The sequence below is a fragment of the Staurois parvus genome, unplaced genomic scaffold (genome assembly GCF_062004578.1).
Source record: "Staurois parvus isolate SC_StPar_1 unplaced genomic scaffold, SC_StPar_1.0 ptg001068l, whole genome shotgun sequence".
NCBI classification, from domain to species: Eukaryota; Metazoa; Chordata; class Amphibia; order Anura; family Ranidae; genus Staurois; species Staurois parvus.
This window is the reverse complement of record NW_028318864.1, coordinates 215,176-276,736: the sequence shown is the minus strand read 5'-3', so window position 1 is coordinate 276,736 and position 61,561 is coordinate 215,176. Positions and strand designations below refer to the sequence as shown.

At 46.8% G+C, this 61,561-nt stretch overlaps 2 protein-coding genes across 2 annotated transcripts; one reads left to right on the top strand and one right to left on the bottom strand.

Moving 5' to 3' along the window:
- Positions 1-9,467: 9,467 nt before the first annotated feature.
- LOC149440574 (E3 ubiquitin/ISG15 ligase TRIM25-like) lies at positions 9,468-11,361 on the top strand. The gene is made up of 2 exons (XM_089658434.1): positions 9,468-10,361; positions 10,512-11,361. The coding sequence occupies exons 1-2, from the start codon at positions 9,468-9,470 to the stop codon at positions 11,199-11,201; spliced, it is 1,584 nt and encodes a 527-aa protein (XP_089514560.1). The 3' UTR covers positions 11,202-11,361.
- Positions 11,362-18,546: 7,185 nt separating this feature from the next.
- LOC149440573 (E3 ubiquitin-protein ligase TRIM21-like) lies at positions 18,547-51,711 on the bottom strand. Its single transcript, XM_089658433.1, has 3 exons — positions 51,669-51,711; positions 50,035-50,747; positions 18,547-18,780 (listed from the first exon to the last, which is right to left on the bottom strand). The coding sequence occupies exons 1-3, from the start codon at positions 51,709-51,711 to the stop codon at positions 18,547-18,549; spliced, it is 990 nt and encodes a 329-aa protein (XP_089514559.1).
- Between the last annotated feature and the right edge of the window lie 9,850 nt (positions 51,712-61,561).

The following is a 61,561-nucleotide window of genomic DNA, read 5'->3' as shown; positions in this document are numbered from 1 at the left end:
CAACTGTTGAGGAAAGTACAACCCTGTTTTGGGAGGTCCCCCAAACAACACCTCGTAGGGTGACAGCCCATGTGGTTGCCGAGGGGCATTCCGGATGGAATAGGGGGCAATGGGGAGACACTCAGGCCAAGGTTTTTGGGTATCGGAAGACGTTCAACCTTACCGCTACTCTCGGGGTGATATGGGGTGTGTCGCCGCTGACTCCAGTTCCACCAAAGAGATGCAGTCGTGTCCTTTGGAAGAGAGATTAGTAGTGGACAAAGAAGACATGTTAGCAGAAGAGGTGTTAGTATTGTTAGTCGTGTTGCAAAATTCAGCACTGTCATTGTTGTCCTCCCCCCCCTTCTCATCTTCCGACACAGGAAGAAGAGAAGCTGGGTTAAGAATAGTGCATCGTTTGATAGTGAGGTTAGTAGGGGTTAGGAGGGTTTTCCCCTGAGAGGGGTACCTTGCCTTGGATGTCCTGTTTTCGCAGGACCGTTCTTGCTGCACCGGTGTCAGTGAGGCAAGGGAGGGGATATTTTAATTCCTCTAGAAAAAGATGGATCTGGGCCGACACCGATTTGTCAACTTCCTATGAGAATTCATAGGAGTTACTTACCATGGTGGTCATAGGGGCGGAGGGCTCATCAGGAATGAACTGCCACCGACCTTTAGGTAATTGGGGACAGCTCCTCCTCATGTGCCCCGTTTGGTGGCACTGGAAGCACCTGGGTGGGGGCCTATCCTTCCTGTGACCCAGATCCCTTGGTTTTTCGTGTGGGGTCTGGGACATAAGAACTTTGGCCTTGTCTTGTTTTCTTCTATCCATTTCCCTCTCTATTGCCGCAAGAGTGGAAAGGATAGCAGGGATAGACATCTCATTATATTCGGGTCGGGCCAGAACCAGCCTTTCCCGAATTTTAGTATCGATGCCTTCCAAAAATTTGGCCCGCAACAGAATGTGCGTCGCGGTCACCTTTACCCCTTCAGTTGGAGCATCAGGTCCAACTTCCAGATCCGCATCCAGTGCCGTCTGCTTGAGACGGCGCCAGAAGCAGGCGCTTTCCTCATTAGGACCCTGGGTGAGCTTCATCATGTCCGTAGTAGAGGTAGCACCATACATTTCTGGAAGCTTTGCCTTTAGCTGTGTACAGAACTCTTTGCCCCCTGAAGTCATCTCCTCATGCGTGGTTATAGAGCACCCTGCAATCACTGTACTGGCCACTTCCATGCCCACCTTTGCCCGTAGGATCTGTGCACAATCTGACCCGCTCATACCATAGCTGAACTGGTTTTGTCCAAACATTCGAGCAAATCCTCTCGGATTGACTCGATAGTCCGGGAGCTCAGCCAGAATAGTGCGGATCTCTGCCGGGGTGAAGGGGACATGCCAAACTACCCGTTCCCCTAAAGTCCGTTCCCCCTGTGCATTGGGAGGACCTTCAAATTGCTGCACCCTGACTGGATAGGCCTCGGTCCGGGAAGAGTGCAAAGGCTGACCCAGCTTCATCGGTGGGCTTAGATTAACCACCTCGCTTACTGCACCTTCAGGTTTGAGGTCCCTCAGATCAGGGTATAGCTGGGGGGCAGGGGTCTGATCAGTGGTTCGTAGCGCTTTGATGCAATCTGCCCTGTTTCTTAACCGGGTGTCTATTCCCCTTGATTCACAGATAGTCTGCAAATCGGTTGTTGAGAAGGCTTCATAGTTGGAAACAGAAGGAGCTGGGGTGAAGCAGGAAGAAGGGAGAGGTAGAGGCAGAGGCTGAGGCATAGAGACAGAAGACACAGAAGGTATGTCAAGAGTGACGTCACTAACAGAAGAGACAGGTGCAGTTATACTTATCTCAGCCACTGTTGGTTGTTGGGGAACCCCAGCAGACCCTGATCCTGCCTGCCTTAGTAGAGTCAGCCCTGAAAGAGCTTCCTCCACCTCTGACACTGGATCCTCCTGTTTTATTCCCTCTGGAGGCCAGGTATACATCACCTGGTTCTTCCGGACAGACACCAGTTTATGTATGCCCTGCTTCCCTAATCGGATTGACCTGTGAAGCCATAGCTGTGCGATCTCTAGTTCTGACGCCTGCATCCGTGGTTCAAATTCAGAGATGAATTTTTCCCACCTCCATGCGTCAAATGTACCTTCCCGGGGAATTTCCCATCTGGTACCCTTCGACCATTTATTCCACCTTTTGAGGGGTTCTGTAGACTTCCTCCCCAAACTCACCTTCATCAGTTGTGCAGCTGTCCTTACCCTGAAGAGGGCTGCTTCCCCCTCTCTCTTCATGGACTGACTACTGCCCATCGTGACTAGTCACTGGTATATATCCCGCGTCCGGGTACCTGTTTACCCCCTGGAGCACTCGGTGGGATCCTACCGAGAGGCCTGATTCCACCACTTTCCCAGCACAGCGTAATTTATGTGATACTTATCGATCACCCGAAGCGCATCAAGTGGCGGTCAGACTGAGAGCACACCTCCCACTCCCACAGCGCAATTTATGCGATCCTGACCACCCGAAGTGTTTGTGGTAACCAGGCTAAGTGTTACTTCCCTGGACCGCCCACTCCCACAGCGTAATTTATGTGGTTCTCATCACCCACTGTGTTTGGCAGGCCACACCGCACAATGATGAAAGTGGCTTTTCTCTCCCTGCACACAGTAGCTAACACAAGTCAAAACAAAAAGAGGGGTTCTTGGATGTTACTTAGGGGTCACTGGTTGGGCAGAAACCTGCTAACTGACCTTTAGGAAATTTGTGTAAAGAAAAAAACTTTCCTAATACACACAGAAAAACCCTTTTTCAACCTGAAAAACTGTTAAAAAGGACAAAGTGGATCCTTATGAAAAACACGGGACGTTTCACAGTAAAACAATTACACAGGTGAACCGAAAAACTGCGCCAAAAGTAACCTTGTTGCTGACGCAAAAATCACTCCTATCAGCACCGCTAAACGATCCACGTTATACACGCAATCTTCACTGCAACCACCTAGAACCGTTTACACAAAAAGTCTGCTGGACGTGAAACAAGCGACACAGCAGCTTAAAACAAACCCGCTTTACAATAAGGAACTACTTTTAACAGGAAAAACACAAGAAAAACATAATCACTATACAAGAAATCTATGTGCAAAAACCCAGACTTCACTGCGCTCACTAAATGTGGAACACGTGAAGGGAAAACTCGCTTAACACACTTTAAATTGGCTGGCAATACGTAAATTTAAAGCTAAAAGCAAACAAATGAAACTGTAAAAAAATTTGGATTAAAAACACAAAATGGGTCAAATGCATATAGGAAGCTGCATACACATTGCATAGAGATTACTGCACATATGGTAGCCAACAAAATGGCCACCAAACAAAAGGAGTCCATGTGGTTAGTCAAGAAGATGACCCCCCACAGAGGAGCACATGGCAGATACTAGAATTACCCCCCACAGGGAAGCACATGGTAACACTAGAATGGCCCCCCCACAGGGAAGCACATGGTAACACTAGAATGGCCCCCCCACAGGGAAGCACACGGCAGACTCTAGCCTCAAAATTGCCTCTAACCTGTTATATAAAACAGACTTTTAGACAGAACATACACTGGACAATTACACAACAATATGAAGTACACATACAACACAATTTGGGCACAATCACAGAACAGACATAAAACACCAACATATCACACTAACATGCACATGTAACAGAAAGAACCCACTGCTGCATGCTTGCTGGGAGCAGTAGTACCACAAAACATTGTACAGACTACATACAGAGATCTTACAGCAGTTAACAATTAACCTAAGCCTTTCAGCACTGTAATAATTACCTCACGTGGAGGGGGGTAAAGCAATCACCACAGTACCTACAACCCGCAAATACTTACCTAACACTATGCAACAACTTTTACCCGCTAAAACATATACCCGTTTAATTTTTGGTTGGAAGATTTTTAAACTTGACCAAATCCAGCCAACCAAACCCACCCCTCTGCTGCTCTCCGCAGAGACAAACCCTTGTCTTTCACCCACAAATCAAGAGTTTAGGACAAAAACCGAGGTCCTTGTTAAGCGGTATTTCTTGTTAGCTAACAGAGAGCGAAATCAGCCACACGAACACGCAAAAAGCGATCCTCTTAATGGCAGAGAGACCTGAAATGTGCCGGCATACTTTTTGCTAGTTCATGATAGCTCATTCCCCCCTCGTTCTTGGTTAGCTACGCAAGAATACGCGTTAGTATCCACCAGGCTCGCCAAACTGTCTTGGAAATTCGCTTTAACGAATTTCTCCTTACCGTGAGTACTCGCAGTTGGATGTGCAGAAATCCCCCATAAAGCTGTGCGAATCCCGCTTACCACGACTGCAGCTAAACTACACGATTCCTGCCCATCCAAATACTTTGGTTCTGTTGAATTGTGGGAGAATTGGAGCTCCGTTACCCTAGAATGATCACACGACACTCTAAGGCTGGTTGCAATCCACATAAGGGCTGATTTCAGGCTCAGCTCTCTGTTTTATTAAAAATACACACATGCCCCCCACATGAATAAAGTCAATCCCCTCCCACCGAACAATGCAATGGGGATTGCCTATACAGAGGATGTACATTCCAATTGGAGCATAGCCTTTGCTATTATCTATCACTGGTCCTCCCCCATGAGTCTTCTGAGGTCAGCAGACTTCCTCCCCTTCCCCCCTATGAGCCATCTGAGGTCATATTTCCTGTCCTACTAGCTTCTATTGGTATGTAAAATTCTCTGCACAAGCATCTCCTAAAAATACCAGTCTGTACCTGGATGGGCCCGATACGATCTTTATTAAAACACATCCATCCAAGATACAGTTCAGATTGGTAATGGGTTGTAAGATATGCATAAGCCTACACGTGGAGTTCACACCGCTTGCGCATTGCGTTATGAAGCCCACGTGGTACCATGCTGCTGATATGTGGATACAGGCCCACGGTCTACTGACAGCAGCATTCGCATGGAATGCTGTGGTGGTATACACGCCGGTCTATAAGCGCAGATCTGCCATCTCATCCATTACCAAGCTGAGTACTGTAATACATACATTGTACATGCGCATGGCCCAATTGCAGCCTTCAGAGCTTTAATTAAGCCACACGAGAGACATATGAATAACACGAATATATGACACATTTAAAGTTCGACCAATAATACAAAATTTCCATGACAACCCCCACCAGGCCAGGGTTGTGGGGAAGAGGCCCTTGTCCCCATGCTGAGAGCACATGGCCTGGTAAGGCCCAGAGAGGGGAGGGCCGCTCGTTCATCTCCCCCCTTTCTGGCCTGCCAGGCCTGCGCTCAGATAAAGGGTCTGTTAGGAGGGACCCCGCACTTTTTCCACCTATTTTTTGGGGGGTGGGGTTCCCCTTAAGGCCTAAAGTGCTTGGTATGGCTTTTAGGGGGAACCTCATGCACATGAAAAAATAAATTTCACTTTGGGGTCCTTCCTAACCTTCCCACCAGACTCAAAGGGTCTGGTAAGGATTAGGGGGACCCCACACATTTTTTTTTTTTTTTTTAATATAAATGTCAGTCGTGCTGCGGCAGGCTCTATACATTGTACAGATGTGCAACTTTGCAGGGAGTTTATGGGGACCCCCCAGGAATGATAACTAAGTTTTTAATTTGTTTTGTTTTTTTACTTTAAGCAATGAAAAAATGACTGCCCCTTTTAAAACGGTACTTTTTGAATTTTTTTTCACTGATTCCTGTCCCTGAGGGCCGTCCCCGAGTCCCCATACCACTTCTGGGGCCAATAACTGGCATAAAAGCCTTCAGAATGGTCACTTTTCAATGTACAACTTCCAGTCCCATAGACTTGCATTGAGTTCAAAGTTTGCAGTTGAATTTTCCTCAAGTTCGAATGTTTGACCGCGAACCGAACAGGGGGGTGTTGGACCCGTCACTACTTATTACACGTCTGTGTCCTTCTGTACAAGAATTCTAAGTCCTCATGCACACGGGACGTTGTTACAGCGGCTGTTTTTGGCTTTTGATGATTTTTTCTCCATCCAGTAAACCCCCCAGCATGTTCTCCTCGGTGTCCATACACACAGAGACTGGAATCAGCGTTTTCTGGCTGGAAATAAAATCAGAACTAGCGGGCTTCTAGATACATTTTTTAGCTGTAAACACTCTCTAATGCTGAAAAATGCAGCAAAATGCAGCAAATCGCGGCAAACCAGTGTTTTTTGAACTTTTTTTTTTTACCAAAAAAACCTTGGAAAACAGCAAAACGTTGCTAAATGCTAATGCAAAAACGATAAAAAAACTCCGTATTTAACGTGACTTTACACAGCTAATGTTACCAGCGTTATCACCCCACCCCCCCCCCCCCGTGTGCATGGAGCCTACTAGCTATGTGTCTCAGTCCCAGCCTCCCCCTGTGTAGGAATGTACACCTCGCCCCGTGTAGGAGGGTACAGAACGGGTCACACTGGTTATTATTATTATTATTACATGGAGTTTATATAGCGCCAAAGGGTTTGCTTAGCGCTGTACAATAGAGGGGGGGACAATACATGGCACAGTACAACAATAACAAACAACGTACGAGGGGTAAGAGGGCCCTACTCTTTCGAGCTTACAATCTAGGAGGGAGGGGGTAGTGGTACAGTAGGGAGTGGCTGAGAGGAATGGAGTGGTGGGAGGAATGAGGGAGAATGGCCATTAGGTGAGGGTGGGGTAGGCTTCCCTGAAGAGGTGGGTTTTCAGGGAGCGCCTGAATGTGGGGGGGGAAGGCGACAGTCTGATGGATTGGGGCAGTGAGTTCCAGAGGATGGGGGAGGACCTGGAGAAGTCCTGCAGTCGTGCATGGGAGGAGGAGACCAGGGAGCAGGATAGGAGGTGGTCCAGTGAGGAGCGAAGGGTACGGGTAGGGCAGTACTTGGGAATCAGGTTGGTGAGGTAGTCAGGGGCAGTGTTGTGAACGGCTTTGTAGGTCAGGGTTAGAAGTTTAAATTTGATGCGTTGGGCATACAGGAGCCACTGGAGGGAGAGGCAGAGGGGGGTGGCAGAGGTGGAGCGGTTGGTGAGGTGGATGAGTCTAGCCGCTGAGTTCAGGATGGTCTGAAGCGGGGAGAGCTTGCACTGGGGTAGGCCGGTGAGGAGGGAGTTGCAGTAGTCCAGGCGTGAGATAATCAGGGAGTGTACAAGTAGTTTAGTGGTGTCTGGGGTAAGGAAGGAGCGTATCTTGGCGATGTTGCGGAGGTGGAGCCTGCATGTGTTTGTAAGTGATTTGACATGAGGTTGGAAGGAGAGATTCGAGTCAAGAATGACGCCAAGGACTTTGGCTTGCGGGGCGGGAATGATAGTGGAGTTGTTGGTGATGATGGATAGGATGGGGGGGCTGCAAGGTGGGGGAAAAACAAGGAGCTCGGTTTTGGAGAGGTTAAGCTTGAGGAAATGTAGCGACATCCAGTCTGAGATGTCTTTTAGGAGGTGAGTGATGTGGGCGGAGATGGTGGGGGTGAGGAGAGGGGTGGAGAGGTAAATTTGAGTGTCGTCAGCGTAGAGGTGATAGTTGAAACCGTGGGAGTGTATGAGTTTGCCCAGGGAGGAGGTGTAGATGGAGAAGAGAAGGGGTCCAAGGACAGAGCCTTGGGGGACCCCAACAGAGAGGGGGGGGGAGGTGGCACCGTTGTAGGTGACGCTGAAGGAGCGTCTGGATAGGTAAGATGAGAACCAGGAGAGAGAGCGGTATCTCTGAAGCCAAGGGAGAGTAGTTTGAGGAGGGGGTGGTCAACTGTGTTGAAGGCCGCGGAGAAGTCCAGGAGAAGGAAGACAGAGTAGTCGCCCTTGGCTTTGGCGTTTAGAAGGTTGTTAGTGATTTTGAGGAGGGTGGTTTCGGTGGAGTGTAGGGGACGGAAGCCGGACTGTAGTGGGTCAAGGAGGTTATTTTCAGTAAGGTGGGCACTTAGGCGATCGTAGACTATGCGCTCAAGGAGCTTGGAGGTGAGTGGCAGCAGGAAGATGGGTCTGAGGTTGTTGGAGTCCGCGGGATCCAGGGAGGGCTTTTTGAGGATGGGGGTAATATGCACGTGCTTTAGGGGGGAGGGGAATGCGCCAGTAGAGAGGGAGAGATTGAAGATGTGGGTGAGGGAGTGGATGAGGGAAGAGGGGGGTGACCGGAGGAGTTGAGAGGGGATAGGGTCCAGGGGGCAGGTAGTGAGTTAGGCTTCTGAGAGGACCTTGGCGACTTCCTCAGTGGTGACAGGGCTGAGGGAGTGCAGTGCATGGGGGGTTACGGTGGGCGGGGCCTTGGGAGAGGTGGGAGGCAGTGTGGTTGTGAGGGCAGAGGAGGGGGGAAATGAGGGGGTGACGGGGTTGGGGAGATAGATTGCGAGTTGACAATGTCCTTACGGATAGCGTCAATCTTGTTGTGGAAATGGGTGGCAATCTCGTGGGCGGGGAGTGAGGTACTGAGTGGAGGAGGGGGGGGAGAGAGCAGGGAGTTGAAGGTGGAGAAGAGTCGGCGAGGGCAGGAGGAGAGGGTGTTGATTAGGTTAACAAAATAGGCCTGCTTGGCGGCGTGGAGGGAGGAGGTGTAGGTAAGGAAGGCAGATTTGTAGAGGGAGAATGCATGAGGGGACCTGGTTTTGTGCCATAGTCTCTCTAGTGTGTGACTGCGACGTTTGAGGCATTTAGTGCTGTCATTCTGCCATGGTTGAAGTGGCCTAGGTTTGATGATGCGTGTGGTTAGGGGTGCCAGAGAGTCTAGGGCAGCTGACAGTGAGTCGTTGTACAAGGTGGTGGCTATGTCAGGACATGACAGTGAGAGGATGCTGTCGGGTAGGCGGTCGGCGGCCGGGTTCAGGTTGCGGCTGGTGATGGTTTGGCGTTTTTGGGGGGGGGGGGGTTGGGGGAAGGGGAGATGGAGAAAGTGATGAGGTGGTGGTCGGAGAGAGGGAAGTGGGTGTTAGAGAACTGGTTGAGGGTACAGAGGTGGGAGAAGACGAGGTCCAGGGTGTTCCCTTCGATGTGGGTGGAAAATTGCATGTGCTGTGTGAGCGCGAAGGAGGAGGTTAGGTGGAGGAATTGGGAAGTAGCCGGGTTGTTGTCGTTGATGGGGATATTGAAGTCCCCGAGGATGATGGTTGGTAGCTCAGAGGAGAGGAAGAAGGGAAGCCAGGTGGTGAAGTTGTCCAGGAAGAGGGGTATGCACCCAGGAGGTCTGTAGATCACTGAGATCCTTAGGGGGGTGGGTGAGAAGAGTCGGATGCAGTGCGCCTCAAAGGAGGTAAAGGAAAGAGAGGGTGGGTTAGGGAGGACCAGGAAGGTGCTCAGCGGAGATAGGAGCAAGCCGACACCACCACCTCTGCGACCGCTCAGTCTTGGCGAATGGGTCCAGATGAGACCTCCATGGGTGAGTGCCGCAGGGGAAGTGGAGTCAGTGGCCTGTACACAGGTTTCGGTACGGAGTGTCAGACTTTCACTTTCGTTTCTCTCTTCCGCTCTCAGCGATGTCGTCTTCTGATCTGAGGAAGGAGCTGGAATGTTCCGTCTGTCTGGAATTTTATACAGATCCTGTAACCCTGAGATGTGGACACAACTTCTGCCGGGACTGTATTGGCCGTGTGTTGGATACACAGGAGGAGTCTGGAAGTTATTTCTGTCCTGAATGTAATCAAAGCTTCAGGAAACGTCCTGTCCTTCAGAAGCATCTGAAGCTACGTAACATAGTGGAGAACTTCAAGTCTACCCATCCAGAGCAGCAGGAGTCCGGGGTCTTCTGTACTTACTGTATTCACACTCCTGTACCGGCTGTGAAATCCTGTCTGATGTGTGAAGCTTCTCTGTGTGACAACCACCTGAGAGTCCACAGCAAGTCACCAGAACACGTCCTATGTGATCCCACCACTTCCCTGAAGGACAGGAAATGCTCCATCCATAAGAAGTTCTTGGAGTATTACTGCACTGAGGACTCCACCTGTATCTGTGTGTCCTGCAGCCTGGATGGAGAACATCGGGGACACCAGGTGGAGACTCTGGAGGAGGCCTCTGAGATGAAGAAAAAGAAACTGAGGAATGTTCTGCAGAAACTGATGACAGAGAGAAAGGAGATGGAGAAAAGAGTCCAGAGTCTGCAGGAACGCAGGAGGAAAGTACAAGGAAAAGCAGATGATGAAACCAAGAGAGTCACTGCCCTGTTCAGAGACCTCAGGAGACGTCTGGAAGACCTGGAGAAGAGAGTCCTGAGGGACATCTCCGGGTGGGCAGAGCGGGTCTCCCGTCCCATGTTGGATTATATTCGGGATCTGGAAATAAAGAAGGAGGAGCTGTCCAGGAAGATGAGGGACATTGAGGAGCTGTGTAACAAGACGGATCCACTGACTGTCCTACAGGAATCAGACACAGGTGACTTGTGCGATACTGAGGATGGAGATAACGTGGACAGAGAGAGACATGAGAACCTCCTCCATGATGGAGAGGATGGGGATGTGGGGGGGATCTCACACACATTACACACGGGTTTATCTGATATCATGTCTGGGGTCAATGTACAGAAATGTACAGGCACACATGTTGCTCCACATTCTACTACAAAGGGCAAAGGTCCCATCAATGCTCCACCATCCAGGCCAGACCCCCAACCCTCCCCCACTGGAGGACCAAATATTGGGGCTGTACAGCAAACATGGGGGGTGTTGAGGGTTACAGACATATTACTGGATGTGAGGACAGCTGGTAATCATCTACATATATCAGATGACGGGAAAACTGCATCCTGGTCATCATCACATCAGAATCGGCCAGAAAGACCAGAGAGGTTCCGGGATTGTCCTCAGGTGATGAGCAGTCAGAGCTTCTCCTCCAGGAGACATTACTGGGAAGTGGATGTCGGGGGGTCAGAGTACTGGAGAGTCGGGATGCGTTACCCCAATATAGACAGGAGAGGAGATCAGTCAGTGATTGGATGTAATAAGAAGTCCTGGGGGTTGGAGAGGGTGGGGTGGTTTGGGGGTAATCAGTACTCAGTGATACATGACAGTAATTGGACCCCATTCCCCGGCGGTGTCTCCAGTACCAGAGTCAGGATAGATCTGGATTATGAGGCCGGGCGGATCTCCTTCTATGATCTCTGTGACCCGATCCGACACCTCCACACCTTCACCACCACCTTCACTCGGCCCCTCCATGCCGTGGTATGGGTATGGGAAGGTTGTATAAAGATATGTGGGAGGAGCCAGAAGTGAGAGATCTGCCCAGAGACATCACAAGGGGGATGATCTGATTGGTGATTGGTGCAATACTCAGCCAATAGGAGGAAGGGCAGGAAACAGGAGTGATTTGTGGAGAAAGCTGCAGGTTCCGGGGCCGTCATCTTCATCCTAAACCTCACTTCACTTCCTAGTGTGTCACTGACCAGGAACAAGCATGCAGGAGGTCCGAGTGTTCTGCCTTCACTGGCTGCATGCTTGTTGTGGATCAGTGACACCCTAAGTAGTGTAGCCTGGATGGAGATGATAGCCCTGGAGCCGACACCTTACCAGTGTATCTGTAGCCACAATGTGTGTTTTCAGTTTTGGATGGAGTGTGGAAGGATTAGAGCCCCTGTCAGTTTTTCCTGCTATCCAGGACTTTGTCAGAATGGTTTCCTTTCACTTCCTGTCCTGCTGACAACAATTTCCCCGACAGGAAGTGAGGGGAAGTCTCTCTGTATTGGAGCCCTGCATAGCAGGACCGTCCTGGCTAGACATGTGCACCACCAACACATTTCTTTTCCTGCACTTCCTTATGGAGATCATTTCATTTCCCTCCATTTTCCGGTTTTGGAATTTGTTTTGTTTTGTTTCAAATTCAGAAAATTCAAATCTAATTCAAAAAGTATTGAACCAGCATTCAGATGTATTCTATTCTATTCAACTAAATTCAGAAATATAAAGTAATAAATTGATGATCAAATTTATTCTAAACGAAATTTGAATTTCAGTGCACAGTTATATTCTATTATTATTCTATTCTATTTATTCTATTCTTTTATTTCCTATTCTTTTCTAAATTTGGATTTTGGAAGATGGCTATATTCTATTTTGTTTTCTATTCTATTCTATTATCTATTCTATTCTTTTTATTTTATTCAACTCCATTCTATTCTTTTCAAAATCTGAATTTCCGAAGATATCCATATTCTATGCTATTTTATTGTATTCTAATATTTAATTTACAGTTCTATGCTTTTCTATTCTATATTCTTTTTTTATCCCTTTATTTCATATTCTATTCTGTTTTACTCTATTTTTTTCTATTCTGAATTTTGATTTGGAATGCAAGGAACTGCACCTGCTTAGTCCTTGGAGACAATGTATGTCACAGGATTGGTTTCCTCTCGGTGTCTCACCTGAGGCCACGCCCATCACTGGGTGTATGGAGGGCGTACAGCCACTGGAATGCTCCACACAGAACCCCGCCCCTCCTCTTTATTCCAAGCTAAGACTCCGCCTCCCTCCATTCTGAGATGGATCTTTGTAATGATCGATGTGCACCCAGCATGCTGATCCTTCCTCTATATTCCAATGGCGGCTCATTCTTCTCATCTCTATTCATTGTCACAAATATTTCCTATAACCAGGAAGTGATGCAGCGCTACTCTGATAATGAGATTGATACGGATACTATATAAATATATACATAGAAATGACACCATGTATAAAGGTGACACCATGTGCAACAAACACACAAACCGTGACCTCCGGGGATCTAGAATCGGTGACCCGACCCTCCGGGGATCTATAATCGGTGACCTGATCCTCCAGGGATTTATAACACTGTTCAACAGGTAAAAAGTTTTGGGCATAAAATTAGCTAATCTTACATAATTTTGGGGTGCTGAAAACGAAAATGACCCTAAAAAATGTTGATTGGCTCTAGTTTTCATGATATATTCACCTATCTAATGACGTAAGCCATTCAAAATTATGATGCAACTTCAGCTGCATATTGCGCAATTGATACTGGTGACCAATAGAAAATGTCATGTATACTGAGATGATGCAATATTAGCCTTTAATTGCATCACTTCACTGCATAAAAGCTGCAGTATCTGTAGCTGATTGTAGTTCGTCTTTACATTTCGTTTTCTGCTTATATAGGCTACTCAGTAATGCCTCGAACTTGTGTGAATAAAGCAGATAATTTCTGCTATATCTGCGGTGAAATAACTTTTATCTCACAAAAAAGGAGGATAACAGGAATGATTAAGAAAGCCTACAACTTGTATTTTGGCTGCAAGATAGGAGACCAGGACAAGAGCTGGGCACCACATATATGCTGCAATTCTTGTGGGACGGCACTGGAGCAATGGTTGAATGGAAAAAAGGCATCTATGCCTTTCGCTGTGCCAATGATTTGGAGAGAGCCAACAGATCCTGTTAGTAATTGTTACTTTTGTATGGTGCCTCCAAAAAAAGGGCTAAATAAGAAGAAAAAGTTATCTGTGCACTATCCAAATATTGCATCGGCAATACGTCCAGTTCCTCATGGAGAGGGGCTACCAATTCCTAAAGCACCAGAATCCTTCGTGGTTGAGTCAAGTGAGGAAGAACCTGAAGCGTGTAGTCATCAACTGTCAACCTCACATGACCCAGACTTTCTTCCATCCACACCCACTGAACCACACCTCATTACACAAGTGGAATTGAGCGATCTTATCAGAGACCTGGATCTTCCGAAGAACAAGGCAGAGCTTTTGGGGTCAAGACTACAACAGTGGAATCTCCTAGCAAGTGATGTTCGTACGTCTTTCTACCGTCATCGTCAGAAAGATCTGATCCCATTCTTCGTCCAGGAAGGTGATATTGCTGTATGTAACAATGTTCATGGTTTAATCTCAGCCATCGGCATATGCTATGATCCCGATGAGTGGAGGCTGTTCATTGATGCTTCAAAGGCGAGTCTTAAAGCTGTTTTGCTCCATAATGGCAATCAGCTGCCGTCAGTTCCAGTTGCTTACGCAGTTTCAATGAAAGAAACGTATGAAAACTTGAAAGAGCTTTTAAGATGCATCAACTATGATGAACATCAATGGTCGATTTGTGGTGACCTGAAGGTGATTGCTATCCTACTTGGACTTCAAGGTGGATATACTAAGTACTGCTGCTTCCTCTGTGAGTGGGACAGTCGTGCGAGAGAAATGCACTATGCCAAAAGAGACTGGCCATTACGCCAGTCATTGCAGCCTGGAGAAAAAAATGTTAACTATCCAGCACTTGTAGACAGCAATAAGATCTTATTACCTCCATTACACATCAAGTTGGGATTAATGAAAAACTTTGTTAAGGCAATGGACAAGAATAAAGCAGGTTTCAAGTACCTGATTAGCAAATTTCCAGCACTTAGTGCTGCAAAAATAAATGAAGGAGTCTTTGTTGGGCCACAGATTCGTAAACTTATTCATGATGATGAGTTTCTTTCTCTGTTGCGTGGAAAGGAAAAGGCTGCCTGGACAGCATTTGTATCAGTGACATCAAATTTTCTTGGAAACAATAAAACACCAGACTACAAGAAAGTGGTATAAAAACTCATCCAGACTTACAGAAATCTGGGTTGCAACATGTCTCTAAAAATTCATTTTCTACATTCGCATCTGGATTTTTTCCCACAAAACTGTGGAGCAGTGAGTGATGAACACGGAGAGCGCTTCCATCAAGACATTGCAGCTATGGAAAGATGATATCAAGGTAAATGGAGCCCATCAATGCTTGCTGACTATTGCTGGACAGTTGTAAGAGATAGCCCTTTCCTCGAATACAAGAGAAAAGCCAAGAGAAGCAAAACCGACACAAACTGAAGACAAAACTAGTGAGAATCCTAAGTATTAAAATGATTCAACTTAGCTTATGGCTATAATTTTTCTTGGTAATCCTATGCAATATATTATGCCATTTAGGCTTTGTTATGTAGTCAATATCACTTGCTTTATATTTGTGGAAAGACATCTATCTATATAATTATTGTGCATTATGTAGTCATTACGCCTATAGTAGAAAACTTTCCGTTTACAGAAAAACTAGAGCCAATTGACAAATTTCATTGTTATATTTGAACTCAGAATGTGAAATTCATTAAGAAATGGATCCTTTTGTTTCCAAAACTGGCAAAAAATAAAAATTTGTTGAACAGTGTAATCGGCGACCCGGTCCTCCGGGGATTTATAATCGGCGACCCGGTCCTCCGGGGATCTATAATCGGCGACCCGGTCCTCCGGGGATCTATAATCGGCGACCCGGTCCTCCGGGGATCTATAATCGGCGATCCGGTCCTCCGGGGATCTATAATCGGCGACCCGGTCCTCCGGGGATCTATAATCGGCGACCCGATCCTCCGGGGATCTATAATCGGCGACCCGATCCTCCGGGGATCTATAATCGGCGACCCGATCCTCCGGGGATCTATAATCGATGACCCGATCCTCCGGGGATCTATAATCGGCGACCCGATCCTCTGGGGATCTTTAATCGGCGACCCGATCCTCCGGGGATCTATAATCGGCGACCCGATCCTCCGGGGATCTATAATCGGCGATCCGATCCTCCGGGGATCTATAATCGGCGATCCGATCCTCCAGGGATCTATAATCGATGACCCGATCCTCCGGGGATCTATAATCGGCGACCCGATCCTCCGGGGATCTATAATCGGCGACCCGATCCTCCGGGGATCTATAATCGGCGACCCGATCCTCAATGGATCCCAAGTGTACACAGTGAATGTTGAACCCCTCAGAAGATGGAAATGTCAGGTGGAAGCAATACTAATGGTACGGTATAATTGTGCAGACATCCAAAATGAGGATCCAAAGTGATGGTGGAAAACAAATCAAACAAACAAATATGTAAACTTCCCCCAAATCGGACTAGATGGTGATCCGTCCAAGATTAAACCTCAAGGAAACGCATGAAAAGTGCATAAACCTGTAACAATAAAATATCCAAATCCCAAAAAGATATAAAGTGTTTTTATCCACAATCAATGTATATGCAAACCAAACCCAATCAATACTACAAACAATCGTGATCCTATATTCTGCAAAACGCAGGACTGCAAATTAGAGGGAAAACATAGTGAGAGTCCAAATGTGGCCCCACCCCACTGTATATTCAACATACACAAATGGCAGTGGTGCCCGTGGATGGTGAAGGTGAGTGATCACAGAAGGGGATCCATCAGAGGCCGGATTGGCCGCTCACCTCCTTCCACCCACAGGGGGTCCAAACACTTTTGTATCACTAACACAGATCCTCCATGTATAGGATTCCTCTACTCCTGGATCTCTCCCCTCAGCGATGTCACTCTCAGGGATGTACATAGAAGTCGCAGAATCCTCGCCAGGTAAACGCATGAGGACGCGGCTGTTTGTTGTGAGTTCCTGTTGAGAACGACGTGTGCAGCATCATGATATTGGCCCGTACCATATGCATTTACCAGCCAATCTTCCTATACACCGTCCAATCTCAATGGTACAACCAGATCTACACAATCAGGAGATAATGATGCATTTATATCAACACTACAGCACCATAAAGATGGCTACAAAGCTCTAACAATGACTTTGGTATGAATACAAATGATGATCCTCGGCCACCATATCTCCCCACTCCCAGGTACGCCGTTCTCTGAGATTTATGGCTGGAACACTCGGCAGGTAAAGATGTTCCTCGTCCAGCAGCAGTCTCTCCGACCAGCAGAAGTTCTCCTCCGTTTAGTAAGCCAGCAAACGTGTTTCTTCGCAGGAAAAAGGTTTTTCCAAATTAAAGATTGTTTTTCTTTTCAAGCCAAAAGTGTGTTTGTCTCATCAAAGGGATTCTCTCCAGAAAAAGTTTTTTTATCAACCAAAAAGTTCTGTTTTCTCAAACAAAAAGTTAAGGTTTTTTTTTCCTTTTTCTTTTCTCTCCTCCTGTATAAATACTGTGGGGATCCATTGTCTGTTGGGTCCACCCGTAGTACATGTCGATTGGACGATCCGAGTATGCTGTCTATTCTAGATGTTCTTTACCTGTCCACTAGAGGCAGTCATGTTCCAGGAATGAAATTTGGATTTCCTGTTTATGTGAGATGTGAAGTAGTGCTGCATTCATGAAATACGGGTCATGATGAAATGTCAAAGTGGCTCTCATTTATATCCCTCTTGGTGACGTCCATTTGGTTGAGTTGGTGTAAGTATTGTGGGCCGTCCTTATTAGATGAGGATTATATTTCTGTGGTTATCAAGTATTATGAAAATGGTTGATACTGAGAAAAATGTTGCGGTCATTTGTCATGGTACTTCATCAGATGACGCACATGCATTATATCAGGCCATCATCTCACATATCTCATATCTTTGTGAACTCTGATATGTAGCTATGTATTGTTAGTAAATCATTTGTGTTCGTATTTCTCAAACGGTCTCCCCATAATCTCCATCCATAGCACGTCATTGGTGACTGGCTGATATTTGCTTCATACTTCATGTGGTTTTGCAGCTGAGAAATGAATGTGATTGTATCATGTGACCAGAATATGTAGATATGGAGAAGTCTGCTTAACCCTCCAACAGCGGAGTATATGGCTTAGTGAAGGAGTTTTCTTCCCATGAATTGCAGAATTTACAGTCTGTGTAAACACCTGAGGATTGGAAGTGTGGCTGGATCTATTCATCCTTCAGAGGGCCAGTGTCTGTGGGGCTCATTGGCCACTGTCTGTGGGGCTCATTGGCCAGTGTCTGTGGGGCTCATTGGCCATTGTCTGTGGGGCTCATTGGCCGTTGTCTGTAGGGCTCATTGGCCATTGTCTGTAGGGCTCATTGGCCATTGTCTGTGGGGCTCATTGGCCATTGTCTGTGGGGCTCATTGGCCAGTGTCTGTGGGGCTCATTGGCCAGTGTCTGTGGGGCTCATTGGCCAGTGTCTGTGGGGCTCATTAACCGTTGTCTCTGGGACTCATTGGCCGTTGTCTATGGGGCTCATTGGCCAGTGTCTGTGGGGCTCATTGGCCAGTGTCTATGGGACTGACTATGGCAAACACGCAGTTGTTATCCCAGCAGATTTTACTCTGTTGATAATAAGTGTTGAAGTTCCTGACATGTTCCTCTCCCAGTCCCGACACGTTCCTCTCCTCGTCTGGTTTAACAATTGTAAGAATGTATTGGAAGCTTTACTTGGTTATGATGTGATTTGGGGAGAACCATCTCAAGGTCCCGTATTGTCTTTCCGTGTTATTCCTCTCATCATCCAGGTCCATACATGCTGTGTCTTCACAATGAACATTTAGGACTTTTGACCAACACTGGTCCGGTGATTTCAGCTCAGGGCTGTGTGAACTCTTTGTGTTTCTTCTTCTCAATCCTGAGGGATAAATCGGCCATTTAGATTGTCAGCATAGTGTTTGGTGAACATCACCTTGTTCTTATGAGCACCTGGGGGGTCAGCAATTGTGAGCGTCTCTTGTATAAATGGTCTATTGTAAAGGAAAGACACTTCGCTTCTCCAGACACTGCTGGTGATTGTTACATGTCACATTGAGTGATAATTCGCTGTAACTTATGGATATTGATGTATCAAAATCATAACTCTGTATACTGGCGGTCTGTCTCTCTGTATACTGGAGGTCTGTCTCTCTGTATACTGGAGGTCTGTCTCTCTGTATACTGGAGGTCTGTCTCTCTGTATACTGGCGATCGGTCACTCTGTATACTGGCGGTCGGTTGCTCTGTATACTTGCGGTCGGTCACTCTGTATACTGGCGGTCCGTCGCTCTGTATACTGGCGGTCAGTACAATGCAGAGATCAGGGCTGCACTACATACAAGATCCATGACGTGTTTCTAGAGTGTGGGATACAGAGGGTTAGTAGAACGTCGGCCAACATTCTTCCTGTATTGTGACACCAACAATGTTTAAGTTAATGTTAAAGCAAGCAGATAGATGGATGGATGGATGGATGGACTGATGGATAGACATAACACACAGACATCCTGCATTGTCTTTCCCTGGCAGAGTCTCTGTAAGAACCATGACTTGTGCTGGCAGAGAGGAATGCAGGATGTGTGCGTTCTGTCCGTCCCATGGAGGATCTTTTAGTTCAAGCCTTGCTGGGGTCAGAATACAGCCTGGATGGATGGATGGATGGATGGATAGATGGACGGATGGATTGATGGATGGACGGATGGATGGATGGGATAAACCATCTTCTCTGGAGCTGGTCTGCTAACCTTCCCACACTGTAGAAAGCAGCCTGTTCCCTCCCTGCTGGCAGAAGCTGTTGGTTTGTCTTTAGACCAAGTGTAGGCAGATAGAAGTCCCTGTATGTCCCAGCGGGGATGGAGGAATCTGTCTGCCTCTTCTATTCTGTCCCCATAGCAGGCTGTGCTGTCAGTGTCTCCTCTCTCTCCCCCCCTCCCCCCATCCATCTGCCGATATCTCCTCCGTCACACTAGAAAGTCAAATAAGTTGGGCTGAGGAAGGGGACAAAATAAACCGACCACTAGGCGCTAAATCCCACCAACCAACATGGGGTGAAGCCAGACAACAAGTGGCGGGTCCCACAGCTGCTCCGATGACCAGGACTGATTCATGTTGATAAATGTCAGCTGGTCAGCGGAGTCTGTGGACAGACGCACTCTTTTATCCGTCACAAAACCTCCAGCAGCACTGAATGTCCGTTCGGAAAGCACGCTGGGTGCAGGACAGGTCAGTAGCTGGATGGCATATTGAGCAAGTTCTGGCCAGTGATCCATCCTCAAGACCCAGTAGCCCAGTGGATGTTCAGTTGGAAAGGTCTCCAAGTATGCTCTTGCCCCTAGATAATCCTGCACCATATGATGCAGACCCTGCCGATGGGTGCTTAAACCTAACAGTCCTGGGCACTGAGGACTAATGCCGGCCATAGACGGTTCGAAAATCTGCTGATTTTTTTTTTTGTCTGAAAGAATATTCGGTGGATTTTTGCACTGTTAGTGGGTTAATTGGTCGGCCGATTTTCGGGTTTTTTGCACTTTTGGATTTTCGGCCATGTTGGAAAATTTGTGGAAAACGGACAATTTTCATGGCAATGATGACCAAATCGGTCGATCATTTTAATAAAAAAAAATATGCTCATGAGCCATGACCTGCAAGGAGCAGAAGTTTGGCTGTTATATGGGGTTATCTTCATGACTTAGTCAGCCGATTTGTGTAAGCGGTGGTGGTAACGTCAGCTTAACGAATGACCGATTTATTGCTCGTAAAATCATCCAATTTTCAACCTGTCTATGGCCTGCATAAAGAACTGTTTGAAGTCTGTGACCCCGCCCCGTCTGTGAGTGGAGATGAGAGCAGCAATTTCCCCAGAGATGGCAGAAGTCTATGCGTTGCTGAAGTTCCAGTATAGACTTCCACTGATTATAGTCGCTTCCAACAATTGTTTGGTTTAGGGCCCCACTAACACACAAGGCCCAATTTTTCGGCAACCGTTTCACAGGTTCATGTCATTTCAATTTTTTTTTTACAATTTTTCTGTAATTGTTACCAATTTTTAACTGCAGGGCCCCTGCCTGCGCCCAGCAAGAGTAAGTGTGAGGGGTCCAATGTTCAGGCACCACCAACACCCAAGGCCCAATTTTATTTATTTTGTACCCCTTACTCATTTACAAGGGGGGGCAGCATCAGGGCGCCCCCTTTTATATAACTGGGTACCCTTATGGTAATGACCCCCCTGCCTGCAAACCCTCATCAGGCCAGGATTGTGGGGAAGAGGCCCTTGTCCCCATGCCGAGAGCACATGGCCTGGTAACGCCCAGGGAGGGGAGGGCCGCTAGTTCATCCCCCCGTCTGTCCTGCCAGGCCTGCGCTCGGATAAAGGGTCTGGTAGGAGGTTAGGAGGGACCCCACACTTTTTTCACTTATTTTGTTGGGGGTGGGGTTCCCCTTAGAAGGCCTAAAGGTCCTGGTATGGCTTTTATGGGGAGCCCCACACACTTTAAAAAAACATTTCACTATGGGGTCCTTCCTAACCTTCCCACTGGACCTAAAGGGTCTGGTAAGGATTAGGGGGGACCCCACACTTTTTTTTTTAATAAAAATGTCAGTCGTGCTGCATCAGGCTCTATACATTGTACAGATGTGCAACTTTGCAGGGAGTTTATGGGGACCCCCCCCCCCAGGAATGATAATTACATTTTTAATTAGTTTTTTTTTACTTTAAGCAATAAAAAAAAAAATGACTGTCCCTTTAAAAACGGTACTTTTGGAATTTTTTTTCACTGATTCCTGTCCCTCAGGGCCATCCCCGAGTCCCCATACCACTTCTGGGGCCAATAACTGGCATAAAAGCCTTCGGAATGGTCAATTTTCAATGTACAACTTCCAGTCCCATAGACTTGCATTGAGTTCAAAGTTTGCAGTTGAACTTTCCTCAAGTTCGAATGTTTGACCGCCAACCGAACAGGGGGTTAGCCTCCCCTCTGATGATGTGCTATGCACGAAAGGCCTAAGGAGGAGCTGACAGAGCGTGACTTCACTGCCGTCGGAACCACGAGGAAGCCCAGCGGCCATCTTTAATAGGGTCAGTGCTGCATACTCTGCATATTACACTGGAGATTCTGTGCTAATGCAACCCTGTCACTGATTTTACTAATAACATTTATTGGAATGAAAGTTCTTTAAATACTACACTATGGGTACCTGTTTCTTGGCTCCCACTTGGAGCTATTAAACTTGCAGGCTACCCCCCATTGATTTTCAACTACCAGAGGAAGGGAGCCCTGTACCCAGGCTGAGCACCCAACCATCCCTAAGGGGACCTCTGGACCCAGCAGATCTCAACAATATCCCAAGACTTGATGACCATTCCATAGATAGAAGCTCACCTATATATCCCTCCTATCTAGAGAGATCCGGGTGGTTATAAACTATGTGCGCATTACCCATGCGCTTCCGGTGAGTGCGCACTTTTACTATTGGTTCCTGTCACAAGCCTATTCTAATCTGCTGCTGAATGGATCATCCATTTGATATACTATGTGAACTGATTTATTTATTTATTATTGAACTCTTTTATCTACTATTGGACATATTTATTTATCGGCGCTGCACCTATATTTACATTTTATTCATTTGAAGGTTTACTGTGGTTACCTTTTTGGTGTTTCAGCTGCTGCTATAAGAGCGTTCACTATATATATCATATTTATTGAACAGGGGGTGTTCAACCCATCACTACTTATTACATGTCTGTGTCCTTCTGTACAAGAATTCTAAGTCCTCATGCACACGGGACGTTGTTACAGCGGCTGTTTTTGGCTTTTGATGATTTTTTCTCCATCCAGTAAACCCCCCAGCATGTTCTCCTCGGTGTCCATACACACAGACTGGAATCAGCATTTTCTGGCTGGAAATAAAACCCAGAACTAGTGGGCTTCTAGAGGAATTTTGTAGCTCTAAACACGCTCTAATGCTGAAAAACGCAGCAAAACACAGTAAACCGCTGTAAACTGGCATTTTTGTACTTTTTTTTTTTTTACTAAAAAAAAATTTTTTTGGTAACAAAAAAATGTGAAAAAACACAACAAAACACCACTAAATGCTAATGCAAAAACCCTAAAAAACTCTGGTATTTAAAGTGACTTTACAAAGCTAATGTTACCAATATTATCACCCCCCCCCCTTCCCCAGTGTACATGGAGCCTTCTAGCTATGTGTCTCAGTCCCAGCCTCTCCCTGTGTAGGAATGTACACCTCCCCTCTGTAGGAGTGTACAGAACGGGTCACACTGGTTACGGAGTGTCAGACTTTCACTTTTGTTTCTCTCTCCTGCTCTCAGCGATGGCGTCTTCTGATCTGAGGAAGGAGCTGGAATGTTCCGTCTGTCTGGACTTTTATACAGATCCTGTAACCCTGAGATGTGGACACAACTTCTGCCGGGACTGTATTGGCCGTGTGTTGGATACACAGAGGGGGTCTGGAGGTTATTCCTGTCCTGAATGTAATCAAAGCTTCAAGAAACGTCCCGTCCTTCAGAAGAATCTGAAGCTACGTAACATAGTGGAGAACTTCCAGTCTACCCATCCAGAGCAGCAGGAGTCCGGGGTCTTCTGTACTCACTGTATTCACACTCCTGTACCGGCTGTGAAATCCTGTCTGCATTGTGAAGCTTCTCTGTGTGACAACCACCTGAGAGTCCACAGCAAGTCACCAGAACACGTCCTATGTGACCCCACCACTTCCCTGAAGGACAGGAAATGCTCCATCCATAAGAAGATCTTGGAGTATTACTGCACCGAGGACTCCACCTGTATCTGTGTGTCCTGCGGGTTCATTGGAGATCACCGGGGACACCAGGTGGAGACTCTGGAGGAGGCCTCTGAGATGAAGAAGAAGAAACTGAGTAATGTTCTGCAGAAACTGATGACCGAGAGAGAGGAGATGGAGAAAGGAGTCCAGAGTCTGCAGGAACGCAGGAGGAAAGTACAAGGGAAAGCAGATGATGAAACCAAGAGAGTCACTGCCTTGTTCAGAGACCTCAGGAGATGTCTGGAAGACCTGGAGAAGAGAGTCCTGAGGGACATCTCCGGGTGGGCAGAGCGGGTCTCCCATCCCATGTTGGATTATATTCGGGATCTGGAAATAAAGAAGGAGGAGCTGTCCAGGAAGATGAGGGACATTGAGGAGCTGTGTAACATGACGGATTCACTGACTGTCCTACAGGAATTAGACACAGGTGACTTGTGTGATACTGAGGGTGGAGATGAGGACAGAGAGAGACATGAGAACCGTCTCCATGATGGAGGGGATGGGGATGTGGGGGGGATCTCACACACATTACACACGAGTTTATCTGATATCATGTCGGGGGTCAATGTACAGAAATGTACAGGCACACATGTCTCTCCACATTCTACTACAAAGGGCAAAGGTCCCATCAATGGTCCACCATCCAGGCCAGACCCCCAACCCTCCCCCACTGGAGGACCAAATATTGGGGCTGTACAGCAAACATGGGGGGTGTCGGGGGTTACAGACATATTACTGGATGTGAGGACAGCTGGTAATGATCTACATATATCACATGATGGGAAAACTGCATCCTCATCATCAGATCAGAATCGGCCAGAAACACCAGCGAGGTTCCTCTGTCCTCAGGTGATGAGCAATCAGAGCTTCTCCTCCAGGAGACATTACTGGGACATGGATGTTGGGGGGTCAGAGTACTGGAGAGTCGGGATGTGTTACCCCAATATAGACAGGAGAGGAGATCAGTCATGGATTGGATGTAATAATAAGTCCTGGGGGTTGGAGGGGTGGTTGGGGGGTAATCAGTACTCTGTGATATATGACAGTAATTGGACCCGATTACCCGACGGTGTCTCCAGTACCAGAGTCAGGATAGATCTGGATTATGAGGCCGGGCGGATCTCCTTCTATGATCTGTGTGACCCGATCCGACACCTCCACACCATCACCACCACCTTCACTCAGCCCCTCCATGCCGGGGTATGTGTATGGGAAGGTTGTATAAAGATATGTGGGAGGAGCCAGAAGTGAAAGATCCACCCAGAGACATCACAGGAGGAAGGGCAGGAAACAGGAATGATTTGTGGAGAAAGCTGCAGGTTCCGGGGCTGTCATCTTCATCCTAAACCTCACTTCACTCCCTAGTGTGTCACTGACCAGGAACAAGCATGCAGGAGGTCCGAGTGTTCCGCCTTCACTGGCTGCATGCTTGTTCTGGGTCAGTGACACCCTAAGTAGTGTAGCCAGGATGGAGATGATAGCCCTGGAGCCGGAACCTTCCCAGTGTATCTATAGCCACAATGTGTGTTTTCAGTTTTGGATGGCGTGTGGAAGGATTAGAGCCCCTGTCAGTTTTTCCTGCTATCCAGGACTCTGTCAGAATGGTTTCCTTTCACTTCCCGTCCTGGCTAGACATGTGCACCACCAACACATTTCTTTTCCTTCACTTCCTTATGGAAATCATTTCATTTCCCTCCATTTTCCGGTTTTGGAATTTTGTTTTGTTTCATTTCAAATTCAGAAAATTCAAATCTAATTCAAAAAGTAATGAATCAGCATTCAGGTGTATTCTATTCCAAATTCCAATTTTGGTAAACGGTTATTATAATTTTTGGGCAGAGTCTGATTTTTGTAAATATTTCTCATTCATGTATAAAATTGGGCGGAGTCTGGTTCCCGTATATAATTATGGCGCGGCACCTCCAGCCGTTGCGGCAGAATAACTGAATGAATAATAATAATATGGACACCTGAATACAATACACCACACAATGTCATCTTCCTGAATTCTTCTACCAATGGGATTTCTTACCGAATAAACAAATCTCACCAATCTGATTCATGACCAAATCCTTGATTTCTATACAGAACTCTTTGGATCTATTTGAATACAAACGAATGTTCTGGTGACGAGTATTTCCTACACACTATGGAAGAATAATCCACAATGTCGCTCATACAATGTACACAGAGCAACGTAAAATAACAAAACCTCAATTTCTCAGCGATTTACAAAATACGATCTGTCAGCATCCAGTATATAGTGAAGGAAATGCGTATTTGCTCCCCTCTGATGCTGAATGTTCGCCCCTCACACAGAAATGATCGGTCTAACAATGGAATGTTCCCCCCTCACACAGAAATGATCGGTCTAACAATGGAATGTTCACCCCTCACACAGAAATGATCGGTCTAACAATGGAATGTTCGATGTAACACTGAGAGACAGAATATAACAACAAATTCAGCAGAAATGCGTCTAACAAATGATGACTGATCTGCATGTTCATGAGGGAAAGAAGGATTGGATCCCCTATCATTCAGCAGGATTTCTGGCTACCAGGTGTCTTTCATACAGGTAACAAACTGAGATTAGAAGCAGTCTCTTAAAGGGAGTGCTGCTAATCTCATTGTGTTATCTGTATAAAAGACACCTGGCCACAGGAGCAATCAAACCATCAGATTCCAAACTATCAACCATGGTAAAGACCAAAGAGCTGTCCAAGGATGTCAGGGACAAGATGGTAGACCTACACAAGGCTGGACTGGGCTACCAAACTATGGCCAAGCAGCTTGGTGAGAAGGTGACAACAGTTGGTGCAATCATTCACAAACGGAAGAAACACAAAACAACTGTCAGTCTCCCTAAGTCTGGTGCACCATGCAAGATCTCCATCCGGAGCGCTGTGTCCTTTACAGACCTCCCCAGATGACCACCCGGAGCTCTGGGTGGTCAGAGGAGGCCTTTAATGCACACAGTGCTCTGGGTGGTCTGAGGAGGCCTGTAATACACACAGTGATCTGGACGGTGGTCTGAGGTGGCCTGTAATGCCCACAGTTCTCAGGGTGGTCTGAGGAGACCTGTAATGTCCACAGTGCTCTGGGTGGTCTGGGGAGGTCTATAATGCTACACAGCACTCTGAGGAGCCCTGTAATGCACAGTTCTCTGGGTGGTCTGAGGAGGCCTGTAATGCACACAGTTCTCTGGGTGGTCTGAGGAGGTCTGTAATACACACAGTGCTCTAGGTGGTCTGAGGACGCATGTAATGCTACACAGTTCTCTGGTTGGTCTGAGGAGGCCTGTAATGCACACAGTGCTTTGGACTGGTGGTCTGAGGACGCATGTAATGCTACACAGTGCACTGGGTGGTCTGAGGAGGCCTGTAATGTACACAGTGCTTTGGATTGGTGGTCTGAGGAGGCCTGTAATGCTACACAGTGCTCTAGGTGGTCTGAGGAGGTCCTGAATGCAAACAGTTCTCTGGTTGGTCTGAGGAGGCCTGTAATGCACACAGTTCTCTGAGTGGTCTGAGGAGGCCTGTAATGCACACAGTTCTCTGGGTGGTCTGAGGCGGTCCTGATTGCAAACAGTTCTCTGGTTGGTCTGAGGAGGTCCTGAATGCATACAGTTCTCTGGGTGGTCTGAGGAGATCCTGAATGCACACAGTGCTCTGGTTGGTCTGAGGAGGTCCTGAATGCATACAGTTCTCTGGTTGGTCTGAGGAGGTCCTGATGCATACAGTTCTCTGGGTGGTCTGAGGAGATCCTGAATGCACACAGTGCTCTGGTTGGTCTGAGGAGGTCCTGAATGCATACAGTTCTCTGGGTGGTCTGAGGAGGTCCTGAATGCACACAGTATTAGGTACACCACACCACTAAGCACACTATGGTCAATACCTTGCTTGCTGGGAGGGGAAGCACTCACGGGATTTACAGGTGGAGCTCCAAGGACCCCGGAAGTCCCCATAGGTAAATGTCCCTCCCTCACAATTTCATTACCTTTTCATTCATTGGTGAAAATTAAATTGATTTCCTCAGTTTTCCTCCATTGATAAATATGTCGGGTCATTTTCATTTTGTTTTCATCATTGGAAAAATGCCGCTGAGGAAAATTATGGGTGAAAATGTTTTTGTCGATGAAATTACCACTGAATGCTGGGAATATTTTCCTTGCACCTGATTGGATGCTTTTTACAAAGTGAAGCTTCACCACATTCCCTAAGCTCTGGGGAAAATGAGGGAACTGCACTTGCAGAGTGCCCAGTCTATTTGTCTTTAGTAAGCCACTGACGTCATTCCGCACCCACCTGCTGTACACATCTGTGGGCGGGGCCAGGTGATTGGCACCCAGAGAGGAGAGAATACACATGGAGACCAGAGATTGCAGTAACGTGTATTGGTAGAAACGTTCTGACAAGGTGGGAACAGAGACAATGTAACACGGCTGAACTGGCCCAGCAGCACTAACACATTGCAGAGGATTCCCAAAACAACTTATAATGCCGACAGCCTCTGACAGAGGAGGTGGATGGAAGGTGGTATGACAACAAGGAACTTGGATGTGGAAGGGCTCCTGGCTGGTGATACAGGTGAGTGGTCCCTAGTCTGTCCCTCCCCCACTGGAACCTTTCCCTGTGCTAGACACACTGTCCCTGACCAGCAAGTATCGGTTCCTGACCTAGTCACTTCACTAATTGTGGAATTGTGAACATGGCGGCAGTCAGGCTCCAGTCCTGGTGGTCATTGGTGTGTTCCCTCAGCTCCTCCTACCTTGTAGAGGGTTAAACCAGAATGTGTTGAGGTGTGAAAGGTTTAGTATGTTATGTGGGAGTAAGGAAGAGCGACTCGGGGAGACTCGGGATCTTCCACCAAGTGACCTTGTTCTGGCTGAGCAATGAGATGAGGTGTGGTGGTGGAACAAGCTCCATCACTGAACCCTGTCCTGCATCCTTCCCAGCAGCTAGTAGAGTTACCCAGTGTGCCGTGAAGGATATGTAATGTCCCTGACCATGCCTGCTGGACCACGTGTCATCAGTATTGTGGACCTTGCTGCTGACTGCCCTATCCAATGAGGCCAAAACATTGCCTTCCACATGATGGTACAGAGCTGGAATGGCCTTATTGAAAAAAATTGTCTTTTCAGAACCTGTCCCTGTGGTACAGCACATTCTGCAAATTCACGGAAGGGGGCAGAGTCCAGCAGATGGAAAGGCAGCAGTTGTAACGCAGCAATTTGGCCAGGCTAGCATTTAGATCAGGGGTGAGCAAACTTTTTGACTTGAGGGCCGCAATGGGTTCATATATTGGACCCGGGGGCCGGACCAAAAGTAGATGAATGATGTGTATGTGTCATCCATAGTAAGTATAGTAATATTCCCCCATAGTAAGCATAGTAATTAATCCCCCATATAGTAATTCATCCCCCATATAGTAATTCATCCCCCATATAGTAATTCATCCCCCCCATAGTAATTCATTCCCCATATTAATTCATCCCCCATATTAAGTCCCCCCTGTGTCAATTTACTTACCTTTGCTCCGCGCGTTCCTTTCGCCATGTTCCCGCGCCGTTCCGGTCTTCAGGGCGGACTGTGAGAGGAGCCTAGCTCCCCTCCCCTCACGTTCGTCACGCTGCCCCGCCTACACACATCCTTTTTTTTTTTTTTTAATTCAAATATTTATTAATTTTTCATATTTATAAATACATATAAAAAGGGAAGAAGGAAAAAAGGACGTGACAAAACATTTCCCCAACAATCTCATATATCATATACAATTCTTATCCCTTCTATTTCCCCCTTTTTATTTCCCGTCCCTCTACCCCTATTCCCATACCACATCCCGCCACCCTCCCACTCTGCTTTCCTCTCTTACATTCTTTCCTAAAGTGTCAAAAAGAAATTTCACTTATCACTTCCCATTGCTTCACATATACTCGTTTGTTGTATAAAATCTTCCCATTGTCTCCATCTCCTATTGTAAATCTCCATCTTGTCTTCTTGGATATAATACAATTTCTCCATCCTACTAATCTGATTTACTCTCTCTACCCAATCCTTTTCTCTCGGCACCTCTGGACTATGCCAGAATTTAGGTATCAAACCCTTTGCTGCATTTACATAGTACCATATACCCAAGTCTTTATATTTATTCACTGGTAAATCCGTACTATGTAACAGGCACGCTTCTGGATCTAGTCCTATCTTTATCCCTGAGATTTTCCTTATTAAGTTGACTATTGTCTCCCAGTACCTTTGGATCTTTGGACACTCCCACCACATATGAAACCACGTACCAATCCCTCCACATTCCCGCCAACACTCCTGTGTTTTTTCTACATCTATTTTATGTTCAACACTCGGTGTAATGTGCCATCTTGCCAAACATTTATAATTTACCTCCACCTCTCTCATACTGACATTTTCATGTATAAGTCTATATATTTTCCTCTGTTTATCTTCATCTATCTCTATCCCCAGGTCTTTTTCCCATTTATCTATATAGATTGGTTTTACTTCCATGACTAACTCAGTGAGAATCTTATAGATTTTTGCCGTACCCCGTTTCCCATCTCCCCGTGATTCCAACAACCTCTCAAACAAATTCCACTCCTTTTTTCCTCTCATAGGTTTTGGAAGCCCTTCTACAAAGTGTTTTAATTGGTGATATTTCCACTCATCAATCTTAATAAAAAGTTCCCCTCCACCTTTCTTTAAATCCTTCAGTGTTTTCAATTTATGTCCATCCATAATATCTCTCAATTGAATATCTTCCTTTTTAATCCATTTTCCTACATTTCCCTCTATACCTGGTGGAAAATATTCCATATTCCTTAGTGACATTAATTGTGAATTAAAATCCCATTTCATATATTTATGTAAATTATCCCAAACTTTTAAAACATTCAGTGTATATACACTCGTGGTGTCTTTTAAACCTCTATATTGTGAAGGTGCCCATATGCTTCTACTCAAATCCACACCACTCAAATCTTCCTCTATCTTGACCCATCTTTTCCCCTCTACATTGTGTGTCCAATCATAAATTCTTGTTAGAACTACAGCATTATAATATCTCTTAAGGTCTGACACTCCCAATCCCCCTCTCTCTTTACTTCTAGTCATCAGGTCATATGATATTCTAGGTTTTTTATTTTTCCATATAAATTTTGTTATCTTTTTAATTTCTTTAAAAAAGGCCTCTGGGAGTCTAATTGGGATCATCTTATATTTATACAGGACTTTGGGTACGATTATCATTTTTAGCAGATTTATACGTCCTAACCAAGATGGGTTTCCTCCTCCCAATTTCTTCAATTCCTCTTTGATCTCATTTAGAAGAGCAATATAATTTAATTTATACAATTTTGTATATGAAGCAGTTAGTTTAACCCCAAATATTTTATCTCTTTATCTCTCCATATAAAAGGGAATTCTTTTTGTATCTTTTCTTTCTCACTATTCGGAAGATTTACATTTAAGATCTCAGTTTTTGTTGGGTTGATTTTTAAGTTTGATAATTTCCCATACTCCTTTAAGCTTTTTATTAAGTTCGGGAGTGTTATCCTAGGATTTCCCACATAAAACAACAAGTCGTCCGCAAAGGATGCCACTTTATGTTCAGTTTCCCCTATCTGTATTCCCTTTATGTCTACGTTCTTCCTGATTGTTTCCAACAAAGGTTCCAATGATAACACATATAGCAATGGGGACAATGGACATCCCTGTCTTGTCCCATTTGACATCTCTATGGGGTCAGATTTTTCACCATTTACCAAGATTACCGCAGAGGGCGCTCTATATAACTTTCCTATCCACTCCCTCATCCTACTACCTACTCCCATGATCTCTAAGGTATCCATCATAAAGCCTTTTCAGCATCACTCGAGAGCACCACTACCGGGGTTTTCCCCTTCCTAGCTTTCTGGATCAATAGCATAGTTCTGATTCCATTATCTCTACCCTCTCTTCCCGACACAAAGCCCACCTGGTCTCCATGGATCCAATCTGGCATTAAATCTTTAATTCTATTTGCTAGGACCTTTGCGTATAACTTCGTATCTATATTTAGCAGTGCAATTGGTCTATAATTGGAGCATTGAGTAGCGTCCTTCCCTTCCTTATGTATAAGTGTTACATGGGCTTGTAGGGATTCCTGTCTAACCTCCATTTCTCCACCCAGGGCATTCATATAATCTTTCAATTTAGGTATTAGCAGTTCACTATATTTTTTATAATACCTCACGGTATATCCATCTGGGCCTGGACTTTTCCCCACCTTAGTATTTTTTAATGCTATTTTTATTTCCTCCTGCGTGATTTCTACTTCCAGGGATTTCAATAAGTCTTCATCTACCTTTGGTAGTCCTGCATTTTTTAAGTATATTCTTCTTTTTTCTCTACTCTCATTTTCACCTTCATTCTCAACATCCTGGGAATTAATATTATACAACTTACTATAATATTCCTTGAACACCTTTACGATCTCTTTAGTGGAGTGAGCCATTTCTCCCTTGGAATTTCTTATTTATTCTATATAATTTCTATTTTTCTTTTTCCTTAGGGCTTTCATTAAATATTTTCCTGGTCGATCTCCCCATCTATATCTCTCTCCTGCTACTTTATTAAGTACTCTCCCCCCTCTTCCTCCATTAATAACTCCAATTCTTTCTTCTCTTTTATTACCTTCTGTCTTATCTCGCTTGTTGTTCTATTTTTATGGATCTGTTCCAGGTCATATATTTCTTTTAATAGCCCCGTTAATTTCTTACTTCTTTCCCTTTTCTTTTTTACCCCTAACGCAATCAGTATACCTCTAATATATGCCTTATGGGACTCCCAAACTGTGGCCACTGACACATCCCCTATTTCCATCTCCTTTCTGATCTTCTGATCAATCTCTTGGTCTTGTAGAACAGCCTCATTTAACCTCCATCCTATCCCCCTTGTTAACTTCCTCCCCCATCTTACTTTCATTATAACTGGGGCATGGTCTGAGAGTGTCATTGTCTCTATTTCTACTTTAACCACCCTCTCAATAAGTTGATGGTCTACCATTATATAATCTAATCTCGAGTATATCTCATGTGCATTAGAGAAGAAGGTATAGTCTCTTTCCTTTCCATGCATTATTCAATCTTCCCTTTTTGAAATCCATCAGTTTTCTTAATATCCCTTTCAGGTATACCTCTGGTTTTTTATTTGGGCAGTAGATATATATTCACTATTGTACATTCCATTTCCTGCAATCTACCTCTCAAAAACAAGAATCTCCCCTCAGGATCCGTTTCTCTCTCCTCCATCTCCCACCTTGCGTTTTTAGCAAACCCAGTTGCCACCCCCTTAGCTCTCTTAATTGGGGAATCCGCATAGAACCATGTTGGATAATTTCTGGTGTTTAATTTTATATTTGACTTAATCTCAAGATGTGTCTCCTGTAAAAAAAACTACCAAAGCTTCTCTATGTTGTAATTCTTTAAATAGTTTAAATCTCTTCCCGGGACTATTCAACCCCTTTACATTATATGTTATAAATTGTATATCTTCCATATTTCTTGCATACATCTCCTCCCTCTGCAGAGTGTTTTTAAAAACTTCCCCCTATACCATCCTCCTCCCCCTCTCCCACTACACCCCGCCCCTCTCTCCTCCCCCCTCCCTACCATCCACCCCCCCCTCCCCCATCTCCCCTCCCGTCCCCACTCCCCCTCCGTCTCCCCCCTCCCCCATTGGGCCTATTTTTTTTCCATCTAATCCTTTTGTGAGCCTAATGCACATTTGGATCTTGACCCTGAGGTAGAACTCTAACCTTGTACGGTTCACCTACCCTCCATTTCCCCCGATGTTCCCCTAACTATTCATTCTCTATTCCTTCTTCTAACTTGCTGCCACTCCTCTTTTCCCTCAGCATATATCCCTCCCTCTTCTTCCTCCCAACCTGGAATCTCTATTCTTTGAATATTAAGTTTATCAAAAAAGTCTCTTAACCACTTCCAGACCGGACACTTTTACCCCCTTCCTGACCAGGGCAATTTTCAGCTTTTAGCGCTATCACACTTTGAATGACAATTGCGCGGTCATGCAACACTGTACCCAAATGAATTTTTTACCATTTTTTTTAGATAGATAAAGCTTTATTTTGGTGGTATTTATTCACCACTGGGATTTGTATTTTTTTTTGCTATGTAAATGAAATGTCCAAAAATTTTTTAAAAAAGTGTTTTTTTTATAAAATTTTGCAAAAATAATATTTCATCATAAATCTTAGCCAAAATTTATTCCGTTATTTTTTTAGTAAAAAAAAAAAATCCAAATTAGTTTATAAGCAAAAATTATAATTTTTAAACATTTTTTTTTACATTTTTATTTTATTTTTTATATTTTTTATTTTTATTTTATTTTTTTACATACTGTCACCCTAGCAGTACAGTGTCACCATGGTGACACTGTACTACTTGTGGGGGGTGATAAAGATTTTTTTTTTTTTTTTACACTGATTGCTTTTACACCCATATAGGATGTAAAAGCAATCATTTCTCTTTCTCTCTGTGTGCATTCCTGCACTCATTGAGAAATACAGAGTGAGCTGTGATTGGTCAAAGCTTGTCACATGGTACAAGGCTTTTGTGAATAGCCTTGTACCATGTGACCTCTGTGATCATTCACAGATTTCACACATAGTAAGCAATGATGTCAGAAGTGACATCTTGCTTACTACTTTGCATGTGATCACTGATTCGCCAATCAGTGATCACATGATCGGGACCTCGTACAGAGGTCCCGTCCGACGATCGGTGTTTCACTGTGTCCGGAGGACACAGCGGGCACCGGATCGCGGTGCTGCGCGCTCCCAGGGAGCGCGCACAAGCAGGGTGCGGGGAGGCCGTTTATAGATGGCCACCCGACCCTGCAGTGCCACCGTCCGGCCGTTTATATACAACGGCCGGTCGGGAAGTGGTTAATTCCTCTGGAAATCTAAGGTATGCAGTAACTCCATTCTTCCATCCGATTTGACACATCGAGCTACTCCATCTATATTGTATATTTTGTTTTTTCATCTGTTCTATTAGTGGTCTCAATGATCTTTTTCTCGTTAATGTCTCAGGTGTCAAGTCTGCAAAAATTTGCAAATTTTTTCCTTCATACTCAATACTAGCTCTTCCTTTTATCTTCTTCCATACTTCTCTCTCTCCATTTTTATTAAAGTGTACCACTACGTCTCTCGGTCTCCCTTCCATCCGATCTCGTTGGAACCTTCCTAACCTGTATATATTGTCCAATACAAATGTCTCAGTTCTAGGTCTACCCATGATGGAGTTTAGAATTTTTTGTATTGTCTCTCTTAAGTCTTCTTCTTGTGCAAGCTCTAGAATTCCCTTTATCCTGAGGTTATTTTTCCTATACATGTTACCTTGTATCTCCAACTTATATCCCAGCTTTTTCTGTTCTTGCCTAATCTCCATTATCTGATTTCTCAGTTCAGGAATGGCTTGAGCATGTTTTTTAATTTTTTCTTCTGTTTCTTCTACTCTGGACAAAAGATGTCCCAAGTCTTTCCGAATAATTCCCATCTCTTGTTTAATTGATTTTTCCAAATTTCCAAACATTTCTGCCATCTTTTTTATTTGGGATTTGTAGTTCTCCTTCATTTTCTCTTAGCTCTATTCCTCCTATTATTTGTTGGCTATTATTATCCATTTCCCCAGATGATCTGGCATTCTTATCCATACTGTTTTCCATTATACTTTTTTCAGCTACCCCCTGAGTTCTTTCTGGGGTCACATTACCTTGAGACGTAAATTTTCTAATTGTTCCAGATTGGGAATGCTTGGAACCACTCCCTTTGCTATTTTTACTCTTCATTTTTTCTATATGTGTCCAAACCCTCTTCTTTAAGGCTTTAGGGTATATGCTGTAATGGGTCCTTTAGAGAGGTTCTAATTTCTTCGATCTACTTGGTATTACCCCCCTTTTTTTTTTTCTATAAATACTTCTGCTGCTTTAATAAACTGACAGCCATCCTGACCGTATCACGCTCCACGGGCCGGATTAAAAGGTCCACCGGGCCGTATACGGCCCACGGGCCGTAGTTTGCCCATTGCTGATTTAGATGCTGAGCATGTGGACGGGCGGGACATGTGGACGGGCGGGACATGTGGACGGGCGGGACATGTGGACGGGCGGGACATCATTTTTTTTCACGGTTCAGCAAATAGGGTAGTGAAATTTTCCTGCTGAAATCAACAGGTGGTGTACTGCTATCAGATGGGGGGCCGGGACCTGTGGCATCCATTGCTGTACCATCACTCCTCTCAGTGGAGGCTGTTGAGAAAACCTGACATTTTACAGAGGAGGCAGAGAGCCCAGATGAGGAGCAAGAAGAAGTCTGCACTGTTTTCGGATGTGGGCCTTTCAGGTGCTGTTACCAATGGGTTGCATGGCAGCTCTTCATATGTCTTGTCCAGCATGTGGTGCCCAAGCGGCTGGTGTTTTGGCCACGCTTGATCTGCTTCAGACAGAGACTACAAATAGCAATGCTGCGATCTGCTGCACATGTGTTGGAATAAGCCCACACCAGAGAACTTGTGGAAGTCTGCATGGAGTCAGCAGTGCCCGGCACCTCTGGAGTTCTGTCATGTAATGCCATCGGTTGGCTGTCCTTACACCTGTCCATGGAGGACATCCTGCCTCGTTGGAGTTCTGCCTCCTCCTCCTCACTGTCCTCCTCTGTTCTCTCACCCAAGTACAGGCAGTGACCTCATCATCCCCATCCTCCTTATCACTGGACCCAACTTGGCAGTGTGCTGCGGCTGGGGGAACATGACTGCCAATTTCTTTTCCCTCACTGGCGCCCCCTCTCTCTAGGCTCACGTCACCCTTTACCTCATCCTGGGAACCAACATTGGAGCATTCAAATTGCTGCGCATCCTCCAGCAGCATGGGACTGACACCAGGATCACATGATTGAGGTGACTCCTCCATGCATGATGGTGGGGCTACAGAAGGAGCAGCTGTGGTGGACAAGGAGCCTGTGGAACAGGCCACTTTGGCAGCTGTAGTGGAAGGCAAAATATTATGATCCTGGGTGACAGAGGATGAGGATGGCTGAGTTATCCCCTCCCCCACCTCTTCTGCATGTTGTGGCTCAATAATACAGCCAGCACCAGAAACAAAGGACAAGCGTGCCCTGCCTGCAGAGGATCCACCATGTCCACGGCCACCACTGGTCACTGTGGACACAGAGGCTGCTTGCCCTCTCTTAGCTGCCTGTGAGAATCTGCCTCTCCTTCTTGGACTTTCCGACATGATAGGGATTTTTTAGGCAATTTTTCTACTTTATTTTTCTTTGTGGGATGGGATTTTGGTTCTGGGGTGCAATATGTTTGTGCTTGGTGCACTTTAAACTGTTTTATTGTTTTTTGGGGTTTTTTTTACAGAAAATAGGGGCTACAGTAACTAGGGATACATTAATTTTTTTGGCCACAGCAGTAATAAAATAAAAAGGTAAAAAATTAAGAGAGCCAAAAAAAAATGGTGATGCAGCAGGAAGAACACTTGTGACTGAGAAGGGGGAACAGCAATTATGCCCTCAATAGTTTGGCTGCTGTGGCAACAAAAAATAAATAAAAAAATTCAGAAAGCCAAAAAAAAAAAACGGGATCTACGGCTGATGCAGAAGGAGGAACACTTGCGACTCAGAAGGGGGAACAACAATTATGCCATAAATGGTTTAAGTGCTGCAGCCAATAAATAAAAATAAAATTAAAAATAATAAATTACAAAAAATACAAAAAAAAAAAAAAGGATACCAGTGCTGACAGAAAAGGGGAACACTAAAGATGCAGCAACAGGGGGCATGGCTGTGACACAGACGGAGATGGCCGCCCAATCCACTCGCTCCAACACACAGGTCTGCTGATACTTCTGCACGGGACACCCGATGCTCAGACTATGGGGAAATCAGAGCGCAACTCCGCCCCTCGGTCCCGCTCTCCGCGGGACACGGGCACCCAGCTCACATTTTCAGGATCTATCCCATATAACTTTACAGCATAGGAAACATCTCCACCCCCTACTTGAGCTCCTTCGATCCAGAGGAATCACATACAGGTGGAAGTTCAAAACCCTGATGAAGTCACGAGGCACGTGACGCAACGCGTCGGTATGCCATTTCCGGTTACGAGGTGATGCATTTCCGGGCGCAGCGGCCATATTGCTCTACCCAGTTATCATGCATTACACCCATAGGATGTGGTGACAGGCGGTTTATACTGGGAATACATGTGAGTGCAATATCGGTTATACCTTTTTCCTAATAAATGCTTCCTGCACTATGGAAGGATCTTTGCTTTGTGTCTCACTTACATGGCCTTGAGTGGAGGTGGAGTGGATAAGGTGCATTTGAGAGGAGTCTAAGTCTCATCTTACTGTCAGTTTGATGAAGAAACATCTAAAAGTATTCGTTATTGGGGTGACTATTAGCTTTTGGGCCCTGTGTGGGTCAGTGTGTGGAGGTGAGCAGGCATTGCTGCCATTTCAGGATTTTTTTACACCAGAGTGAAGATCACCTTGGCACTATCACTAGCATGAATTTTTTTTTTCAGATCACAGATGTTTATGTATGGAATTTTTATATTATTTATTGTTTTTTTTAGTATCCGGTCAGGTCCATAAATATTGGGACATCGACAAAAATCTAACATTTTTGGCTCTATACACCACCACAATGGATTTGAAATGAAATGAACAAGATGTGCTTTAACTGCAAACTATCAGATTTAATTTGAGGGTATTTACATCCAAATCAGGTGAACGGTGTAGGAATTACAACAGTTTGCATATGTGCCTCCCACTTGTTAAGGGACCAAAAGTAATGGGACAATTGGCTTCTCAGCTTTTCCACGGCCAGGTGTGTGTTATTCCCTCATTATCCCAATTACAATGAGCAGATAAAAGGTCCAGAGTTCATTTCAAGTGTGCTATTTGCATTTGGAATCTGTTGCTGTCAACTCTCAAGATGAGATCCAAAGAGCTGTCACTATCAGTGAAGCCATCATTAGGCTGAAAAAACAAAACAAACCCATCAGAGAGATAGCAAAAACATTAGGCGTGGCCAAAACAACTGTTTGGAACATTCTTAAAAAGAAGGAACGCAGCGGTGAGCTCAGCAACACCAAAAGACCCGGAAGACCACGGAAAACAACTGTGGTGGATGAGCGAAGAATTCTTTCCCTGGTGAAGAAAACACCCTTCACAACAGTTGGCCAGATCAAGAACACTCTCCAGGAGGTAGGTGTATGTGTGTCAAAGTCACCAATCAAGAGAAGACTTCACCAGAGTGACTACAGAGGGTTCACCACAAGATGGAAACCATTGGTGAGCCTCAAAAACAAGAAGGCCAGATTAGAGTTTGCCAAACGACATGTAAAAAAGCCTTCACAGTTCTGGAACAACATCCTATGGACAGATGAGACCGACATCAACTTGTACCAGAGTGATGGGAAGAGAAGAGTATGGAGAAGGAACTGCTCATGATCCTAAGCATACCACCTCATCAGTGAAGCATGGTGGTGGTAGTGTCATGGCGTGGGCATGTATGGCTGCCAATGGAACTGCTTCTCTTGTGTTTATTGATGATGTGACTGCTGACAGAAGCAGCCGGATGAATTCTGAAGTGTTTTGGGAATATTATCTGCTCATATTCAGCCAAATGCTTCACAACTCATTGGATGCTTCACAGTGCAGATGGACAATGACCCAAAGCAGACTGCAAAAGCAACCAAAGAAGTGGAATGTTCTGCAATGGCCAAGTCCATCACCTGACCTGAATCCGATTGAGCATGCATTTCACTTGCTGAAGACAAAACTGAAGGGAAAATGCCCCAAGAACAAGCAGGAACTGAAGACAGTTGCAGTAAAGGCCTGGCAGAGCATCACCAGGGATGAAACCCAGCGTCTGGTGATGTCTATGCATTCCACACTGCAGGCTGTCATTGACTGCAAAGGATTTGCAACCAAGTATTAAAAAGTGAAAGTTTGATTTATGATGATTATTCTGTCCCATTACTTTTGGTCCCTTAACAAGTAGGGTGCACATATGCAAACTGTTATAATTCCTACACCGTTCACCTGATTTGGATGTAAATACCCTCAAATTAAAGTTGACAGTCTGCAGATAAAGCACATCTTGTTCGTTTCATTTCAAATCCATTGTGGTGTATAGAGCCAAAAATGTTAGAATTGTGTCCATGTCCCAATATGTATGGACCTGACTGTAGTCCAAAACTGATAGACACAGATGTGGCGCATAAACTGAACAATCCTCTGACTATGGAAGAAATTATCTCTACAGTGAAACAATTGAAATCCGGAAAGAGTCCAGGGCCAGATGGATACTCTGCAGTTTATTATAAAACATTCTCTGAAATGCTGGCACGTCCCTTTTTGAAAGCCTTTAACTCTCTTGAACACCCAGAGGTGGATATGACCCATCTTTCGGAGGCACAAATAACGGTCATCCCTAAACCAGGGAAAGATACTACACTAGTTTCCAACTATCACCCAATTTCACTACTCAATGTAGATCTCAAAATTTACGCAAAAATTCTAACAAATCGGCTTTTAACAATCATACACTCCATCATCGCCAGAGATCAAGTGGGATTCGTTCTGGGCAGGGAAGCTAGAGACAACACAATGAAGGCAGTAATCATTCACCATTGGCTCACTACCTCTCAACAACAAGGCTTTTTTTTCTCTCTTTGGATGCGGAGAAAACGTTTGACAGACTAGCCTGGGACTACTTGCAATCGGTTCTCCAGAGGTTGGGTTTGGGAACCCAATGAATACATATTGTTATGGCCCTATATGTGAACCCCACAGCAAGAGTATGTGTTACCGGGAGTCTGTCGAGTGCCTTCTCCATCCACAATGGGACACGGCAGGGTTGCTCCATCCCCACTGCTCTTCATACTCACGCTAGAACCTTTCATTAACTGCATTCGGCAGTCATATGATGTCCTCCCATTCTCACCACGCATGTGCGGCTCAGGGAGTGCGCAGCGTGGCGATCGGCGGTGTGCGGTGTCCCTCGGACACAGCGGATCACTGATCCACGGAAAGAGCCGAAGATGTCGGCTCGATCATGTGATCAGCTGTGTCCAATCACAGCTGATCGCATAGTAAATAGGGAAATGCCGGTTATTGGCATTTCTCTCCTCTCAAGCTGTCACGCTGACAGAGGAGAGCCGGTAATCGGCATTCCTCGGAGGGGACATGTACACCGATCATCAAGGCACTGATGATCAGTGTGCCCTGATGATCTGTGTAGCCCTAGCAGTGCCACCTGTCAGTGTCCATCAGTGCCAGCTGTCAGTGCTCATCCATGCCACATATCAGTGCCACATCAATACTACATATCAGTGCCTACCAGTGCACATCAATGCCACATATCAGTGCCCATATGAGCTGCCTTTCAGTGTCACCCATCAGTGCCAGTCAGTGCCACCTATCACTGCCAATCAATGCTGTCAATCAGTGCCACCTATCAGTGCTGCCTATCAGTGCCGCCTATCAGTGCCAGTGCCATATATGAGTGTTGCCTTTCAGTGCCCATCAGTGACACCTACCAGTGCCTCATCAGTGTCCATCACTGCCACCTATCAGTGTCCATCAGTGCAGCCTATCAGTGCCTATCACTGCATCCTCATTAGCGCACATCAGTGTAGGAGAAAAATCACTTATTTACAAAATATTATAACAAAAACTAAGAAAAGTTTTTTCAAAATTTTCATTGGTTTTTGGTTTGTTTAAGAAAAATAAAAAACCCAGAAGTGATTAAATACCACCAAAATAAATCTGTCAAAAAAAATGATAAAAATTTCATATGGGTACAATGTTGCATGACCGCGCAATTGTCAAAGTGTGACAGCGCTGAAAGCTGGAAATTGGCCTGGGCAGGAAGGGGGTAGAAGTGTCCTGTAGGGTAGGGGTTAAAATCAATTTCGGCATATCTCATGCTGTGAACATTACCCTGCCAGCGGCCATGGTTAAGCTTTGCAGAGACAATTTCCCCTTCTCTTGGCAACCGGAGGCCATCATGTACCTTGGTATCCAGTTGCCAAAATGCCTCAATGAATTATTCACAAGAAATCATGTTCTGCTTTTACGCACTGTGACAGAAGATCCTAAAAGATGAGACAAACCCAAGTTTTCCTGGTTTGGGAGAGCGGCAATTTTTAAAATGAATGTGCTTCCGCGCCTTTTGTATATCCTACAGACCGTACCAATTGAAATCCCCCAGAGCTTCCTAAAAGCCTACCAGAGGATATGCTCACGGTTCCTTTGGTGTGGGAAAACCCCACGTATTAGCTATAGCCAACTGACACTACCCAAGCAGTTAGGAGGAATAGGACTCCCCAATCTTACAAAATTCTACTGGGCGTGCCATATATCCAGAATAGTAGACTGGCATGTCCATGGTACAATAAAAGATTGGATTAGTCCGGAAGCCTCCTTTATGGATGTACCCTTGCAGGCGATTCCATGCCTAGCTAGCAAACACCTTCCTTCTGCTATCCAAGCGCACCCTGTGATCAAACCGACCATTCTCACCTTTCACGCAGCATGTAAGTGTACTGAAATCTCCTCGATCCCGGGCCCTATGACCCCTATCAGAATGAATCCAGATTTTCAACCAGGTATGACACCAAGATTTATACCGGACCTCTCATCAAATTCAGTCATCCGGGCCCATCAGTGCTTTCATGCCGGAAAGCTAAGGGATCGAGCGTACTTCACTTCACAACAGCCGGCAATAAAACTCTCCCCGTGGACATACCCTCCAGCTTCACCACTTTCTCACATCTGCTCCATACTTGATGTCTATGTCTTGTAGTCTGACAACACTCGAAAAACTTTGCTTGAAAACCGCTACACGACAACATGTCATTTCCACTGTGCATACTCTCCTAGATGCTCATATATCGGCCGATTCAGGGTTAGCGTGTCCAAAGTGGTCTACAGACCTACAAACTGAACTTTCTCCTGAGAAATGGGAACAAATCTTTCACACAGCACACAAAGGAACAGTGAATGTATCGACCCAGGAAACGAATTACAAACTGTTGTCCAGATGGTACAGAACACCAGATAGATTACACAAAATGAATCCGACGCTTCCAGACAAATGTTGGCGATGTCAACAATCCCTAGGAACTCTCTTACATATCTGGTGGAAATGCTCAAAAATTCAAACTTTCTGGATGAAAGTTCACACACTGATTCACCAAGTTACCTCTGACTCACTAGAGTACTTACCTGCTGAATACCTACTGCACTCCTCCTCCTCATCTAGTCGGGCCTACCATAAGTCACTAGTGATGGATCTGGTGAATGCAGCAAGGGCCTGTATACCGGCACACTGGGGTTCCCCACTCGTCCCCTCACTAAAAGAATGGTTCAGACGTATAAACAGAACAGAGGGAATGGAGGAGCTGATACCTACAGCTAAGGAATCTCCATCTACATTTATAAGTATTGGGCTTGGCTGGGATCATTTCATATCTACCGAGATTTACCGTGTAATAGTAGACTAATGACATCATCTATTCATCATCAACACATTTCCAGACTTTTCTACAATTTCTAGTGACTCGAGCAACGGATTATTACCCTCTCTTTATTACTTATGCTACATATGCCCCTCTCCACTCCCAAGTGAATCCACTTCTACTGCAAAGCTCTACCTCCTGGGATTGTGTAGATTGGGAGGGGTGGGGGGTCGTAGTTGGGGTGACCAGACCCATAAGGTTTCTTTACTCACTATGCAATAAATGGAATCAGTGAGCGCTTAGTAATATAGAAGTTATGGCACAAAAAAGGTCACCACAATAACACCTCATAAAATACACAATTATAAAGTGCAGAGCTAAAAAATATATACTCCAGTCTGGTAATAAATGATAAATGATAAAATAATAGTAAAATAATAGTAAAATAATAGATCAGTAAAATAATATAATAATGATACAATTGGTGACAGTTGGTGGTAGGTGCTAGGTACAGGAGTTGACTTCACGTTCCGGTGGCGTGGTGATAAATAGTAAAAATACACACTCACCAGATGCGTATCTTTCATATCATCAATATAACCATAGGTCCTCCTCATGGGATGGGATGGATGAGCTGGGCAGTCTTAATGGACTCTCCCCCTCTGGGTATTGGGCAGCCAAACAATCGTCTCCCTTGGTGTAAAACACCGGGCATCAATGTAGAAGCCTCTTAGGTGGATGGGCAGGATCCTGGTCAGCTCACAGCGGAACTAGTGTCCTCCTCTGGACTGGTGGACTGGTGTCATAAGTGATGTGGCTCCTATGCCTTGAAATATGGGCTCTAGAAATTAATGTTGGCTCACTGGGGAGCCAACATAAAATGGCCCATAGTGTAGTATTTTTAAAATTAATTTATTAATCCACGTGGTTAAGGACATAAAAAAGTATACAGGCAAAGGTATACTGACCATATACAATAAAAAGATGGTCACCGGACCTATGATAGGAGCCAGTAGAAAGACGTCACGACGTAATGGCCCCTCTGAAGTTGTACAATTGTACTTCCTCAGAAAGGGATAGTCATCACGCCAGTGCCGTGTGTCATGTCTAATATATATATATATATACATACACAGTGTTAATGGAAACGATCATAAGACGCCAGCAAATGTGCAGTGAGCTCGCACCATCTTCCTGCACTTCGCGCATGCGCGGTACGTGCGGCTTGTTAGGTAATGGCTGACGCATGCGTGGTTCACCCATGCCATATTGCCGGAGAGTGGAAATGGCCGTGAGCGCCATTTTGCCATAGTCCGGTAAATATATGTACAGGCTGAAGACCTGTCACTGGAATGATTGTGACAGTTGGCAAACCTCATATAAGTGAGGAAAAAACAAAGCAGCGATGCAGCAGGGTGCATAGTGGGCATGCTGATGGGGTCATTTGCTGATCTATATGCAGAATGCCCAAACATAGTGATTTCCCAGTGGGGAAAGATAATGCGCATATACCGCTCTATGGCAAAAAACCATCATATTAATAATGGGGCATACAATATTCTAAAACAGGTCAGTAAAAGAATAAACAGCATAATAAGAATATCATAATAAAATATAAAGAACAAAATTAAAACCCCATGAGATAAATGATTAGCATGAAATAAAAATGAATAGAATGACATTAAAAATTTAATAAAATACACTAAAAGCCATTAAAATGCATATAGGATACTAAATACTGCTTAAACAGGGCTAAAATCCAATATAATTCATATTAATATAGGATACTAAACAGGAATAAATGAAAATACTTAAAAATGCTCAAGATATGATAAAAATTATTAATATTATACAGTATTTATAAAGCGCCAATAGTTCGCTCAGCGCTGTACATTACAAAGGGGGACAGAACATGTGACAGGACAATAACAATACAATGCAAAACATGAGGGGATTGAGGGCCCTGCTCCTTGGAGCTTACAATCTAGGAGGGAGGGGATGGTGGTACAGGAGGAGATCGCTGTGGGGGATGGAGTGGTAGGAAGAGTAGAGGAGGTCGGCAATTAGCAGGGGGTGGGGTAGGCTTCCCTGAAGAGGTGGGTTTTCAGGGTGCGCCTAAAGGAGAGGAGAGTAGGTGATAATCTGATGGGTTGGGGCAGGGAGTTCCAGAGGATGGGTGACACCCTGGAGAAGTCCTGGAGGCGGGCATGGGAGGAGACCAGGGAACTAGAGAGAAGGTCTTGTGAGGAGCGGAGTGTGCGTGTTGGGTGGTACTTGGATATTAGGTCGGTGATGTAGTTCGGGGCAGTATGGTGGACAGCTTTGTACGTCAGTGTTAGGATTTTGAATTTGATCCCTTGCGCAATTGGAAGCCAGTGGAGGGATTGGCAGAGGGGGGTGGAGGACACTGAGTGGAGGCCAGTGGAGGGATTGGCAGAGGGGGGTGGCGGAGATGGAGCGGTTGGAAAGGTGAATGAGTCTGGCTGCCGTATTCAGGATGGACTGAAGCGGGGATAGCCAGCGGCGAGGCAGGCCAGTGAGGAGGGAGTTGCAGTAGTCGAGTCGTGATATGATGAGGGAGTGGATGAGCTGTTTAGTGATTTCTGGAGTTAGGAACGTGCGGATTTTGGCAATGTTGCGGAGGTGGAGTCTGCACGAGTTTGTTAAAGATTGGACTTGGGGCTGGAAGGATAGGTTGGAGTCCAGAATGACATCAAGTACTCTGGCCTGCGGGGCGGGTTTGATGGTGGCGTTGTTGGACATGATGGAGAAGTCAATGGGGAATGGGGTCCGGGCTGGGGGGGAAGACAAGAAACTCGGTTTTGGAGAGGTTCAGTTTAAGGAAGTGGAGCGACATCCAGTCTGATATGTCGCTCAGTAGGTGTGTGAATCGGGCGGAGACCGAGGGGTGAGGTGGGGGGTTGAGAGATAGATTTGTGTGTCGTCGGCATAGAGGTGGTAGTTGAAGCTGTGAGAGTGTATGAGTTGGCCAAGGGAGGAGGTGTAGATGGAGAAGAGAAGGGGCCCGAGGACAGAGCCTTGAGGTACCCCAACAGAGAGGGGGAGTGAGGGGGAGGTGGTAGCATTATAGGTAACGCTGAAAGAACGTTGTGACAGGTAGGATGAGAGCCAGGAGAGAGCAGAATCTCTGAGGCCGAGGGAGTGTAGTTTTTTGAGGAGGAGGGGGTGGTCGACTGTGTCGAAAGCCGCAGAGAGGTCAAGGAGTAGGAGCACTGAATAGTGGCCATTAGCTCTGGCAGTTAGCAGATCGTTGGAGAGTTTGAGTAAGGCAGTTTTGGTGGAGTGTAGGGGATGGAAGCCGGACTGTAGGGGGTCAAGGAGGTTGTTGTTGTTAAGTTGAGAGCATAGGCGGGTGTAGACTAAGCGCTCGAGGAGTTTGGATGTAAATGGGAGCAGGGAGATGGGTCTGAGGTTGTTCGGGTCATTGGGGTCCAGGGAGGGCTTTTTAAGTATGGGGGTGATGTGTGCATGTTTCAGAGGGGAGGGGAAAGTGCCGGAGGAGAGGGAGAGATTAAAGATGTGGGTGAGGGAGCATAGGATGGAGGGGGAGGGAGGTCGTAGGAGTTGTGAGGGGATGGGGTCTAGGGGGCAGGTGGTGAGGCAGGCATCAGAGAGGATCTTGGAGACTTCCTCGATGGTAGTAAGGTCAAAGGTGTGAAGTGTTGGGGGGGCTTCAGTATGAGGAATGTAGGGTGGGGTGGAAGTGGAGGTCAGAGCAGTGGTGGGGCCGTGGGAGAGGGGTGATGAGGGGGTAGCTGAGTGATGGGGAATGGGGTTGGAGGGAGTTTGAGCAGCGACGAAGTCCCTGTGGGTTAGGTCGAGGGGGAGGGGGGATGAGGGGGTAGCTGTGTGAGAGGGGACGGCTTGAGAGGGCGTGTGAGTTGCGGCAATGTCCTTGTGAATTGTGTCAATCTTGTTTTTGAAGGGATTGGCAATCTCAAGGGCAGTGAGTGAGGTGCTGGGTGGAGGTGGGGGTGGCGAGAGTAGAGAGTTGAAGGTGGAGAAGAGTCGGCGAGGATTGGAGGAGAGGGCCTTGATGAGGGTCAGGAAGTAGGCTTGTTTGGCAGCATGGAGGGAGGAGGTGTAGGTGTGGAAGGCAGATTTGTAGCGGGTGAAGGCTCCAGGGCATGACTGTGTTGTTTGAGGGATTTGGTGTGATCAGTCTGCCAGGGCTGGAGCGGTCGGGGTCTGATGTTGCGTGTGGTTAAATGCGCTAGTGAGTCAAGGGCTGTTGGTAGCGCGTTGTTGTAGGCAGTCATAGCCAAGTCGGGGCAGGACAGGGGGAGGATGCTGTCGTGGAGTTGATCAGCTGCAAAGTGGAGGGGGGCAGGATTAAGGTTGCGGAGGTTACGGCTGGTAGTAGTGAGACATTTGGAGGGGTAGGCGTTGGAGGACGAGGAGATAGAGAAGGTAATCAGGTTGTGGTCAGAAAGAGGGAAGGGGGTGTTAGTGAAGTTGTGGGGAGCACAGAAGTCATGGGAGGGGGCACGGGCTGGAGGGAATACTAAGAGCTCAGTTTTGGAAAGATTGAGTTTGAGGAAGTGGAGTGACATCCATGCCGATATGTCACTTAGTAGGATAGTAATGTGAGAGGAGACTGTAGAGGTGAGGAGGAGACTGAAGGGGTGAGTTGAGGAGGAGACTGAAGGGGGAGGTGGAGGAGGAGACTGAAGGGGGGAGGTGAGGAGGAGACTGAAGGGGCGAAGTGAGGAGGAGACTGAAGGGGCGAGGTGAGGAGGAGACTGAAGGGGCGAGGTGAGGAGGAGACTGAAGGGGCGAGGTGAGGAGGAGACTGAAGGGGCGAGGTGAGGAGGAGACTGAAGGAGACTGAAGGGGTGAGGTGAGGAGGCGGCCCTAGTGGACATGACGTTGGAACGTTCCTCCCAGCTGTCGGCTGTGTGATCGCGGTGCAGGAGGTTCCTCCCTTGGTTTTTCCCTCGTGGATGTGGCATTATAGAGGTGTCATTGCTGGTGTCGGCTGTGTGATCGTGGTGCAGGAGGTCCATCCCTTGGTTTTTCCCTCGTGGATGTGGCATTATAGAGGTGTCATTGCTGGTGTCGGCTGGACACCTTCCTGGTGAGTGTTATACGTTACTAATAACATTTTACTGGTATTAAACGTCCTGCACCATCATATCTCTTCTGATTCCTCCAGCTTTGCCCATGTTATTGGAAGATCATTTGCTGCTTAGCTGTTCCCTATGTGCTGATTGGATCACTATTGGTTGCTGTTCCTCTACTGGGATATCCTGCAGATCATCGCTCCCAGAGCAACATGCCATCATGCTGGTTTATAAATATAATCAGCATATAGCTCTGGTGAGGGGATTCCCGTCATCTGGTGTCGGATTCGCACACGGGGGGGGGGGGGGGGGTTGTTTTCAATATTGACATTTAGTTGTATTGGACTATCACTGTTATGGGGGCCGGACTTATGTTTATAGTTATGAATTTATTTATATTCTTATTATTTATCCTTGCATGTTTTGTGAATAATTAGCGCACTTTTTATTTGTACACTATTTTACCTTTTTTGGTTAGAGGTGCTGCTTATTATGTGATTTGTTTTGTATTTTCTGTGGCGCTTCTTATATCTGCTACAATTATACCGTACCATTAGTATTGCTTCCATCTGACATTCCCATCTTCTGAGGGGTTCAACATTCACTGCGTACACTTGGGATCCATTGAGGATCGGGTTACCGATTATAGATCCCTGGAGGATCGGGTCACCGATTATAGATCCCCGGAGGGTCGGGTCACCGATTATAGATCCCCGGAGGGTCGGGTCACCGATTAGAGATCCCCGGAGGGTCGGGTCACCGATTAGAGATCCCTGGAGGTCACGGTTTGTGTGTTTGTTGCACATGGTGTCACCTTCATACATGGTGTCATTTCTATGGATATATTTATATAGTATCCGTATCAATCTCATTATCAGAGGAGCGCTGCATCACTTCCTGGTTATAGGAAATATTTGTGACATTCAATAGAGATGAGAAGAATGAGCCGCCATTGGAATAGAGACGAAGGATCAGCATGCTGGGTGCACATCGATCGTTACAAAGATCCATCTCAGAATGGAGGGAGGCGGAGTCTTAGTTTGGAATAGAGAGGAGGGGCGGGGTTCTGTGTGGAGCATTCCAGTGGCTGTATGCCCTCCATACACCCAGAGATGGGCGTGGCCTCAGGTGAGACACCGAGAGCAAACCAATCCTGCGACATACATTGTCTCCCAGGACTAGGACTAGGCAGGTGCGCTTCCTTACATTCCAAATCAAAGTTCAGAATAAATGAAAAAATAATAGAGTAAGATAGAATAGAATATAAAATAAAAGGATAAAAAAGAAAGGAATATGAAATAAAAGAAAACAATAAATAGAATATAACTGAGCTCTGAAATTCAAATTTCGTTTAGAATAAATTTGATCAATTTATTACTTTATATTTCTGAATTTAGTTGAATAGAATACAACGAATATAACAGTTTTCCAACATTAGAATTTTGAATAGAATACATCTGAATGCTGATTCAATACTTTTTGAATTAGATTTGAATTTTCTGAATTTGAAACAAAACAAAACTAAACAAATTCCAAAACCGGAAAATGGAGGGAAATGAAAGGAAGTGAAGGAAAAGAAATGTGTTGGTGGTGCACACGTCTAGCCAGGACGGTCCTGCTATGCAGGGCTCCAATACAGAGAGACTTCCCCTCACTTCCTGTCGGGGAAATTGTTATCAGCAGGACAGGAAGTGAAAGGAAACCATTCTGACAGAGTCCTGGATAGCAGGAAAAACTGACAGGAGCTCTAATCCTTCCACACTCCATCCAAAACTGAAAACACACATTGTGGCTACAGATACACTGGGAAGGTTCCGGCTCCAGGGCTATCATCTCCATCCTGGCTACACTACTTAGGGTGTCACTGACCCACAACAAGCATGCAGCCAGTGAAGGCGGAACACTCGGACCTCCTGCATGCTTGTTCCTGGTCAGTGACACACTAGGAAGTGAAGTGAGGTTTAGGATGAAGATGACAGCCCCGGAACCTGCAGCTTTCTCCACAACTCACTCCTGTTTCCTGCCCTTCCTCCTATTGGCTGAGTATTGCACCAATCACCAATCAGATCATCCCCCTTGTGATGTCTCTGGGCGGATCTCTCACTCCTGGCTCCTCCCACATATGTTTATACAACCTACCCATACACCTACCCCAGCATGGAGGGGCTGAGTGAAGGTGGTGGTGATGGTGTGGAGGTGTCGGATCGGGTCACACAGATCATAGAAGGAGATCTGCCCGGCCTCATAATCCAGATCTATCCTGACTCTGGTACTGGAGACACCGCCGGGGAATGGGGTCCTATTACTGTCATGTATCACTGAGTACTCATCATTCCACAACACCTCCAACCCCCAGGACTTCTTATTACATCCAATCACTGACTGACCTCCTCTCCTGTCTATATTGGTGTAACACATCCCGACTCTCCAGTACTCTGACCCCCCGACATCCACGTCCCAGTAATGTCTCCCGGAGGAGAAGCTCTGACTGCTCATCACCTGAGGACAATCCTGGAACCTCTCTGGTGTTTCTGGCTGATTCTGATGTGATGATGACCAGGATGCAGTTTTCCCATCATCTGATATATGTAGATGATTACCAGCTGTCATCACATCCAGTAATATGTCTGTAACCCCTGACATCCCCCATGTTTGCTGTACAGCCCCAATATTTGGTCCTCCAGTGGGGGAGGGTTGGGGGTCTGGCCTGGATGGTGGAGCATTGATGGGACCTTTGCCCTTTGTAGTAGAATGTGGAGCAACATGTGTGCCTGTACATTTCTGTACATTGACCCCAGACATGATATCAGATAAACCCGTGTGTAATGTGTGTGAGATCCCCCCCACATCCCCATCCCCATCCCCTCCATCATGGAGGAGGTTCTCATGTCTCTCTCTGTCCTCATCTCCACCCTCAGTATCACACAAGTCACCTGTGTTTGATTCCTGTAGGACAGTAAGTGGATCCGTCATGTTACACAGCTCCTCAATGTCCCTCATCTTCCTGGACAGCTCCTCCTTCTTTATTTCCAGATCCCGAATATAATCCAACATGGGACGGGAGACCCGCTCTGCCCACCCGGAGATGTCCCTCAGGACTCTTTTCTCCAGGTCTTCCAGACGTCTCCTGAGGTCTCTGAACAGGGCAGTGACTCTCTTGGTTTCATCATCTGCTTTTCCTTGTACTTTCCTCCTGCGTTCCTGCAGACTCTGGACTCTTTTCTCCTTCTCCTCTCTCCCTGTCATCAGTTTCTGCAGAACATTCCTCAGTTTCTTCTTCTTCATCTCAGAGACCTGCTCCAGAGTCTCCACCTGGTGTCCCCGATGTTCTCCATCCAGGCTGCAGGACACACAGATACAGGTGGAGTCCTCGGTGCAGTAATACTCCAAGATCTTCTTATGGATGGAGCATTTCCTGTCCTTCAGGGAAGTAGTGGGATCACATAGGACGTGTTCTGGTGACTTGCTGTGGACTCTCAGGTGGTTGTCACACAGAGAAGCTTCACACATCAGACAGGATTTCACAGCCGGTACAGGAGTGTGAATACAGTGAGTACAGAAGACCCCGGACTCCTGCTGCTCTGGATGGGTAGACTGGAAGTTCTCCACTATATTACGTAGCTTCCAATTCTTCTGAAGGACAGGACGTTTCTTGAAGCTTTGATTACATTCAGGACAGGAATAACCTCCAGACCCCCTCTGTGTATCCAACACACGGCCAATACAGTCCCGGCAGAAGTTGTGTCCACATCTCAGGGTTACAGGATCTGTATAAAATTCCAGACAGACGGAACATTCCAGCTCCTTCCTCAGATCAGAAGACGCCATCGCTGAGAGCGGAAGAGAGAAATGAAAGTGAAAGTCTGACACTCCGTACCAAAACCTGGGTACGGTACAGGCCACTGACTCCACTTCCCCTGTGGCACTCACCCATGGAGGTCTCATCTGGACCCATTCGCCAAGACTGAGCGGTCGCAGAGGAGGTGGTGTCAGCTTGCTCCTATCACCGCTGAGCACCTTCCTGGTTCTCCCTAACCCTCCCTCTCTATCCTTTATCTCCTTTGAGGCGCACTGCATCCAACTCTTCTCACCAACCCCCCTAAGGATCGTAGTGATCTACAGACCTCCTGGGTCCATACCCCTCTTCCTGGACAACTTCACCGTCTGGCTTCCCTTCTTCCTCTCCTCTGAGCTACCGACCATCATCCTCTGGGACTTCAATATCCCCATCAAGGACAACAACCCGGCTACTTCCCAATTCCTCCACCTAACCTCCTCCTTCGCGCTCACACAGCACACGCAATCCTCCACCCACATCAGAGGGAACACCCTGGACCTAGTCTTCTCCCACCTCTGTACCCTCAACCAGTTCTCTAACACCCCCTTCCCTCTCTCCGACCACCACCTCATCACGTTCTCCATCGCCCCTTCCCCCAACCCCCCCCAAAAACACCAAACCATCACCAGCCGCAACCTGAACCCGGCCCCCCTCCACTCGGCCGCCGACCACCTACACGACAGCATCCTCTCACTGTCATGTCCTGACATAGCCACCACCTTGTACAACGACTCACTGTCAGCTGCCCTAGACTCTCTGGCACCCCTAACACGCATCATCAAACCTAGGCCACTTCAACCATGGCAGAATGACAGCACTAAATGCCTCAAACGTCGCAGTCGCGTGCTAGAGAGACTATGGCGCAAAACCAGGTCCCCTCATGCATTCTCCCTCTACAAATCTGCCTTCCTCACTTACACCTCCTCCCTCCACGCCGCCAAGCAGGCCTACTTTGTTAACCTGATCAACACCCTCTCCTCCTGCCCTCGCCGACTCTTCTCCTCCTTCAACTCCCTGCTCTCTCCCCTCCCTCCTCCACTCAGTACCTCACTCACTGCCCACGAGATTGCCACCCATTTCCACAACAAGATTGACGCTATGCGTAAGGACATTGTCAACTCGCAATCTACCTCCCCACCTATCCTCCCCCCCATCACCCCCTCATCTCCCTCCTCCTCTTCCCTCACAACCGCACTGCCTCCCACCTCTCCCAAGGCCCCGCCCACCATAACCCCCCCTGCACTGCACTCCCTCAGCCCTGTCACCACTGAGGAAGTCGCCAAGGTCCTCTCAGAAGCCTAACTCACTACCTGCCCCCTGGACCCTATCCCTTCTCAACTCCTCCGGTCACCCCCCTCTTCCCTCATCCACTCCCTCACCCACATCTTCAATCTTTCCCTCTCTACTGGCGCATTCCCCTCCCCCCTAAAGTACGCGCATATCTCCCCCATCCTCAAAAAGCCCTCCCTGGATCCCGCGGACCCCAACAACCTCAGACCCATCTCCCTGCTGCCACTCACCTCCAAGCTCCTTGAGTACATAGTCTTTGATCGCCTAAGTGCCCACCTTATTGACAATAACCTCCTTGACCCATTACAGTCCGGCTTCCGTCCCCTACACTCCACTGAAACTGCCCTCCTCAAAATCACTAACGACCTTCTAAACGCCAAAGCCAAGGGCGACTACTCTGTCTTCCTTCTCCTGGACTTTTCCGCGGCCTTCAACACAGTTGACCACCCCCTCCTCCTTAATAAACTACTCTCCCTTGGCTTCAGAGATACCGCTCTCTCCTGGTTCTCATCTTACCTATCCCTACGCTCCTTCAGCGTCACCTACAACGGTGCCACCTCCCCCTTCTCTTTTGGGGTCCCCCAAGGCTCTGTCCTTGAACCCATTCTCTTCTCCATCTACACCTCCTCCCTGGGCAAACTCATACACTCCCACGGCTTCAACTATCACCTCTACGCTGACGACACTCAAATTTACCTCTCCACCCCCCACCTCACCCCCACTATCTCCGCCCGCATCACTCACCTCCTAAACGACATCTCAGACTGGATGTCGCTACATTTCCTCAAGCTTAACCTCTCCAAAACAGAGCTCCTCGTCTTTCCCCCCACACCCCCTCCCCCCATCCTATCCATCATCACCAACAACTCCACTATCATTCCTGCCCCACAAGCCAAAGTCCTTGGCGTCATTCTTGACTCGAATCTCTCCTTCCAACCTCATGTCAAATCACTTACAAACACATGCAGGCTCCACCTCCGCAACATCGCCAAAATATGCACCTCCCTTACCCCAGACACCACTAAACTACTCATACACTCCCTGATTATCTCACACCTGGACTACTGCAACTCCCTCCTCACCGGCCTACCCCAGTGCAAGCTCTCCCCGCTTCAGACCATCCTGAACTCAGCGGCTAGACTCATCCACCTCACCAACTGCTCCACCTCTGCCACCCCCCTCTGCCTCTCCCTCCAGTGGCTCCCAATTGCCCAACGCATCAAATTTAAACTTCTAACCCTGACCTACAAAGCCATTCACAACACTGCCCCTGACTACCTCACCAACCTGATCCCCAAGTACCGCCCTACCCGTACCCTTCGCTCCTCACAGGACCTCCTTCTATCCTGCTCCCTGGTCTCCTCCTCCCATGCACAACTGCAAGACTTCTCCAGGTCCTCCCCCATCCTCTGGAACTCACTGCCCCAATCCATCAGACTGTCGCCTCCCCCCCCCCCCACATTCAGGCGCTCCCTGAAAACCCACCTCTTCAGGGAAGCCTACCCCACCCCCACCTAACGGCCATTCTCCCTCATTCCTTCCACCACTCTATTCCTCTCAGCCACTCCCTACTGTACCACTAACCCCTCCCTCCTAGATTGTAAGCTCGAAAGAGTAGGGCCCTCTTACCCCTCGTACGTTGTTTGTTATTGTTGTACTGTGCCATGTATTGTCCCCCCCTCTATTGTACAGCGCTGAGCAAACCCTTTGGCGCTATATAAACTCCATGTAATAATAATAATAATAATAATAACCAGTGTGACCCGTTCTGTACCCTCCTACACGGGGCGAGGTGTACATTCCTACACGGGGCGAGGTGTACATTCCTACACGGGGCGAGGTGTACATTCCTACACGGGGCGAGGTGTACATTCCTACACAGGGGGAGGCTGGGACTGAGACACATAGCTAGAAGGCTCCATGCACACTGGGGGGGGGGTGGTGATAACGCTGGTAACATTAGCTGTGTAAAGTCACTTTAAATACCGGAGTTTTTTTAGCGTTTTTGCATTAGCGTTTAGCAACGTTTTGCTGTTTTTCAAGGTTTTTTTTGGTAAAAAAAAAAAAAAGTTCAAAAAACACTGGTTTGCCGCGATTTACTGCATTTTGCTGAATTTTTCTACGTTTTTCAGCATTAGAGCGTGTTTACAGCTAAAAAATGTATCTAGAAGCCCGCTAGTTCTGTTTTTTTATTTCCAGCCAGAAAACGCTGATTCCAGTCTCTGTGTGTACGGACACCGAGGAGAACATGCTGGGGGGTTTACTGGATGGAGAAAAAATCATCAAAAGCCAAAAACAGCCGGTGTAACAACGTCCCGTGTGCATGAGGACTTAGAATTCTTGTACAGAAGGACACAGACATGTAATAAGTAGTGACGGGTCCAACACCCCCCTGTTCACTTCGCGGTCAAACATTCGAACTTGAGGAAAGTTCAACTGCAAACTTTGAACTCAATGCAAGTCTATGGGACTGGAAGTTGTACATTGAAAAGTGACCATTCTGAAGGCTTTTATGCCAGTTATTGGCCCCAGAAGTGGTATGGGGACTCGGGGACGTCCCTGAGGGCAGGAATCAGTGAAAAAAAAAATTCAAAAAGTACCGTTTTAAAGGGACAGTCATTTTTTCATTGCTTAAAGTAAAAAAACAAAACAAATTAAAAACTTAATTATCATGCTTGGGGGGGTCCCCATAAACTCCCTGCAAAGTTGCACATCTGTACAATGTATAGAGCCTGCTGCAGCACGACTGACATTTATATTAAAAAAAAAGTGTGGGGTCCCCCTAATCCTTACCAGACCCTTTGGGTCTGGTGGGAAGGTTAGGAAGGACCCCAAAGTGAAATTTATTTTTTAATGTGCATGAGGTTCCCCCTAAAAGCCATACCAAGCACTTTAGGCCTTAAGGGGAACCCCACCCCCCAAAAAATAGGTGGAAAAAGTGTGGGGTCCCTCCTAACCTCCTACCAGACCCTTTATCTGAGCGCAGGCCTGGCAGGCCAGAAAGGGGGGAGATGAACGAGCGGCCCTCCCCTCTCTGGGCCTTACCAGGCCATGTGCTCTCAGCATGGGGACAAGGGCCTCTTCCCCACAACCCTGGCCTGGTGGGTGTCTGCGGGCAGGGGGGTCATTAGCAAAAGTGTACCCCTTTATATAAAAGGGAGCGCCCTGATGCTGCCCCCCCTTGTGAATGCGTAAGGGGTACAAAATAAATAAAATAGTGCCTTGATTGTTGGTGGGGCCCTAAACCAAACAATTGTTGGAAGCGACCAAAATCAGTGGAAGTCTAAACTGGAACTTCAGCAACGCATAGACTTCTGCTATCTCTGGGGAAATTGCTGCTCTCATCTCCACTCCAAACTGGAACTTCAGCAACGCATAGACTTCTGCTATCTCTGGGGAAATTGCTGCTCTCATCTCCACTCCAAACTGGAACTTCAGCAACGCATAGACTTCTATCTCTGGGGAAATTGCTGCTCTCATCTCCACTCCAAACTGGAACTTCAGCAACGCATAGACTTCTGCTATCTCTGGGGAAATTGTTGCTCTCATCTCCACTCCAAACTGGAACTTCAGCAACGCATAGACTTCTACAAACCTCAGAACAAATAGTGTATATATTTTGGTCTGTTTGTGTTGGTTGATTCTCACCTCTTGTTGCTCTTCACTCTGGTCTGTGTTGGAGAAACATCCCCCCAATTCATGTGATCCTTATCAGTTCCTAATTGGGGCGGAGAAGAGTTGTGTTGTGTTATACATTTAGATCAGCTCATGGAGGGAAGTCACAGCTGGGGCGGGGTCACAGACAGGGCGGGGTCACAGATGGGGCGGGGTCACAGCCTTCAAACAGTTCTTTATACAGGCCACAGACGGGTCAAAAATAGGCCGCTTTTTCGAACGATAAATGAGAAATCGGTTGTTCGTTAAGCTGACGTTACCACCACCACTTACACAAATCGGCCGACTAAGTCATGAAGATAACCCCATATAACAGCCAAACTTCTGTTCCTTGCAGGTCACGGCTCATGAGCATATTTTTTTTCGTTAAAACGATCGTCCGATTTGGCCATCATTGCCGCTAAAATCGTCTGTTTTACACAAATTTTCCAACATGACCGATAATCCAAAAGTGCAAAATACCTGAAAATTGGCTGACCAATTAACCCACTAACAGAGCGAAAATCCGCCGATTATTCTTTCGGATTAAAAATCAGACGATTTTTTAACTGTCTATGGCTGGCATTAGTCCTGTGTCCAGGGATGTTAGGTTTAAGCACCCATCGGCAGGGTCTGCATCATATGGTGCAGGATTATCTAGGGGCAAGAGCAGACTTGGAGACCTTTCCAACTGAACATCCACTGGGTTACTGGGTCTTGAGGATGGATCACTGGCCAGAACTTGCTCAATATGCCATCCAGCTACTGACCTGTCCTGCACCCAGCGTGCTTTCCGAACGGACATTCAGTGCTGCTGGAGGTTTTGTGACGGATAAAAGAGTGCGTCTGTCCACAGACTCCGCTGACCAGCTGACATTTATCAACATGAATCAGTCCTGGATCAACAGCAACTATCTTGTCCCTGATGCTGATGTAGCTGATTCCATTTGTTAGGGATCTGGGATCCCTTGAAGACTGCCTATGCTGCCTATCCTATTCCTCAGTCCTGATTATTATTATTATACAGGATTTATGGCACCAACAGTTTGCTCAGCGCTTTACAATATAACGGGAGACAATACAGCAACAATACAGTTCAATACAAGAGAGATAGGAGGGCCTGATCCTGGGAGCTTACAATCTAAGAGGGAGGGGCTGGTAGTACAAATAGTAGTAACTGTGGGGGATGGACTGGTAGGTAGAGTAGAGGATTCCAGCATTAGGTGAGGGCAGGATAGGCTTCCCTGAAGATAGAGGTTTTCAGAGATTGCCTAAAAGTGAGCAGAGTAGGCGATAATCTGATAGATTGGGGTAGAGAATTCCAGAGGATGGGGGAAGCTCTGGAGAAGTCCTGGAGACAAGCATGGGAGGAGGAGACAAGGGAGCTAGAGAGTAGGAGGTCGTGCGAGGAGCGGAGAGTACAGTTTGGGTGATATTTGGAGACAAGATTGCTGATATAATTTGGGGCAGAGTTATAAATGGCTTTATATGTGATTGTTAATGTTTTGAATTTTATCCGTTGGGCAATGGGAAGCCAGTGGAGGGATTGGAAGAGAGGTGGAGGACACTGAGTGGAGGCCAGTGGAGGGATTGGAAGAGGGGTGGAGGACACTGAGTGGAGGCCAGTGGAGGGATTGGCAGAGAGGAGTGGAGGACGCTGAGTGGAGGCCAGTGGAGGGATTGGCAGAGAGGGGTGGAGGATGCTGAGTGGAGGCCAGTGGAGGGATTGGCAGAGAGGGGTGGAGGACGCTGAGTGGAGGCCAGTGGAGGGATTGGCAGAGAGGGGTGGAGGACACTGAGTGGAGGCCAGTGGAGGGATTGGCAGAGAGGGATGGAGGACACTGAATGGAGGCCAGTGGAGGGATTGGCAGAGAGGGGTGGAGGACACTGAATGGAGACCAGTGGAGGGATTGGCAGAGAGGGGTGGAGGACACTGAATGGAGGCCAGTGGAGCGATTTGCAGAGAGGGGTGGCAGATACAGAACAGTTAGTAAGGTGGATGAGTCTGGCAGCAGCATTCATGATTGACTGAAGAGGGGATAGCCTGCGATGAGGTCAGCCGCTGAGGAGGGAGTTACAATAGTCAAGGCGAGAGATAACAAGGGTGTGAGTAAGTTGCTTAGTAGTTTCCGAGGTTAAGAAGAGTAGGGGTCCAAGGACAGAACCTTGAGGGACCCCTACAGAAAGAGGAGAGAGCAGAATCTCGGGGGCCAAGAGAGTGAATAATAATAATTGTAATCCGGCCCACGATAGGGCAAATTGAGGGATTCCCGGATAGTCCAGGCAGGGCAAACGGGGTGATTCACGGATAGTCCAGGCAGGGCAAACGGGGAGATTCACGGATAGTCCAGGCAGGGCAAACGGGGTGATTCACGGATAGTCCAGGCAGGGCAAACAGGGAGATTCACGGATAGTCCAGGCAGGGCAAACAAGGGGGGGGGGGGTGCACACTCACAGTTCTGGCAGGGGTCACCTCTGGCACACACAGCCGGCAGCAGGCAATGATACTCCTTGTCACACAGCGGGTAATCCAACAAGTATTTCTGGACACACAGCGGGTACTTCCAGCCGAGTATTTCTGGGCACAGGAATCGGCAACAGAATATTTCTGGGCCCACAGTGACAGCAGAGTATTTCTGGGCCCACAGCGACAGCAGAGTATTTCTGGGCCCACAGTGACAGCAGAGTATTTCTGGGCCCACAGTGACAGCAGAGTATTTCTGGGCACACAGCGACAGCAGAGTATTTCTGGGAACACAGCGACAGCAGAGTATTTCTGGGCCCACAGTGACAGCAGAGTATTTCTGGGAACACAGCGACAGCAGAGTATTTCTGGGCACACAGCAACAGCAGAGTATTTCTGGGCACACAGTGACAGCAGAGTATTTCTGGGCACCAGTGACAGCAGAGTATTTCTGGGCACCAGTGACAGCAGAGTATTTCTGGGCCCACAGTGACAGCAGAGTATTTCCGGGAACACAGTGACAGCAGAGTATTTCTGGGAACACAGTGACAGCAGAGTATTTCTTGGCACCAGCGACAGCAGAGTATTTCTGGGAACACAGCGACAGCAGAGTATTTCTGGGAACACAGCGACAGCAGAGTATTTCTGGGAACACAGTGACAGCAGAGTATTTCTGGGCACACAGCGACAGCAGAGTATTTCTGGGCACACAGCGACAGCAGAGTATTTCTGGGCACAAAGCGACAGCAGAGTATTTCTGGGAACACAGCAACAGCAGAGTATTTCTGAGCACCAGCGACAGCAGAATATTTCTGGGCCCACAGTGACAGCAGAGTATTTCTGGGCCCACAGTGACAGCAGAGTATTTCTGAGCACCAGTGACAGCAGAGTATTTCTGGGAACACAGTGACAGCAGAGTATTTCTGGGCCCACAGTGACAGCAGAGTATTTCTGGGCACCAGTGACAGCAGAGTGTTTCTGAGCACCAGCGACAGCAGAGTATTTCTGGGAACACAGTGACAGCAGGGTATTTCTGGGCACACAGCGACAGCAGAGTATTTCTGAGCACCAGCGACAGCAGAGTATTTCTTGGCACCAGTGACAGCAGAGTATTTCTGAGCACCAGTGACAGCAGAGTATTTCTGAGCACCAGTGACAGCAGAGTATTTCTTGGCACCAGTGACAGCAGAGTATTTCTGAGCACCAGTGACAGCAGAGTATTTCTGAGCACCAGTGACAGCAGAGTATTTCTTGGCACCAGCGACAGCAGAGTATTACTGGGTACACAACGACAGCAGAGTATTTCTGGGCACAGGGATTGGCAGAGTGCTCAGTGGGGATGGCTACTGGGGTCTGGCCTCAGCCCAGACCTCCCGGCAGGAGATCCAGGGACCAGCGGGAAGAAAGGCACAGGCTGGGTTCCGCTCTGACTTTTTTAAAGCTGGAGTAGGATGCTTCCCGGTTGCCCTGGCAACATTGGCCCAGCGCCGCGTTTCCGGGGCAAAAAGGCACGCCTCCCTGACTCGGGCCGTGCTCTCGTGAGCGTGGCCTTTGTCTCCGGTGAGCGCAGAGTGTGGGAAGCCTTGTGCCCATGGTGCGCCCACTGGGGGGGGGGCACGCTGAGACATCCCAGCGGCCTGCACCAGGGCTCTCCTGGTGGGGGGACGTGACTCTCCAGTGACATTGCTGGGAGAGGTGAGACCCGCACCACAGGGGCCGCTTCCTCCCATCCTGTACAGCCTTTTGAAGTAGGCTGTGACAGGATGTGAGGAGTCTGCAAGGGGGGAAGGAGGGGTGAAGGGACAGCAGGCAGGGGGGGGGGGCACACCGTGACAGCATACCAAAGGCAAATAGACTGGGCACTCTGCAAGTGCAGTTGCCTCATTTTCCCCAGAGCTTAGTGAATGTGGTGAAGCTTCACTTTGTAAAAAGCATCCAATCAGGTGCAAGGAAAATAATCCCAGCATGTAGTGGTAATTTCATCAACAAAAACATTTTCACCCATAATTTTCCTCAGCAGCATTTTTCCAAAGATGAAAACAAAATGAAAATGACCCGACATTCATCAATGGAGGAAAACTATGAGGAAAATCAATTTAATTTTCACCAATGAATGAAAAGGTAATGAAAATGTGAGGGAGGGACATTTACCTATGGGGACTTCTGGGGTCCTTGGAGCTCCACCTGTAAATCCCATGAGTGCGTCCCCTCCCAGCAAGCAAAGTATTGACCGTAGTGTGCTTAGTGGTGTGGTGTGCCTAATACTGTGTGCATTCAGGACCTCCTCAGACCACCCAGAGCACTGTATGCATTCAGGACCTCCTCAGACCACCCAGAGCACTGTGTGCATTCAGGACCTCCTCAGACCAACCAGAGAACTGTATGCATTACAGACCTCCTCAGACCAACCAGAGAACTGTGTGCATTCCAGA

Coding starts and splice junctions, on each gene's coding strand:
- LOC149440574 (XM_089658434.1), top strand. CDS start 9,468: ATGTCGTCTTCTGATCTGAGGAAGGAGCTGGAATGTTCCGTCTGTCTG. Junction 10,362..10,511: donor TCCTACAGGAATCAGACACA/GGTGACTTGTGC, acceptor GTCAATGTACAG/AAATGTACAGGCACACATGT.
- LOC149440573 (XM_089658433.1), bottom strand. CDS start 51,711: ATGGCGTCTTCTGATCTGAGGAAGGAGCTGGAATGTTCCGTCT. Junction 50,748..51,668: donor GGAGCTGGAATGTTCCGTCT/GTCTGGAATTTT, acceptor TCCATGATGGAG/GGGATGGGGATGGGGATGTG. Junction 18,781..50,034: donor CTCAGCCCCTCCATGCTGGG/GTAGGTGTATGG, acceptor TCTTGTATGTAG/TGCAGCCCTGATCTCTGCAT.